The following is a 72,089-nucleotide window of genomic DNA, read 5'->3' as shown; positions in this document are numbered from 1 at the left end:
GACATTTGCTTCGGCTACGAAAGAGGACAATGGTCGGTTTCTACGGTGAATTCGGTCCCCTCAATGTAACAGGCTAGCTTTTGGATGCCACACACGATACACAGAAGGACATCTAGCCTATGGTTGCTCGCGTCGCACTGAACTATATTCACGGTTGAAATCCAGTGAAGCCAACACTGGTCTCGAATCCAAAGCTTCTTTCAGAGAATGAAACGCTGGTTCTTTGCCAACGTCCAATTAACAACCTCAGGTTCTAGCTTACACAAAATATCAGTTAATGGACTGGCCACGTCCGCGTAGTCCGGGATGTAGTTCTGATAATAGCCTGTCATTCCCAGAAAAGACCTCACATCCTTCTTTGTCAACGGCTAGGGAAATCCACGGATGGCAGCAACCTTCGTTTCCATAGGCTCACGCTTTCCCCTGAATATCGTGTGTCCCAGATAGGTGAAACTCGCCCTTTCGAACAGACATTTCTCTACCTTCACAGTTAGGCCCGCAGTACGGAATCGTTCGACTACCTGCCGTATGTGGCCCAAATGCGTAGACCAGTCATCCGAGAAAACTGCCACGTCATCGAGATAGAGCAGGGCAAATTCACTCAACCCTTCCAGGAGGCGATTCATAAGCCTTGAAAAACAAAAGGGCGCGTTTTTCAGGTCAAATCTCTTGGTGACGGGCTAAAACACTCCGAACGGCGGGATTAACGCGGCGTATCGGCTAGCTCGTTCTGTTCGAGGAACCTCCAAGTACCTGCTCGCCAAGTCAAAGGTGGAGATGAACCTTGTTCCACTAACGAGCTCTACAATCTCCTCAATATTCGGCAAGTGGAAAACTTGATCTTTGATTATGGCATTTAGGCTCCTGTTGACGCAAGGTCGGGGCTCTTTCCCAGGCACTTCAACCAACATCAAAGGAGAGCAATATTTGCTGTAATCACACCCATCTCCAACATCCTGTTGATCTCCGCTTTCATAATTCCTGAAAGCTTGGGATACACCCTATAGGCTTTTGACGTGAAAGGCGCTTCGGATGTGAGCTCAATGTCATGCCTGATCAAATGGGTTTTTCTTATCTGTGCCGCCAAATATTCGAGGAATTCCGGAATAACACCTTCTAAATCCCGCACCTGGTTATCGTCTAAGTAGCTTTTGTCAATGTCGCTGACCACAATTTCCTCTACTGACGGATTAACTTTGCCCCCACAACTGGGAACCTCTACTGAAACTTCCGGTAGTGTCTTCAAAGCGATGCTGACAATTTCTGTTCTTTGGAAGAATTGTTTCATCAAATTCACATTGTAAACTCTCTCTTCACGCCTCTGCCCTGGTAGCCTCACTGAGTAGTTCACGTCAGAGATGCGCTGGATAGCTTCCGCTGGCCCATCCCAGTGAACCTCAAGACGATTCCGCCTATTCGGGCGCAGGATCATCATTTTTTCTTCTTCTGCGAATGCCCTGCCCTTCGCATTTCTGTTACAATAGCCCTTTGAGACTTTCAGCGACGATTCCATGTTTTCTCTCACCAATATACGGGTCTGGCTCATTCTCTGCAGTAGTGCTATTAGATACTATACCACAGTCCGGTCAACCATTTGATCCTCCCAAAGCTCCCGATCTGTATTACGGGGCATTGAAGATTTTTCCCGTAAACCGATGTGGGAGGGGAAAACCCTGTTCCCTCTTGCGGCACTGTTCGCAAAGCAAAGAAGGTGCCACAGAGGCAACAGTCCAAGTCCGCTTTCCTTTCGCGACAAAACGCCCTCAACACTTTCCTGAGTACCGCATGCCATAGTTTCACGCTGTTGCTCTGCCGGTGATAATCTGAGCTGCCAAACTTCCGGATTCAACATTTTTTGAGGAAACTGCTAGTTAGCGCACTTGTAAAAGCCGTTCCCTGTTCTGATTGTATTTCCGCAGATAAATCCCAACCGCGAAAATATCCCAAGCAAATTATGGACCACTATGACGGAAGTCGCTTGCTTCAACGGTATGGCCTTTAGAACCTTGGTTGCCGGGCACAGTAGCGTCAAATAGGGACATGTACCCCGACTTAGTCTTTAGAAGTGGCCCCACCACATCGACCACTACCTGGTGGAATGGCTCGGAAATGATAGGAACACTCACCATTGGGCGGTTGCGCCTATCATTCGACTTTCCCACCCCTTGGCAGGTCTGGAAAGCTCGCAGGAACTGCTGCACATCTCGAAAACACCTTGGCCAATCCAATGCCTGTAGTAACCTCTGTTTGGTCTTGTTTATGCCCAAATGGCCTCCCAGGCGTGATCGTGACAAAGAGCGAGCAAACCCTGTCGATACCTTTCCGGCACTACTATTTGAGCGTATTTTCTTCCACGCTTGTCCGTCCTCGTACTTGCGATACAGAAGTCCCTGTCATTCTTGGAAGGTGATATTCTTAGATGCAACACCTTCCTCTGAGTTAACTGCCAGAACTTGCAGTGACGGATCACTTTTCTGGTCAACTATAAAAGCCTCCCGGTCAGTATTCACCAACTGTTCGTAAACGGGCGCAGCGGGTGCTAACACTGTTGTCTTAAGCTCCCCCTCGCCTGCCCTTTCTGACGGGCCCCCTTCTGGAGCCTGGCATGCCCCTGAGTCCCCGTCGTAGGTTTCTATTATCTCAGGAACAGAAGCATTAGATTGTGGTTACGCAACCATCTAGGCCGAACTCTCCGACTCGTCTACTTACACCTCACTTGGCTCACGGCCCCCCTCCCCCAATTCCAACCCGCTGTACAGCTCTGACCTCGCCATTCAGCAACAGCTGGTGGCTCGAGGAGAAGAATTACTGGACACATATGCGTCCCGCGAATAGGGAACCATCCCATCTGGTGCCCGCGCGCACCATTCTTAATTCGAAGCTCCGTTAAAGTTGTTTACTCACTCACTGGCTAACGGCTGTAACTTAGCTCATTCGCAAGTTTACATGCATTAAATCGTGTCAGTGCCATTACTTGCGCATCTGTGAAAGCGCACCCCCTTTCGTTCAACAACGCCTCTGAGCTGTCCGGTAACAGGTACGGATAGCTTTCTCCAGCAGCCCGTTTGAAACAGCGGCAAACGTCTCCAGAACTGCGAACGGTCCTCGAAGTTTCACCTTTGCTGTAGGCAAAGAAATCGAACCCTCGCTGCCCGCCTGTCTTATCCACACACACCCTGACACGTAGTCTTCCGCTCTTACGTGACTCCGGTAACTCGGGCGGACCACGTCCATGATAGCTGCCGAATCCCTAAGAACCCTGCATTTCTGCCCATTTACCATAACGTCCTTAGTGTACGGTTTGAGCAGGTCGTGGTTGTTTGGATGGCTGCTCACGCACGCAAAAGCCGGCCTGTCATATCGGCAATTTCGAGCAAAATGTCCCGGCTTTTTGCAGTTATAGTACATTACAATTCGCCTGACATCCGAATTTCTCAGCGGGCCTTCGAGCTCTTTGGCGTGCGTTTTCAGTATTGTGTTCGGTACATCATTGCTCCCCTGCGGTCCCTTAGCCTCCATGAAGCGGTTCTGTGGCACCGGAAGGAAATGTCTCTTTCTAAACTGGTCCTGGCGGGCTTCCTGACTGACTCTACCTTCTTTGATGTTTCGGGTACCCACGTATTCATCCGCCAGCTGGGCTGCCTTCTCCATGGATACGACAACCCGCCTGTATTTAACCCACAAGCGCGTGCTTTCCGGCAAGGTCTTTTAAACCGCTCTAAAAACATGAGGTCTTTCAATTTATAGAAACCGCCATCGGCGTCAGAGCATTTGACCCATTCCGTGAAGTTATCGCTCATTCCGTAAGGCAACTCAACGAAGCTTTTGTTTGGATTCTTTTTGTTGTTGCCGAAACCTCCTTCAAAACAGCTCTGTCGAAATCTTGTTATCCGTTAGGCATGGCAGAGCAGCTCGGCCCGGGCCTGCTAGCCGTTACTAAGCCAGGAGAGTTTCAACAGTCGGTGTACTAACCTCCCCTTTCTTCATTTCCTCCGTCCGGGAGAACAAGTAGCTCGTGGTAGCAGGTCCCCATGACTTTGTGTGACGAGGCTCGACTACTTCCTCAGCTAGAGAAGATCAGTCTATAGGCCAATTGCAGCAAGTTTACAGGGGGGCGCGACCCCTCCTCTTCGGTCCCATATGGAATGTACAACATGCAACCCCCATTGACATCAGGTTCTTGACCCCCATTGACGCCAGGCCATTGACGTCAATCTCTCCAATGCTATTCACAGCATGTTTACAAGAAGTATTCAGAACGTCGGATTGGGAACGAGTGGGAGTAAGGGTTAATGGAGAATACCTCAGTAACCTCAGATTTGCTGATGCTTTCCACACTGGGCGAACCGAAGAGAACCGTGGGCCTGAAAATTAATCTGCAGGAAACTAAAGTAATGATCAATAACCTCGGGACAGCACAGCGGTTTGAGATAGGTGGCGAGGCAGTGGAAGTGGTACGCGAATATATCTACTTAGGCCAAGTTGTCACCCCAGATCCCAACCATGAGGCAGAGATAATTAGATGGATGAGAATGGGGTGGGGGGCATATGGCAGACATTCTCAGATAATGAATTGCAGCCTACCATTGTCGCTGAAGAAGAAAGTGTATGACAGCTGCATCTTACCGGTACTCACCTACCGGGCAGAAACTTGGAGGCTCACTAAGAGGGTTCAACTTAAATTGAGAACAACTCTGCGGGCAATGGAGCGGAAAATGATAGGTGTAACATTAAGGGACAAGAAGAGAGCGGAGTGGGTCAGGGAGCAAACTGTTGTTAAAGACATATTAGTAGAAATTAAGAAGAAGAAATAGACGTGGGCAGGGCATGTAATGCGAAGGCAAGATAACCGCTGGTCATTAAGGGTAACAGAGTGGATCCCTAGAGAAGGCAAGCGTTGCAGGGGGCGGCAGAAAGTTAGATGGGCAGATGAGATCAAGAAGTTTGCGGGGATAAATTGGTCACAGTTGGCACAGGACCGAGGCAATTGGAGAATATTGGGAGAGCCCTTTGCCCTGCAGTGGTCGTAAATAGGCTGGTGATGATGACGATGATTACGTCAGGTTAGAGGTAAGGTCAAGTCACTGGTCCCGACACACTGTCGATTACGTCGCTGGCCCCTCCAGGCTTGCGGTTACAAGGGGTCGCGCCTCTACCGGCCTCGTAATGGTTTCCGGACTAATAAATTGGTATTGGCAATTACAAACGACTGTACGCCGGCATCACTCGCTACTTCGCTACATGAGTCGGTGGACTCCTCTCACGCTGTATTACAGGAGTATCTTACCTCTCCCGGCCAAAGATAGTAATTTTTGATCGATCTCGACACAATTTACAACTTCAACCGCATCGCCATATGCATTGTTGACAACCGACCGCCCGACCTTCGCGTAAGACCTGATTCCAATATACCAGGATCTTCCGCCTTGGCAGCCGTTTTTGCGCGCTCCCTGGGAGGGGAGGGAGGGGGCAGGGCTGGCCTGCCTGGTTCCTGAAGGAGGTCCTGTAAAACTCTCCGTATCTCCACGCTCTCGCCCCTATGACATTACATTACAAGGGTTTTTCACAACCTCCGTCCTGCTGACCATCTCGCAAGTCCAACCGAACGAGCCCCAAGCTATGGTTACACGGGTGTCCACGCCCCCGGCTCGGCAGTGGTTTATTCATTGCTTCAGCAAGAATGCGGGAACACTTCGTGCGAACTGTATCGCTTCAGCGAGCACACTAGTTACTTTGCAACACTGACCCGCGGGTTTTCTCTCACTCTGGATTACAGGGGCGCGTTACCTCCCAAGCTTTTCGCCTCTTCCCTTACTAGATTATAGGGGCTTGCTACTTCCCCTTGCCAAGAGAGTCATAGTTGATCCACAAATAATATCATCGCTTGAATCTCACGGGGTCCTCTGAGAAACTCCCAGTAACTCCCCACTCTCCCCCCCCCCAAAGACTCAAGATTACAGGGCTCATTAATTTCCCTCGGTCGGCAGACCAGCTCGCAATAAAGGCCACTTCTATGCTCCGGTCACAGCGCTTCGCTACACCCCCGGCCTCATTGTGTGTACCCATGCTTGAGCAACGCACGATAAAACCAACGGTATCACCTATACCTCTACGACTTGGGTTACAAGGGCTCGTCACCCCCCTCGGCGAGCAGATCGGTTCGTGTTTCTAGGCCACTTCCAAGCTGCAGTTACAGGGGTTCGCACCTCACCCAGCCTCATTGTAGCGCTCACATTGCTTAGGCAACCGTGCGCCACTATAACACGTAGTGTACCACATTATTGCAGTTACACTTCGCAACATTCACCCCCCGGCTTCCAGCCAGGGTGGATTACAGGAGCGCGATACTGCCCCCGGCCAAACGGAAGAATAGTTGATCCACACAAGTTTGCGACCGCAAATTTTGTACGAATTATCATTCCAAGCACCAACCTCGGTAGCCACCCTGGCTGTCCGGGCCTGCCTCCGCATTACGCATTGGTGTCCTTGGAAGTCATTTGCCCTCAAAGTACATCTAGAGCTGCTCAAGCTCCCATGGGCGTTAAATACCCAATAGAGTTGGCCTAGCTCACCACTGACTCCTGTCTTTGCGACAGACCAAAGCAGGACAGCCGAAACCGTCGAAAAACACAGTCCACCGGTGCGGGGTGCCGCGTGCATCGAGTTAGGACGGTCGACTAACCAAGCTGATCCACGTAAGTCCGACATCATTACACCAGCACAACCGGCATTTCAATGACAGCGGTCTGAAGTCTTGGTGTGCGTGCACGCCCCCTTTTTCTACCCCGAAACTGCGCACGGATAAACCGGTAACCAGTGATGGCGCATACCTAGGCATGAAAGACGCCGGCAAAACTTTCGCTCGGGAGGTCTTCCATGCTGTAAAAGAAATATAGGCTCCAGCCAGGGTTTAAACTGGGGACATGTCTCTTCTACGTGGAGGAATTCGCGACTACTTGGCGAAGAGAATATAAGTAGAAACGGCGACGGCTGGTTTCGGTTGTTTTAGGGGCCGCACTCTGGACACCATTACCTGCGCTTCGCGAGAGCGGTGTCTCTATGTCCGCGTAGTCGAGTGAGCGAACGAAGACTCGACAAAACAAAGAAAACGGAGACGAACGTCTAGCGTAGGTTGAAGTGGTGTACGAAACGTACGGCTACAGCGTCATCTCTCTCACTTCCTTTCCCTTCCACACCTTTCATGTGTGGGCACCCTCCCCCACAGGTTGCTCCACAAAGAAGCAACTTCCCCCTGACACTTCCCCAGACTATTTTTCCTTCTCCGCTAATCCAAATCACGTGATGTTTTCGCGGGACGTTCGAACACGATATACAACAGCATGCTCGCTGCTCTCTTGAGCAGGGCTGACCCTGACCACGCGACATTTGCGTGAATGGTTCAAACACGATTTGCAACATGCTGTCCGGCGGCGGCGCACAGCGTGGTAGCAGAAGAGTAGTGCACGCCAATCGCGCGAACACTTCTTGAGGCGCCCCAGAAATGCGCACTGAAGAGACTGCAGCTCGCGCTGTGCACAAATTTTATATTAGGGGGAGCAGTAACCGTAAGTGCATTTTTACGCCCACCCATTCTTCTGTTTACTTTTCGCAATGATCTTAAAACCACATACCGCCGTTAGCTGCCGACTGCGCAACTTGTCAAGGGTACATCGATTGAAGAGAGGAAACAATATTGGTAAAATAGGTTTCAGCGGTTGTGACGAAGAGCCCCGGAGTAGCGCAGTGTAAATCCATGACACCAGAATAAAAACGAGGGGGGGGGGGCTGGTTAAACATAAACGACTTTGCAGTAAAACTTCACCAACACAGCGGCGCTCCTGACTCGTTCTACGCGTTAATGTCGCAATCCTGTGGACTGACGGACATTAGCGACCCACCGCGTTAGCTCACTGGATAAGGAATTGCGCTGCTGAGCAAGAGGACGCGAGTTTGGTCTTCCGTCGCGGCGACCGCTTTTCTGTTGTTGGCAAAAAGAAAAACTCCTTTCTGTATGATATGTCGGCGCACGTTGAAGGTTACCAGGTGGACAAAATAAATCTGTAGCCCTACACTACGGCATGCCTCATCGCATGCAGAGCGTCGGAGCGTTAAATCTTATAAACAATCAAATAAGGAACAGACAGCGTTCGATGACCTGCCGCATGGCCGGCAAATTCCACCAGTTCAGGCCATATTGACGACACAGGCAGAGACCACGCTCCATGCGGTAGACAGAACTTTGCCCCAAGGGCTGGTTTCTTCCCTTGGGAATACAGGGCCGAGAGATTTATAGCGTGTGCCAGCAAAGCACACTCGCTTTATGAAGCCAACTACTCGGCAACCGAAAACGAATGTCTGCCTGTCGTGTGGATGGCGCTAAAATTTTGACCGTTCTCTATGGTCGTCCGTCCATGGTGGTGAAGGATCACTTGGCACTTTAATGGTTAATTAGCATGAAAGACCCGTCCGGACGCCTAGCACGCCCTTTCAAGCCCGGAAGCCCTTTCAAAAACACGCCGATGCCGACTGCATCTAGCGAGCACCAGCTATTCCAGCACCGTGAAAAGACTACGGCGATGACGGTGTATTTCTTGGCGTGCTAGATGCATCATCTTGGTCGTTGCATCAGTACGCAGATCTGGAGGTACGGCCCCTCGTTGGATTCTTTGAATGACAGAGCCCACCGTGCCGAAACCGTTTTTAGGAGGATTATTGTCTTTATTGGTAAACGATGGCGCCGTATACAGGACGAACTTTTCCCACGCGGCAAAAGCTACCGTCTTGTTGGTTGCGCTACACCCTAGAACGATGTTTCGCAATCTTTCCAGGACGAGACGGTAGCGGGTCACCTCGAATACACCTCTAATCTGGCTTTGACCCAGCAATTCTATTACTCGCCCAAAGCGGCAGCAACAGTGCGACACACGCACGCACGTGTCACGAGTGTCGACCTCTTAAAGCACTGCCGCTTTATCTAGAGGAAATACCAAACCCTATTCAAATACCACAGAAACTTTTACAGCTGGTCGGAATGAACATTTTCAAATTTCCTTCCGACGTCATCTGGTAACATGTGCATCATATTGGCCACCGACTACGTCACTAGGTATGCGCAAACGGAATCCCTCAAGCGCGGTGCGGATGTTGAGGACATCCAGATTCTTTTGTTACACATATTTTCTCTGCATCAGGCTGCTCCTGCTGTCATTATTAACAAGAGAGGAAAAGCATATACCGCTTCCCTCACCGATATACTCATGCTTCTTAGCGGTACCCCCTATAGGAATGTGACCGGGTATTACCGGCTGAGAAAACGCGGAATGAAAACTATGCTTGCTTGTTCACACAGGTTCTCCAGTTCTTCACTGCTGCTTGTGCCTATCACCAGCTGCTGGTAATGATTCACGGAAAGAGACCAGTTTTCAGCTCGTCCCGGATAGTGCTGCCACGATGACTACATCTGCCCGAGCTAGGCGGCCATTTCATTGACCATGACGTAATTGCAAGCCCAGGATAAAAACGGATGGCAAGAACTAGGCCTCTTTAGTGGGCATGGGAACAGCACAAGATTTCTGCATCGTGACTTTGCTCGCTTATTCCCCCAGGTTAGTAAAACTACTACCTGTTATGCAAAGTAGTTAGAAATGTATGCTTCATGCTGTTCGCACGCCTGGAATCTTGTTGTCATCGTTACTATTAGCAGCACGGTGGCAACCCCAAGTAACCACCATTTGTTGATTTTTTGCACTTGAAGCAAGCGACTCCCAGGAATCGACTTTCAAACAGCGCGTTTTTAAGCTTTAAGCTTTTGCCATTCTAAAAAAAAGATGGCGCTACCTTCTTCCTGTTTCGAAGTCACGTGTTTTCTTTGTTTTTTTTCGGCTGTCATGGTCCTCAAGGCGTGCTACACGATGGATCCTAGACATTTTTATAGAAAGAAAGCCAAGTGCTGTCGTTATTAGGTTGATAGCTGGGGATGACATATTATATGAGTACCTCATATTCAGCTGGGAAATGAAGTGCTGTGATCGATTCACACAAAGCGCGGTGTCCGTGAAGTTGGTGCTTACCTAGAGTGACCACCAGGCATGAAGGGTTTTAGATGGGCGGTAATATATTTTTTTTCTTAGTAATGCAGCGGGGGGAGGGGGGAGTTCGTCGATATACCTTCAGACTCGAACAGCTTCGCACGACGTCACAGCTCCAGTGTCCGCAATTTAGACTTTGAAGTAAATGATGCAGGTGTTGGAGTTCAACTGTTCAACTCGCAGAGGTTCAGCAGTTCACATTGAAAGGTTCTCGCAGATGTGTCGTGACATCACTCACTGCAGATGCCCAGCTTAGCAGGAAGAGAAGGACACCAAACACAGGCTTTGTGTTTTGTGCACAGCCACTGTGGTACGTGTACTTCAAAGCACGCACCAGCCAAACGTGCAAAATGCGGAGGTGTGGTCAGTGCAGCAGGAAGTCTAAACCATCAAGGACGTCGTGGATGTGGATTTGCGAGGCATGCAATGTCCCCATGTGCCCGCTAGGAAACAAAAACCGTTTTGCGATCTACCATGGAAAGTTACTGGTAGACCCTTATGGCATTACCACCTCATAACTTATGAAACAAAAGTTCAATTTTTTTGTGTCAGAAAAGAATTTCTTCATGACGAATTCACCAGGTTTTCGATAAAATTTGATTTTCTTCTCAAAATAGAGTTCTGTGCATGAACGAGTTAACCGATCCTGTACACATTTCACGTATGCTCCTTTTCTATCTGGCGACGTTGAAGAAAACCCAGGGCCCAATGACAAGTTTCCAGAGCCTCACGTATCCAATCGCGCTCGAGAGCCGGCATTTAGCCACATGTGTGCTTTGCTGCAGAGCGGGAACTCCCGAACAAAAAAAATAAACACCGCTAAGTAAAATTAACCTCGACCGAGAATGAAATAAAAAATAACCAGGAAGTAATCGAGGGCAAATTAACGACATCTACCATAGACTTCCCGCCGTCAAAGCAATAGCATATGCCAACACCGAGGTTGGTAAGAAACTGTCGGGCCTAAGGCATTAACCGACCATCTGAGCAGAGAAATTTCTAGGTTGCGCGGCAAACATTCACAGCTATAGTATAGAATCAGACGGAGCCTGTCCCCAGGAGAAATGAAACCAAACTGAAGAAAAATTAGATTATTACCGGATTGAATTCGCCAGTGCCGAGCGATGCAGTAGAGCGAACGACCAGGCTAGGTACGTACAGATCGAACCAAAGTCGACCCGTTATTGAAAAGTTCACATCCGTTAATCTAAAGCGTGAATGCTTATCGCTCACCGGAAAATTCGGAGATTTGCATCACTGTAAGTGGGGATTATTTCTTTCAAACACTGCCAGGCGTTAAGCAGCTTGTGGAATTTGCCAAAGAAAGCAATGTTTCCTTTGACCTGTGGTATATTCTGATGTTCATAGGAGATACTGTACGGTTAAAGTTTTTTGGACGACAGTGTATACGAACTATGCGGCGCCTACGAGCAAGTGGTTATTCAGCAGCCTTCAAGCGAACCTAGTGTTTCCGAAGCAGCGCTATGACTTGTAAGTACACCATAGCATAGAGTTTTTTACAATATACACTAGAGAGGAATCTGCCGCTAGCGTCTATGCGGCTCACATCAAGGCCGTCTGTGTCGTCATAGACCGCCATTACACATCGCGTCCGCCTTAGTTTCATCATTGGCTAGGAGTGAAATGTTTTAATGACCGCAAATATAAACAAAGTGTCAAAAAAAACGCGATGAATAGTGTGGAATTAGGTCAGTGGAAAATAAATAACAGGCTGTTTTAAAAGTGAGGATAAAAAGTAAAGCGTATTTTTGCCGGAACGCTAGGGCTTGCTATACCGAACGTCAAGGATATAGTTACAAACAAGGTTATAATTTTGAAGGGAAACTCATTAGAGACCTTGATTTTGTTATCGTACCATTATTGCAAATGATACGTTGCTCGCAGAGTTTGGAAACTTTTTTGGCGTGCATAATAAATCGTAGCATTCGTGGTGAACCGGTACACCGACCGCCAACTAGTTTAACAAGAAAAAGAAAACGTTGCGTTAAACAGACGTGCACGATGACAAGCTAGGACGCATACAAGCGCCCGTTTCTGTCGTATCTCCGCAGTTGTATGTTGTCTTCGTCGAAGTGCGTTTTGTTTGTTCTTTTCGTCGGCTACAAGTATCCCGGTGGCATATTACCCCCTCAGTCATGCGTCCTTTGACTGTGGCATGAGCAACGTCAGGTTAGATCACGCGATGCCTAGTGTTTCACCGAACCACAGAACAGGGATAATTTTGGCTTCATTGTAGCTCCTAAACGTGTTAATGCATAGTGAAGAAAGCAAATCCCGAAAACCGCTTAAGAATCCACTTGTCATGCCAAGACCAAGTCAAAAAAGAGTGTCTTTCCACAAACCCCCATGAAAATAAGGGTTACAAGGCGCAGTTTGCGCTGTAGTATACTTACTAAGAAACTCTATGCACCCCAGTAGCGACACGTGCTCGGGTCTTATGGAAACGCGATGAACTAACTGCGGTGGTCGCTACATGTGACCCTGATGTCGTGTTGTTAGCAGACACGTGGCTTAAATCAAAAATTTATACCAGTGAAACGTTTGACTGTGCTAAGCCATTCAACGTGTATTGTCGTGGCGGCGTTAATGTATTTGTTGTTGTTTCGATTATATTTTTTTGTATTTTATGCCGTCTGTAAGCAATTTAAGGAATATATTTGTTGAAGTTTGTGCATGTTATCAAATTCGAAATCTGCTATTGTTCGCTGTCCTGAGATTCGGGCTTTTTTTTAGCATTCACAATGCTGTTAATTCAGATATGAAACGTTTTCCTAATTTACCAGTACTTATAGCTTTAACTTTACCTAGACTAATATACTTCAGTCCATTGATTTGCCGCAGTAATGTCGGTTTTCTACCGACGGTTATATTGTTGTGCGCTTTCATTATCACTTTAACTTTTCTGACATAGGTACCCAACAAACCCACATTACATCTTCAACAAAGGGTGTTTTGGATACTGTGTTAGCCACAGTGCCTGAGCTGTTCACGTCTAAGCTTTGTTTGTCTCAAGTAGGTGATGATTCCTTGTTTTATTTCACTATGGATGCTTCCGTTCTTCATCATGACAGTTATGCTAAGCGCCATAAAGGTTACGCTTCGGCCAAGTTGACACCATCAATGCCGAAATTTGTTCATTGCTTGACAGGTGTCTTCATGAATTCCAGGACCGTTCAGGTCACTCGAAGTTGAATTTGTGTTTAAGAAAAAGAAACATACCTGACTGAAACGTTTGTTCCCCTGAGCCTAGTAACCAACAAAAATCATGCCCCTGGTACATCCAAACTTTGAAAATGTTGGGTAGTAGGAAAAAAGGCTGTCCCAGTACGTTAAAGTTTTTAACTCAAAGGCCAGATGACATTCCTACTACATTGCTAATGGCGCATACAGGAGAGCTACAGGTGTAGGAAAAGTAACATATTTTATTCGCAAACACCCCAATCAGTTAGGTAACAACCCGATATAGTTTTGGATGGTAGTAAATAAAACAGTCGGAAATTGACACTAAAAACTTCGGACAAGGTAACAAATAGTGATGACAGCGCTTTTATTCTCTGGGCCACGTTCACGGCGCCAGCCTATGGGTTCGTAAACAAAAAAACAAATCCAGCTGATCAAACTATTTTCTATATCCCGATATAAACAATTCGTTTCCACACAGCAGGCGTGCAAAATAATAATAAAAAACCTTATCCACAGAATTACTTTTTAGTTTCTAATCCACGCTAAACTCTCCAGCTCCATAATTCTAACAAACATATTTGAGCGATCTCTGGTATCAGGCTTTCCTGTGTATACTTGCAGTGTGGGAATAGATGTTCCATTGTTTATGTGAGTTGATACATCTTGTCCGGAAAATTAAATTGCTGTATCAATGAAATCGATGCCAAACAATGTTATAAAACGCGTATTTATTCGCAGCTTGTAAAAATTTTAGATGGTATTTCCTTCTTTACCGGTTCGCAGCATCGGTTTGGTAAAACATTTGCAGTGAAACAGAACTCTTAGGCTTTACTCACGATTTAAATTCATATTCTTAAACGGGCACCCCCCTGACTTTGCTATTTTAGATTTCTAAATTGCGTGCGATAAAGTACCTCCTCATTTAGTAATTTTGAAATGACACAACAGCGATATAAATGATAATGCCCTTTGCGTAGCTTGTTACTTTTTTCAGTAAGCGGTGGTAAATTGTAACGGTTATAACATTGAATCGACAAGGGTCACGGTGGCTCTAGTTTCCCACAGGGCTCCATGTTGGGACATTTGTTCTTTCTGGTCTGTATTAAAAATTTACCCCTAAATATTCCATTTTCAGTCAGGTTTTCTGCAAATGGCTGCGTGATTCATCGAGCAAATATTGGTCAAAAAGACGCATTTGTAATACGGACTGACATTGATCTGGCTCCGGAAGGGTTTGACACTTAGGGGATAATGCTAACATTACAACTGCAAGTACATGCATGTCACCATTTACAGCACTAGTACCAGCGCATACCAAATTAATAACATTCTTCTCGATGCTGCAAATTGTTGTAAGAGTCTGGGCATAACCAAAACATCTACATAATATTCAAAGAAATATTGAATTGTTAGAAGCCAATGCTAATTGCTTGGTATTGTCCCTTTGAAAAAATGTGAACCATGCATATTGCTTGACACACGGTTGAGGTAAAGGCTACAAACTCATAAAATTAGTGACAACCACATTAAATAAAACTCTCTTTTCAATAGGTATTGGTGGGGAGGAAATCAGAATATGCAGAATCTCTTTGGGACCCTGGTCAGGACTCGCTCATCTACCAATATAGAACGATTGCAAAATCTGGCAGCGCGTCAATCTTTCTATCTACCATCGCACCTCGAACGTCAGATCAAGAAAAACAACACTATCTTTACCCCTACGGTAACTTTACAGTAAAGTGTTTTGGCTGTGTCAATTTTATAAAATGACAACAAGAATACGTTACTGAGAAATAAATTCCCCCCCCCCCCCCAATATACCACTTTACTTGCATTGATGAACGTCACAAAGTAAAAATTCCGTCTACGCAAAACAAGTGTTTTCAAGACTTATTTGTAGCAAATACTTCTGCGCGTTAAAATCGCCTTCGTAATGACAGTTTGTATACAAGATCTCCTATTAATTGTGGTTGTCACTAATTTTATTAGTTTTTAGCCTTTACTTCAACCGTGTGTCAAGCTATATACATGATTGCAAATTTTTCTTGTAATATGATTTGATTGCAGTACATGTATGTACCCACTCTCCTCGGAAATGCCCTTTGACCTTCAGTGTAATTCATTATTAAATAAATAATTACCCCTACTGAAGTCCTTATCAAGAAAATAGCGGACGTGGTAGGCATGTAGACAGATGCTCAGCACAAGACAAGAGACGCTGTTGTGCCTTAAGTCCTCATCCTCGTAGTTGTAATCATCATCATCATCATTATCATCGCCATCATCAGAAGCCTGTAGAAAAGCCCATAGTACAAATAAACTGCTGTAAGTCACGGGCAGTTCGCCTTTATTCGCAATAAACACCCGACGTACACCGCACGGTCACATATACTGTTTTTATAACACAAAAACGTTCTGTGATCAACCAAGCAGCCGCAATGACTTCACTTCCAGTTCTGCCGAGATTCCTGTTAATACTAGCTATGTTTAACACTGTTTGGCTTACGAGATGTGTTTTTTGCTTTTGTTTTATTATCATGTCTTCACATACACCGTCTCCTTTGGTCAAAAGTGTCATTAGGTGATGCCAAGCAGGGTTTATAAATTAAATAAAGAATACCACATTTCTACACTCATTTCAGTGCTTAAACCTAAAACAAGTCCGTCTAAAGTTGCTGATAAATTCTTTTTACTGGGAAATAAACGTCAGTGATCAGAGCGAAAACCGGTTATCACCCTTGGATTGACAAATTTGCTGATGCATCAACTGTAAAAAGAAAACAAGCATGCTGACTAGGAACTTGTAACTTAAGAAACATTAAGCTTGCTCGTATTACTTTTTAAAATATTTACAGTGGAACGAATTGGTAAGTTCCTGTAAACTTTATGGCACGGCAGTCACTTCTAGGGGTCAAAATATTCGCAAGTATTTTCGCTTCCGGTTTCGGGGAGTACCTGCTAAAGCAAATCAAACGTACCAATTCCTCTAGGCGATTTAGCTTTGTCAAGGATTGTAATCATCTTCTCTCAGTAGTGGTAAACGCGGTAGGTGTATTTGTCCTGCAGCCTGTTGGACTGCAAGGTTGGTATAACTTTCCGAAAGAAGTGCAGCAATGCGCCAAACCGTTTCCGAGTTCGATGTCCACGTTGCATGTTGCGAAACTGCTGAACAGCATTCAGTTGTTCAAAACCGAATTCTAGTAATTGGACAATCATTAGCTGGTATTTAAACGATGGTTGCATAAAATGCCCATGAAAGTAGCAGGCATTGCATTGCGACAAAAATTTAGAGAAAACAAGGGTTGTGTATTAAACTAACAAACCGACTTTATTTGCCACAAGCCAGAAAAAACTAAACTCCAAGCACTCAATATTTTTATACAAACAAGAAAACTTACCTTTACAAAGAAAACACGCTTCATTCAAACACCCAAATAAAGATATGCTGCATAAAAAATTCAGGATCGAAAAAGAGTGAGACAAGCGTTTGCGGGAACCGGGGGGGGGGGGGGGGGGAGGTTGAGCCGTCTTTGGGTGTGGTGCTCTGGCCTAAGCGCCAATATTGTTGCTCCGTGGCTGTAACCTTGAAATATTTACCAAAGCCTGGTCAGTAGAACCGTCCCTCTTGAAATGAAGAGAATATTTTCCGAGCCGAAACGTCACAACCGTATTCTAGTATAGATGGAGGGGCGCAATATAGAAAAATTTTTCCCTAGGTTTTGATACAAGCTAGCCGAGCCTGAGGTGACGTCAGGTACTGGTGAGGGTTGAAAAGAGGCTGGGGTCTTTTGCGGAAGCAAAGCCTGCTCTTCTTGTTTGTGTTTACTTTTCGATTTAACTTGAGTGGTTGCATTCTATTTTTTTTTAAATTGGCCCTTACGGCTTCGCTGCTCTTTGCGTTAATGTTTGGTTGCTTTTATGACAATGCTACATCTTTGGGGCGGGGGTTGCTCCCGACTGATATGTCCACACGTAAAATTTAAATTCAAAATTGAAGGGTAAAATGTAACCCTAACCCTAACTGCGTTTAGCTGCTGTAGCGGGCTTCAAATATAGATTTATCATACGTGAGTGGTGGGCTAGAGTAGTTATGCCTGTGGCGAATTCAAGTGATTATTCATGCGTCCCTACATTCACCTGCTGTGTGCTTATGCTGAACATGTTGCTTAGTGCTTGAAAGTTAGCTCCAACACAATCACTGCACTCGGGGAGGGGATGGGGCGTGGAAGGATAATTCCTTTATTGAATCACAATTTTCACTGTTGAGTGCCGAAAGATCCAAAAATATGACAAGTACGGCGTGGCACATAGCACATGATCATGTTCATTGCATTAGGTTACAGCAATTCTAAATAAAGGTACCACCCTGTTAGTTTTTGTGCTGCTGATAGGATGTTTATGCTGCGATATTTTAAATTTACTCTTTATTTTGGCTCCTTTGAATTACTGTGCAGTCTTGCGCATAAAATGAACGTAATGTTAACAAGACCAAAGCATCAGTTTCAATGAATGGAAACTTCGAATTAACCGCATTTTATTGTAGATTTTACCACGTATCATACTTTCTTATTAGGATTTTCTAGTGTTTATATTTCACAGCATATGATCCATTACAGAGTGTGTCCCACAAATTCGTATACTTACCTTTTTAGGAGATGGGGGTTCCACTTGCGCTATAGCAGCAGCTAAACTGGAGAAAAACACTAGTCTCCGAAAATGCCAAATATATAGGGATTGACCCGCCGCCTCGGCAAGTGGCTAAGGAGTTGTGTTGCTGAGCACGAGAACGCGTGTTCAATTTCAGGACGCGGCGGCCGCTTCTTTGGTGATCACGAATACCAAAAACCCAGTGTGTACCAGATTTTCACACCTTAAAAAAACCCAACCCATCAAATTGAATCCGAAGCCCTCTAGTAAGGCGCGCCTCATCGCCTGCATTGCGTTGGCTCTTGGAATCCTATACAATCATTCAATCAATAAATGTGTAAGGACGGAGCATATATGTTTTTAACATACGAGCTGAAGTTCTGTATTATATTTGATGGACTTGCTGGCTTGTTACAAAACCGTAAGAAACAAGACTTGACTTGAGGTATGCTTTAGTGCAAGGACACAATCGCACATGCTGCTTCTCTGGCTTGTGTACTTAGAATGTCGCAATTAGTGTAAGTACGTTTGACCCATGTGTGCATTATTTTTAACTAAAAAAATTCTGAGAACGCTTGCCTTTGAGTTTGAAGGGCCACCTGATCGGTGCTCTAATGAGCACTTTCAAATCAATGTGGACTGCACAAGTACGCATTGCAAATAGGATGAGTTTGACTGTGCACGCTGTTTGTGAGCATGTAAGTGAGGGAGAGGGGAACCCTTGTAACTTTAAAGCCCAGAACAGTGCCTCAATACCCAAGCACCTTGCGGTATCTTGAAGTACAACTGCTAATGAAATGGGCTCAGCGATACTTTGGGCTGCATAATGTTGCTGCCTGATATCTCCTGAGGGTGGTAAAAAATATTTATTAAAAAATTATCTCTATGTGGAGTAGTTTTCTAATATCATCATCATCATCATCACCAGCCTGTCTACTCCCACTGCAAGTCAAAGGCCTCTCCCATTATTCCCCAATTACCAGGGTCCTGCGCTAACTGCGACCAATTTATCCCCGCAAACTTCTTGATCTCAGTTGCCAATCTAACCTCCTGTAGCCCCATGCCAGACTTACCGTATTCTAAGGTTTTAGATGCGGAGCATTTTATAGCGGTGGCCTGTCCCATGGTGTCGGCGTCGTCGGTGTCCGCCCTCACTCTCTTTTTTCCCTCTCTCCAACAGCTGCGCGTTACTCTCTCTGCTCTCTCTGTCTCTCTACCAACTGCGTGCGCTTGGCGTGCCTTCGCTTCTACTCCCACCGCGCATGTTCGGTGCTTGCGCATCTCTCCTCCTCTAGTCTCCTCTCCTTCAAGTGTGAATATAAGCAGCGGTAGCGTGCTGCGCGCGTCAGTGGAGCGCTTGCTTCGGCGGACGTCAGTTTACTCTGCTTGGCTCCGTTGACTTCAGATACAGTGCGATGGAAGCAATAGCCCCGTCTGCGATTGGGCTGACGCAACCTCATACTAGCATCAGCACAAACGCAGACAGCAACATTACTTCCAATGAAGACAAAGCTACGAAGCGAAGGCACGCGACGCTGAACGTAAACGTTTGAAGCGAGTGGCAGACCCTGGACTACGACAACGAGCAGCCGCTTCGAAACGACAACGTCGAGCACCATTACCTGAACTTTGAGCACGCGAAGCAGCGTTGGTTCGTGAACGTCGAGCAGTGTATGCTGAACTACGACAACGTCAATCCGCTTCGAAACAACAACGTCGAGCTGCAGTACCTGAGGGAGCAGCAGTACTCGCTCTGCATCACCCCATGGTTCCCCTCGGGAAGAAGGTGTAATTTTTTTCTTTTTAGTGAGCAGCTTTTAGTAACCATACTCTTCGATCTCCGTATGCTCCGACGAAAAGGTGGGACAATGGTTAACCCCCCATGCATGGATGCCTCACAATAACTGAATGACGGGTTTGTTATCAAACGTTGATGCTTTCTTTTGAGCTAACCCCATTCCAAATCATTGAGGACCTTCCCTATATACGGTGTAGACCAGTGATAATCTTATGCTGCTTAAGGGAGCGGCTCTAATTATTTTAAGTATCTTTTAAAAGTAAATACTCCTCCAAGACGATAAGTGTAGTGCTCATGTAAAAGCAATGTTTTCAGTTGTACTTCCTGTGGTCACTCTATCCGTCGGCTAAAGTTTATGAATAGTAATCAGCTAAACCAGCTTTCAGCAAAGGTCTGAAAATTTGATGGAGCATGTCACAAGAACAAGTAGAAGTCATTGTTATAGATAAGAGTGCACCCATGCACTTTAAAACCGTTAAAATTGAAAGTTGCGTTTTCAAGCTCTTGATTGTCCTAAAATTTCCTTTTCATCCTTCGAAGATTTCAAATCCTGGGGTTTCCACGTGGTATATTATGGGGAGTCACTGAGTCTCGTCCTGAAAAACCTAATTCCTTATCGCTTAGTGCAACACCGACAAGGCTAAGTCAAACTTCGTCAGCCACGTTTTTTCGTTTGATTTGGCTTGCCTATACTTCCAGGTTTGCGAGAATCCCTAAGTTTCTTAAGAAAAAATATCTTGAAGCCAGAAAAGGGGTATCGTATAAGGCCAAAAAACAAAGAATTTGTGAACTCCTTTTCGATGTTAATGGCAACCAGCAGTCCACAAAGATTCTAGCTCAGATTAAACTGCCTGATCTCGACATTAGCATCACACCCCATCGAGGCCTTGTTGCGAATTGTATCGGAAGAAGATGAGTCTCCTGGAACATACTGTACCAGTATCATCATCATTGTAACCAAGTCATCGCCATTAAAAGCGTCGTTCGATCAGGGGTCCCACAGCTTCGTTTTCTGGCAGCACACCCGCAACGAGGTGTCCGATCCGCAACATTTCGTGCCGAAACCCGGGAACGAAGCAGGGACCTTTAGATCCCAAGAGAAAACGAGCGGCTCCCACCGACGTGGGCAACGAACGACGGCGACAACGAGTTTCTTTTAGAAACAGTCGCCCAAGATTCATCCTTCTCGGAACCGCACCCAGGGATACAACGCGCGGACCGGGCTGCCTACCAAGCGAGTAAGCCGGACTTTTTCGCTGAACGATAAACCGGCTGAAGGCGAAACGCGCTGCAAGGCGAGCCCAAGCGACGAAAATTTCGACAGAGGTGATAGCACTCATCGAGAGCGGCTGCTCCGACCAGCTCGCGCTCCGGAAAGTGTTGGAGAAGCTGATGGCTAGACGCGAGGAGCTTAGGAAGATCGACGCCCAGGTCGAGGACGCTGTTCCTGTCGAGGAGCTGGAAAGGGAGTACGAGTCGGCGGCCCATTACAACGACCAGACGCTCGAGTCTCTGACTCGCGTTAAGTACCGGCTCGAGATACTCGGCGTCAGCGACACGGCGCAACCTGCCCCCTCGGCTGCGGTTAGCATGCCACAGGCCCCAATGACGGTTCCATCTCAGATCTCTGGACCCCGTCTGCCCATGCTCACCATCCAGCCCTTTCATGGAGACGTGTGTAGCTAGACGTCGTTTTGGGAGCAATTCAACGGCGCAGTCCACACCAAACGGGCTCTCACCGCTACCGATAATCTTCATTACCTCAGAAACTACTTGTCGGGTGAAGCAGCAGCTGCCATCGCAGGGCTGCCAACAACGGAGGCCTGTTATGAAAGTGCCGTCCAGCTGCTGAAGGGCAGGTTCGGCGACAAGAACCGTATCATACAGCGGCATTTTCGAAACCTCCGCGAGCTGCGGCCCGTGACGTATCACTCGGATGACAAGGAGCTGCGCAGGCTTTACGACTGTGTTACGCTGAATGTCCGCTGCCTAAACGTACTGGACGTTCCCACGAGCAGCTTCGCAGCAATGCTGTACGACGTTTTGGTGGAGGCGTTGCCCAAGGAAATCGTCTTGGCATTCCACCGCCACAGACGTCTTCAAGGTGATACGCAGGGAGCGGTGCCTTCTGCTTAAGTAGAGGCAACCAGTGCCACAACGTCTTAGCAGAAGCTAGAGCAGCTCTTGAGATACACGCAAATCGACCTCGAGGCAAGAGAGCAATGCGCTCCAGTGTCGACTCCTACCGAATCGAGTAACCCTCTACAACGTAACGGCCACTCAACTTCGGTTCTGCACGCCTCTCAAGCAGGGATGACCGAAAGGAACGAGTGCTTCTTTTGCAAATCGCCGAAGCACACTTCTGAAGCATGCTACGCTTTTCTGAGCATTTCAGAGAACACGAAACGAATATCTAGCGCTAGGCGGTGCTACCGATGCACTATGACGGGCCATCGATCAAAGGAGTGCCGACGAAAGATAAGGTGTACAACATGCAAGGGAAGGCACGCAACCGCCATGTGCGACCCAGACTATGCATGCAAAGCAAAGAGAGAAGAGGCGCACACTGACCCGACCTGCGAAGCCCTAGTGCAGACGCACGACGCCAAGTCAGCATCACCTGCCGTCACCAGCTGCCAGTTGGGGGAGGACATTTACCTCCAGACCTTCCGGTCGTGGATCATCGGTCCCAACGGAGCATGTTACATACGAGGCGTTTTGGACAGTGGCAGCCAGCGAACATTTCTCAAGGAAGACCTCGTGGAGAAGTTGGGACTGAAGGTTGTGGGGGAGACAAGCCTAACCGTAAACTGATTTGCGTCGGCTGTTCCTTCGGAAGAAAAACGGCGCAGAATAGTGGAGCTGAGACTACGCAGCCAGTTCAACGACGCCGAGCATGTGGTGTGTGCAATTGCTGTACCAACGATTTGTTCGAACGTCCCAAATACGGAAATGAACGGTGCTTTCGTGAAACATCTACGGACGTTTGGCTTGAGACTTGCTGACCAACGTACCGTCCCCCAAAAATGTAAGGACCAAGTCATCGACCTGCTCGTAGAATCTGACCAGCTGGGGACAATAATGACAGGTGACTTCATTCGCAGCGATCAAGTGCAAGCCTTAGTAGCTATGAAGACATCGCTCGGATGGACGCTTCAAGGTCCTGTACGGGAACCGAGTCCTTCGGATCAGACAACGGCAGGAGTGTCTTGCGTGCTTAGTACGCAAGTGCCCCAAAACGACAAATCAACAGGGGACCCTGCATGGAGTCTACACAGCAGCGTTGTTGTCCTATCTCCAGGTGCTGCATCCATTCCACAGCACACCACAGAAAGAAAGGAAGCCAGAGAACATAAGTGTTTTGAAGTGGACTTACAGGGTCAAAGACTATCCAGCAAGCATCGGAGTTACCCGGATCCAGATAAGAGATGTTGGATGCGTGAACGTGAACATCCGCTTTTTAAGGATTTGAGGCGGCTGCCGACATCACCCCAGGCTTTACAGTTCGCAGACATATGCACTGTGCCCAAGCCAACAGATCAGACGCATTGTATGCCAACGTTACGAGAAGCTTCGCGAAACGATACAGCAGCACAGGAATACTTGAATGGCTACATGCATCGTCAGCACAGCAGACACTGTGTCCAAGATAATCATCTGAACACGTCGGAAGCGACGCCGTTGAAATCCCTAATGCACCACAAGAAAGCAACTAACCGGAAGCAAAGGTGAAAGAAAAAGGCTGTTTAGGTTAGCCTTTTCACAAGGAACTGCGGTGCTATGTTTCGCCAGGAGCCGTTAGCAAGACGTTAATGTTTTTCCTACATCTGTTTTGTGGCCGGGAATATGTAGCGAATTGTATCGGAAGAAGATGAGGCTCCTGGAACATACCGCACCAGTATCATCATCATTGTAACCAAGTCATCGCCATTAAAAGGGTCGTTCGCTAAGGGGTTCCACGGCTTCGTTTTCTGGCGGCGCACCCGCAACGAGGTGTCCGATCCGCAACAGGCCTTATTAGCTCGCACAGAGTGATATCCGAAACAGATCTTCTGAACTAAACGGATGCGGATCTCCTTCCGGGCTTGAAGGATCAGGGCATCACTGCCGTGAGACGCAACACCATCCGCAGAGACAAGGAGATTTCCACTAAGCACAATATATTGAACATTGACCGTTCAGCACTCCAACAACATATAAATGCAGGTGTTCTCCAGTGCTCAATACGTCCCTACATCCCGAACCCACGCCGCTATTTTAAGTGCCAGCGGTTCAGTAATGGTACAAACTCTTGCAGTTGCCGAACAACTTGTCTAAAATGCGCGGCACAACATCACCCGAGGGACAGTTGTACCTCCAGCACCCTTACGTGTGCGAACTGTTGGGGCCGCTTGCAGCGTAATTATGTAAATGCAAAAAAATTCTATTTGAAAAAAGATCTTAAACATCAAAGTCACTGAAAACATCAGCTTCCCGCAGGCGAGAAAGAGATCCGCTTCTTTCCCCGTGCGGAGGTACGCCGACGCAGCTCGCCGGGGGGCGGAGCGACGTCTGGTTTGCACAGAGACCCAGTTCAGCGAGTCTCACCTGGTCCCTCCTCCGCCCATTTGGGCGCTTGCTGAGGAAGCAGTGGTTGCAGTACCAACAGCTTCTATCGGGACCTGTGCCACTACCACCCCTTCCTCCCAGTCCTCCAGCGCGTTAGAGGGTGCTGAGGGGATGGTGTAGAAAACCAAGGAGAAGAAGCGAAGAACAACAAGTGAAGAAGAAGTCACCACATGCACGTTCCAGTACTAGTCATCATCTTGCTTTTCAAGAATAAATATGTGTTCGTCACAACGTCGCCACGGCCTCTGCGGTTCCTTCGTCTCAATGGTGACGTGACGAGGATTTGGGGTAGAACTTGTCATCGACGCTGCCAGCCTCCTTCGCGTCAACGAACTGGCTGCGATTTAAGGTTGATCAGACAAGCAACGCTGGAAGGATCAAGGCCATTGAGCAGCATCGCAGAATCAGCACAACAGGCCAGTCCTCAGTGCGGTATTCCGTAGAAACATGAACAGAGACGTACTTGTGAAGAAGCGCAAAGCGCTGCGAGCGCAGGCTACCACCCTTGTTAATGAGGTTGATCAGAAGCTTGGGACACAGGTAGATCTTAGCGCGTTGGTAACGATACGTAACCAACTGACAAGAATCTTGGAGGCTCTAAGGCAAGTGAACAGCCAAATAGAGCAAGTTTTGACAGTAGAAAATGCAGAAGGCGAGTTTGAAGGGGTGCTCGAATATGAAATGAAGATAGTAGAGGCCCTATGCAAGATTGACTTGAAATTCGAGGAATACGAGCTGAGTTTTCGCATAGCCCATCGTGCTCTAGAAAGCAATGCCAATATACATGCGAGGTACTAACCGCACGGAACCAAGTGACATATTGAAGCTGCCATTGCTCGCAATGATCAAGTTTGACGGAACCAGAAAGCAATGGCCCCGGTTTTGGAATGAATTCGAAACGGCAATACACGGCAGAGAGAGTATGCCAAAGACAGAAAATTTTAATTACTTGCTGGCATCGGTAACAGGGGAAGCTGCGTCCCTAGTTGAAGGGTTGCAGTTCTCAGAAGAAAGCTCTGACCACGCCGTAGACCTGCTGCGGGAAGCTTTCGGCAAAGAGGAGAATCTGCGAGGGGTTTATCTGAAGGAGCTTACAAGTCTCGAAGCTGTCAAGAGCAAGAAAGACTTACCAAGAGCCAACCGGCTTTATAACAATGTACAGCTCAACAAACGAGAACTCGAATTATTGGGAGTAAAACTGGAAAGCTTCGCGCCAATGCTACTAACATTGATCAAGAAAGCTTTGCCCCCTGATATGAAGGTGGACGTCGAAATGAAGGAAGCCGCCAAAGAAACAAAGAAAATTACGGGGTCATCGCTATCTGCACCGGATGCCAGAGTTCAAACAACCCAAAGACTGTTAGAGTTTCGGCCAATTCACATCAGCAGCAGAGAAGGAGAATTTGACAACCGAGGCAACAACCAAGCGGAAGATCATCGCACACCCAGGACGAACGTCAGACCCACGTGCAGGGCGTCAAGTTCGCAGAGCATCGCAAGCAAAAAGTGCGTATTCTGTGAAAAACAAGGACATTATGCAGAAGACTGCTGACGGACCATTACACTGAACGAAAAGAAGGCTGTGCTTCAACGGGAAAACCGATGCTTCCGATGCACCAGGCCAAACCATATGGCGCAAATTTTCCGAGCCAACGTTCGCTGCAAGACCTGGAAAGGAAGACACGCCACTTCAATGTGCTGTCCCAGAAAACTTGACCACGATAGGAGCGATGCAGAAACAATGCTTAAGGGCCAGGAAGAGACAAGTCAAGCTGCATCCAGGGGGTAGTCCAATACGCACACTCAACCGGCAAGCATCTCTTCGTAAATCTTGCTACAAACTGCTCGCTCGTGGACGGAACGGCAGAAATCTGGCAGATATGCAAGAATAATGCTTGACACCGGGAGCCAACGATCCTTCATTCTTCAAAGCTTGTTGCAGAAACTAGATTCAAGGAGAAAATGATGGAGAGGGTAACTGTTGGGTCGTTCGGTGGCGGCGAGAAAAAAACGGAAATGAGTGTTGTGGAGGTGAAAATACGAGGCATTCCTCCGGAGAAGAGATTATAATTGATGCACTGTAAATAGACACGATCATTAAAGACACGTTACCATCATCAACTAAGAGAGTAGTGCAGGAAGTGAGAGCTCTAGGACTGACATTGGTAGATGACCTGATGCAGTATTACAATACAAGGGCCACATTAACACCGTCGTTGCTCGTCGGAGCGGATTATTATTGGGCGATCGTTACGGGAAGACCAAAACGGATTCAAGACAAAATATTGGCCACGGAAATGATTTTAGTGTGGACGTTACATGGGCCAACACAATTTCGAGCTGAACCAATGAATTCGTCAACAGTGATAGTACCGAATTTAACCACTACGAATGAAGACATAAACGAGGAAGCAAAAAGGTTTTTAGAGCTAGAATCAATAAGCATCAGCTGCAGCATAGCTCACACTAAGACAAAAGACAACGATGGAGTACACACGTACATCAAAGACACCATGGCTTTCCAGGATGGACGTTACGAAGTCGTGCTTCTTTGAAAGGAACACGTCATGTTGGACAAAAACTAGTCGGTCGCCCAAAAGAGACTTTTACATGAAACAAAAACTACTTAAGGACCCCAAAAATCATAAGCCGTATATACAATAAGGCAATACGCCAGTATATAGAATCAGGTATAGCTGAGAAAGTGAGCACGGAAGAAGACAAAAACAGAAAAAACTTCGTTTATTGTAGGCCACTTCAGGCTGTGATTAAAGATGAGGGAGCGACAACCATGATTCGAAACGTGTTTGATGCATGTGCGAGTCTCACGGAAGGCCGGTCGTTGAATGCCAACTTAGAGACTGCACAAAACCTCAACCCTGACATCACACCCCTTTTGATGAATTTCAGGCAATACAAAATAGTTATGACTGCAGACGTGGAGAAAGCTTTTCTTCAAACAGCGATCCACGAAGACGATCGAGACTCACTTTGTTTCTTGTCGTGGAAGAAAGTACGGAAAAATAACTCAGAGCTCCCGACAGTTGAGACCTGGAGGATGAAGAGGGTTACATTCGGCACGAAGCCCAGTAGATTTCTGTTAGCTGCAGCGATTCATCATAATCTAGATGGAGTAAGAGGAAAGCTCCCAAGCACAGTGGGTGGACTAAAGAAAGTATTTTACGTCGATGATGTGTTGCTAGGGGATGAAGATATGTCAACAGCAGCAATCATGTACAACGAGGCATGAAGTTTATTTGCTGCAGCCACAATGAATTTAAGGAAGTGGACATCTAGAGATCCAGCCCTACGAAGTGTCTTTGACAAGGAAGGGGAAGACCTAGACTGGCACCTGAGACGAGAAAAAAAAGTAAAGTGCTGGGGATGAAGTGGAATTTCATAGAGGACCAAAGTACCTTTCCTAGCACGGCCTGGCATTCGGAAATGAATGTCGCAGAGATAACAAAGCGGTAGCTTTTACAAGCCACTGCCAGATTGTACGATCCCCTAGGACTATTGGCACCCTGTTCCGTACCAGCAGAGCTGCAATTACAGAATATTTGGAAAGAGTCATTCACCTGGGATGATCCTTTACCCGATGGATATCGAATAGCTCGTATGAAGTCGATTTCAGAGCTGGAGGTGCTGGACGGGTTTTCGTTACAAAGATGCTCACACTCCTTTGGTAAATCGGAAGAGTTATCGACTCTACACGTCTTTTCTAATGCAAGCCCAAGAGCATACGAAGCAGCGGCATATCTTGTGACCACATACACTGATGAAAGCAAAAACACCCAGCTTCTAATGAGTAACGAAAGGGTTGCACCGCTTAAGGACGTAACACTCGCAAGAGTACAGCTTCTGGCAGCCACGGTCGCAGCACGGTTAGCCAAATACATCGTGGATAACTTTGTAGGAAAAACCAAAGACGTCACAGTCTGGGCCGACTCACAAATAGTGCTTTGCTGGGTGAAATCAAGCAAAATCAAGGACGTTTTTGTTACAAATCTAGAAAATAAAATCAAGAGGAAATCAAGTGCAAACCGATGGGGCTATGTAAAAGTGAGGAAAACCCTGTCAAAGTGATGACGAGAGTGATAAGAATGAAACAACTCCTTGCGTCAGAAGCCTGGTGGAAAGGTCCAGTTTGGGTAATTAGATGTTTTGAGAGGCCGGCATATGAAGAAAATATAAAAAATATGGAAGAAAAGGAGGTCGCGAACATAGAGCTTTGTATGCCTACGTCGTGCGCTAATCAAGGAAAAGTTATTTACGTGAGCAGGTTGGGATCTTATACTAATGCATTAAAGATCACCGCATCGGTGCTACATTATGCTGGGAAGCTACGAAAGAATATAATATCAGGTCCTATAACAGCAGCACAACTCAACAAAGCCGAATTATTTCTCATCAGGCAAGAGCAAAAAGAACTCATGCGTCCAGGCGAGGCGGTCAGGAACGGCGTGACGGAAAGGAAAGGCGCATCCCAATTGCATGACATCGAAATGTTCACGGACACTGCAGGTGTAATCAGAGTGAAAGGACGGCTGGAGCGAAGTGACTTGTGTTTCGACGAGAAACACCCAATCGTACTGTCGAAAAACAGTAAGCTTTCTGAGGTTTTGGTACGACATGTGCATCATCAGACAATGCACAGCGGCGTGTGTGTAACCTTGACCAGATTACGAACAAAGTTTTGGGTAGTTCAAGGCCGACAGTTAGTCCGAATGGTCATTAGGAGATGCATTACCTGCAGGAGATTCAACGCTCGACCGATGACTCAGAAAATGGCGCCATTGCCAGCTGAGAGAATTACACAATCAAATCATTTTGATGTCATAGAAGTCGATTTCTCTGGACCACTGCACTCTAGAGAGGAAAAATGGCACACTGACCAAAAGATGTACATTGTCATTTTCGCATGTGCGGTGACCCGAGTGGTACATATTGAGCTGATGAAGAGCACATCCTCTGAGTGCTTTGTACACGCTTTTAGGAGATTCGTGGCCAGAAGAGACATGTGAAGGCCATCTACAGCGAAAATGCCAGATCATTCAAAATGTCGGAAAAAGATATCAATAATATACTGAGGATGGAGGACGATAAAGTGCGCCTATACACAACGAATCTTTACATCAAGTGGAAGTACATAGCCGAGTTAGCATCCTTGTGGGGCAGGTTTTATGAAAGACTTATAAGACGTTTTAAGTCAGCCATCAGAAAGACAATTGGAAGACGGCTTATGACCGAAGAACAACTCCGGACAATCGTTTAGGAGGCTGAAGGGGTACTCAACGACAGATCACTCACCTATGTGTACGACGAGCCAAACGGTTAGCCTCTCCATCCTTTTCTCCTTGCATCTTAGTTTCTGCGACAAGCTTTGAAGAATGAAGGATTGAAGAATGAACGTCGCCACAGCCTCTGCGATTCTTTCGTCTCAGATGGATACCGGGGGCCCAGCATCGGCGCCCACCACCTCCATACTGCCATGCAAGCTCTGGCGTCCCCGGCGTCAGCGATGGTCGCGGCTCAAACGAAGGGCCCCGGAAGGGGAGCCAAATACAGCGGGCCTAATCCGTTGGGCACCCCTATGACATCTGACGAGGAGATGAACGTCAGGCCGTTCCTGCATGCACCGCAGCGCGAAGAATGGACCCCGACGTCCAAGCCAGCTGAGATGCGCAAAAGCCCCGTCCGAATGTACAAGCCCAAAAAAGCCCCGTCCGAATGTACAAGCCCCGAAAGACGAAAAATGAACACACACAAACACACACACACACACACACACACACACACACACACACACACACACACACACACACACACACACACACACACACACACCAGTCATACAAAATTGTAACTTATGTGAACATAATACATCATTACGTGAAACAAAACACGCCTACTAAAAACCTTGATGATGTAAATGAGATGCTCATGCCAATCAGCCAAGTACCATGTGTCTCAAAGAAACACAACTCAATTTCAAGGAAACAAATTTTTTGAATAGGTACATGGCATTCAGAAAAGACCAGGTTTGCTGCACACACTCTTCGGCCGGTGTGCCCATTGTCGCCTAGAAAGCATTAGCATGTGACCCTCTCTCTTAAAACAGTGTGCTTGAGGCTGCTGCAATCCGAACGATAATATTTTAAATAGTAATGCCAGTATGATCCATTTACATCTATCCCGATTTTGTACTGCTGAGCTCCGATTTCGGAGTAGTGGTTAAGCAGCTACCCGAGCCATACATCTTCGCAGGTGACCTTAATGCGCACAGCTCCCTTTGGGGCTCCTTCCGAACAGATGTTCGAGATCACCTGGTAGAGAATTTTCTAGCCTTCTCTGGAGCATGCGTATTCAACAAAAAAACATTCTCCATACAATACCTAATACACAATACACACTCGCATCTTAACTTGGCTATTGGTTTTGCAGTTCTTTTTCCATGTCTTCAGGGGGGTGTCGGTACGGAGACCTATGGTAGTGACCATTTGCCCACTTCACTACCGTATATAGGTGCAAGCCCATGCAGTCCACCTTCCCAAAATAGGTTTAATAAGTGAAAAGTAAACTGGAGCACATGCACAGATACAACTAAACTCACACCACACATCCATAATACCCTTACACGTGTACGAAGCCGCCAGTGATCACAGCGCAGGATATCGACGCTTGCCGAAAGTCCATGCCCCAGGCCTCCAGTGCGTCCTGCATCCAAGAAGGCTCTGGGTGAACGAGGACTGTAGGCGGCCGCGAGAGGCCTAGAACAAGGCGTGGGATGTCCTTCACCGGTACCCCAAACAGGATAACCTAATATCGCTTAAGGGGCAAAGGCCTTTGGAAAGCATATGCGTCGTGAGGCGAAGAGAGAGAGTTGTCGCGCTTTCGATACATCCAATAACTCATACACAGACACCTACAAGGTATAGGCAGCAATACGCAAAACTAAAGACTACATATACATAGCCTGCCCCTGGTGAGTACAGCAGGGAACACACTCGAAAGACCAGGCTAACACACCGGCAGAATACTCGTAACTCTTTTCTTCCTCTGCACACAAGGCAAACACTTTCCTGGAACATAAAAATGCCTGTCAAAAGAAGTGACAAGACATGACAATAACAAGTAAACGTCTTGTTACAAATATCAATTTACACTGTATTAGTTGAGGACTGTGCTGTGCACATGATAACCTTCAACTTTTGGCGTAGGTAAGGTCGTATACACCATGATAAAAAACCTACACCCAGAAACACTTGAAACACTCCTACAGCTATACATCAACATATACATTTTGGAAAACGTTCGAAAATCTTGGAGAGAGGTGTTCGTAAAGGAGGGGAGGACCCTTCCTCCGCCAGTTATCGATCCATCGCCCACACAGGCTGCCTGTGCACGATTCTCGACATGATTAACAGGAGACTCGTGTACTTCTTAGAGTACAGTGGTCTTCTATAGAGCTGTCAGGCTGGTTTCAGGGTGGGGCCATCAAGAAATGACCAACTCGTCACCTTGAGTCATATGTCAAGGATGCGGTTTGACTACAAACAGCTTTGTGCTACGGTTTTATTTTTTTTCATCTTGAGATAGCCTACGATACCGCTTGGCGATACTGGATACTAAGGGACTTAAAAGTATTCGGTGTTTCTGGCAATATGTTTAACACTTTTTAAAGCTTTCTTGCGAAAGAAATCTTTCGTGTAAGAGTTCCTACTGCCCTTTCAAATATTTTTGTGCAGGCAAATGAAGTGCCTCAACGAGGCGTTTTGAGCTGCACATTGTTCATAGTCAAGATGAACTCATTCCGAAAGGTGTTGCCACGAACCATTTCCTGTACAATGGAAGTAGATGTTGTGCAATAATCTTTTAAATCGTGCTATATGTCAATCTGCTAACGCCAAGTCCAGCTTCGTGTCAACCAACTAGCTGGGTAGGCTGATCAGTACAGTTTTAGGCTTAACATAGTCAAAAGCACTTTTGTTGTGTTTTCCAAAAGGCTTGGGATCAAGCCAGATCCAGACATCAAATTGAATGGTGTCTCGATTCTAGTCAAAAAAGAACGCAAGTCCCTAGGTGTCGTTTCGCATCATTCATATGGTGCTGAAAAACAACTTTTGCTGCCGGTGTTTACCAACCTGGTAGGCTCGCGGTTGGCCTATGGGAATGTTGTATATGGTCTAGGAAGAGAAAAAGCTTTAAAAATGTTCGACCGAGTGCAGCACCTGGTCTTTCGGCTTGCGTCTGGTGCTTTCCGTACAAGTTCCGTGCAAAGTCTGTACGTCGAGTGTGGCAAATGGTGCTTAGGGTACCAGCGCATTTATGTCAATTTATTGTTTGCTTTTAAAACTAAATCAATGTCATACCATCCCAATAAATGTATAGTGAATCATACTACCTACATCCGAACTGCTTTTCATTCCTCTATCTATTTCTGTGCCTTTCTCGCTGAGGGTGAGGCAGGAGGCATTTGAAATATCTGTCCCATTTTAAACACATTCACAACATATGTCATAGATTGTGTAGCCCCATGCACCTTTTCACTGTGTTATATGATTTGTATTTTATGCAATTTAAGAAAAACAGGGTGCCCACAAATGCCAATTTGCAGCTGTTTGTGTATCTCCAGGCGAAATATAGGGCGGAAGAATTTTTAAATATGCTTCGAAAACCTCCGTCACGGTGTGTTTTGCTGCACACGGACCAAACTTGAGTGCTTATTGAGTGCTTATAATGCCTAGAATGTAAATTTCAGCATAAGGTTTACTTCTTGTTTTAAATATTATTATCGAACATAAAATCACTAAGTCCATAATTTTACAAGTTTCCTTAGGGTCATGCGTTGATTATTATGCCAAAGGTCATGCAAAAATTATGTTGTCCCTGTGGTTTTTCAATCTTTGATGTCAGCGTATGCATCAGATCTGACTGTGACAATCTGGTGGGTTCCAGGCAGTGCTGGGATCGCTGGCAGTGAGTGTGCTGTAGAAATGGCCGCTGCTGCTACACTCGGAGACACTCTAAACGTAGAAACAGTACCCTACACTGACGTCGAGCCACTCATTAGGCAACACCTATAAAAATATGGCAAACACACTGGGGTAAACAGTCAGACAACAAACTATATGTAACAAAGCCACTCTTAGATTATACACAACAGACTCACAAAACATACACTCCCACGCACACCTCAGCAAATTTGGCGTGGCTCACTCAACCTCACTCACAAATTATTTTTTAGAATCACCACTCACTCACACTCAGACTCAATGCTGAGCAGGACATCTGCGCTCACTCAAGCTCAAAATCACATTGAGCGCAAAATTCAGAACTCACTCGGACTCAAAACATCAATATGTACTCAGAACTCAAAATGTACTCAAACTCAAAATGTACTCAGAACTCAAAATGTACTGAAACTCAAAGTGTACTCAAACTCAAAATGTACTCAAAACTCAAAATGTCCTCAGGACTCAAAATGGACTCAATCTCAAAATGGTACTCAGAACTCAAAAGGGACTCAAACTCAAAATGTACTTAGAACTCAAATTGTACTCAAATTAAAAATGTACTGAAAATTCAAAATGTAATCAAACTCAAAATACACTCAATCTCAAAATGAATCCGAAACTCAAAAAAGGTAATCAAAACTCAAAATGAACTCAGAACACAATAAGGCTGAGACCTCAAAATAAATTCAGAACTCAAATGGCCTCACTACTCATTCGTGCTAACAATTTACTCAGGCTCAGATGGACTGATTTCATTAGCATTCAGAGTTTTCAAATTCACGCATGGTAAAAATATACTGGTGCAAATTCGTGAGCTCAAAGTCTTGCATTCGGTACGGCATGACACCGTATCTGCTGTGAGGTCGGGAACAATTTTTGTTGCAGATTTAATATAGCTACACCTGCTGCCCAAATGACTTGTGCTGGTTTCAAGCGATTGTACGAATATATTGGATACCAAACTCTTGATGTAGGCACTACATTCGAGTTCATGACGAGGGCGGTCCAGACACGAATGTGTGCTGGGTCCCTGGGTCGAAATAAGCAATATTGTGCGAGAGGACCTGCGCTTACTGCTTCGTTCAGTTACGTCGAAGCTGTTTAGTGGTACGGTTGCATGTATTCTTGCTCTGCATCCTTAAAAAACGCTTGGTGTGAAAGGGAACTGTCCACGCGAATCTCTGAAGCGTGAGGCATTCATAGATATGCCTTGGCTGTTTAATTGCGTAGCATTGTTTGCCGAGTAAACCCTCCTTGTTTCCCCACCAGGATCGTGTACCGCCCTCCATTTACACGAAAATGAAGACATCACGGAAGTTCAACCTGTAATCAATATAAAGGCGTAAATGTAGAAAATTGACCAAACTAAATGTCAAAATGTTAAAATTAAAAAAAAAGAAATAATAAGACAAAAAACTGTAATTGGCGAGCCGTGTAACACGGGAGTCATGATTACTGCAAGATTGGGTTAAAATTCAGAGAGATATGGCGGTAAATAATGTGGGATATCAAATTGAGGGTCTCGAGGAGAAAATCGCGTGCGACAAACAAAAAACTGCATCGTTGTTTGCTGCGGCACTTCTATAGGTTCTGTTTGGCATTTGCTATGTGGGATGAGCTCGCGTAGCTCAGAAAAGCACCACGCTATCGTTGTAAGCAATTACAACCTCCGTACCCAGCTGTTAACTTCCAGCATGCACGCGTGTGCGTGTGCGCGTGACTGTGCGCGTGCGTTTGCGTCTGTGTGTGTGTGTTGCATCACTCATCTGTTCTTTTATTGTGTTTGACATGTAGTCCTTGGTGGACTGCAGAGCCCGAGTTAATTTGTTTCCATTACATTTTTATCATGTGCTAGTTTTGATATTTTGCGCTTATTTCGTATTGCAATGAAATCAGTTCCAGCGCACTCAAAAACTACGCTTGCTAAGTTTTCTTAAGTGTTTTCCTTCTGTCGCAATGACTGTTTATGTATTGGTGGCTCTGTGGCCTCTCTATCTCCAACACTCTAGCAAGAAGTTAATGTCTCACATGTAATTGGCAAATTCTTGATTAGAGTGCTTGTTGGTACATTGTGGGAAGGATATTACGGACACGAAACGCGGCCGCAAGGCTTATTCATAAACAAATGTGAAATTCGCCATTCTGATAAGATCTGATGCCCCCTGTTACCTATGGTCCTCCTCAATTTCCACCCACACTATATGTATCGAAAGATTTGCATGTTTGTTTGGACACGGGTAAATGGAGGAAGTAACGTTTGAATGGCAGTTATAAGCAGAGAGAATTTGTGTCTGGTGATTTATGTTCGAGAGTTTGGCATGGCTTCTGTTTTTACCCCATGCCGTGCTGCGTCGATTGTTCAGCAATTAGACGTCAATATTTGTATTACTATATAGCGCATTCATGGACATCTCTAGACAAACCTTCGCATGTATATAGCACAACTGCCTTACAGGTTGGCAAGGAATTGTCGTTAAACCTGACCCAGCAATTCAAGAAAGATACTTTCTGCTATATCCTCAAAACTATAACCAGAAAGCATTTTATATTCGTTCCACGTGATCCCCCTCGATGAGACCTCTAATTTGGTACCCCATACAACCTAGCAGGATTTAATGGAATTTATTCCAATGAAACTAACCATGACTCTCATGACTGTAACCAGGACGCAATATTTTAATGTCCGACGTGATTCTCCTAACTAAAACATTCAGTTTGACGCCCCACTTGCTTTATTGGCCTCACCTTTAATTTACCCATTCTATGACTCACAATGAATATCTCATCTATAAAACCACGAAGCCTTTTTATGTGTACTACGTGATTCCCCTCGAGAAGACCGTAAATTTGATACCCTACATGCCCTAGCGGGACAACTTCGACTTTTAACCCAATGTAAAACTCGTCATGACTATCTCATGGTCATAACCAAGAAGCATTTTTCTATTTCTCCGACTTGATTCCGCTCATCAAGACCAATATTGTGATACCCAAGGCATCCTAGCGGAATCAGTTTAAATGTTAATACAATCAATGACTAACCATGGCAATCTCATGATATAGTCATACCACATGTTTGTCCCACGTGATTTCCCCTCAACAGAAACTTCAATTTCATGCCCCGCACTTCCAATACCGTCATTGTGAATTGTCACCTAATATATTACCCACCTTGACTATGTCATGATAATAATCAGGAGGCACGTGATTACCTCATCGAGACCTTTATTTATTACCCCAGACAACCTAGCGTCATGAACTTAAATTTTAACCGAAAATTTAACTAACCATGACTACGTCATGATATAACCATAACGCAGTTTTGTCCTGAATGATGCCGACATAGAGACCTTGAACTTGATTCTCCACGTTGCGTCGCTCGATGATTTTGAATATTACCCTATTACCCCAATTTTTGACTCTTTATGACTGCCTGATGACTACAATCCGGAAGCATTTTTTATTTACCCCGCGTGATTTCGTTATTAGAGACCTTTCATTTCATACCTTACGCTCTTTAGCTTCATCAGTTTAACTTTTCACTCAATATAATGCGGTCATTATTTAGTCAAAGGGGGCGTTGCAGAGTCAATTCAGTAATTCATTTGAAACAGCAGGAGGGCAGCCCCCGCCCCCTTTTACCTCCGGCTCTCACCTCTTCATATCAAGCCGTTAAACGTAGCAGGCGAAAAACCAACAAACAAGCGCCGTCATGTGCTTTGCCATCACCTTTTACACCCTCTAAGTGGATCCATCAGGATGAAAAGTTAAGGTAATGCTTTGTTGAACTCACCAGTCAAGTATCACTAACGTGCGCTGCCGTGAAAACTTGGTATACAGCAAGTGCTTAGGGTCTTGAAAATTAAACAAGAAAGTAAAAAAAAAATCACACACCCCATTCCTCCCAACTGATCATGCGGATATCGAATGGTGCCGTACCAGCTGGTAACCTGAATTCCCAGCCAAAAACGAAGCATGAAACTTAACAGCCAACCATAGCTGCCTGCGAGGCTACTCATACCTACTCAAACTCAACATGTACTCAAAAGGATATGTACTCAGAACTCAAAATGTACTCAAAACTCAATATGTACTCAAACTCAAAATGTACTCAGAACTCAAAATGTCCTTAGGACTCAAAATGGACTCAATCTCAAAATGGTACTCAGAACTCAAAAGGGACTCAAACTCAAAATGTACTCAGAAATCAAACGGACTCAAACTGAAAATGTACTCAGAAGTCAAAATGGACTCAAACTGAAAATGTACACAGTACTCAAAATGTACTCAAACTGAACATGTACTCAGAACTCAAAATGTACTCAAACTCATTCGGACTCAAACTGCGTCTGGTTCGCTCGGCTCAAACTCACTCAAGCTCAAACTCACCATGCCACACTAGGGGACACTTCGCAATATAAGATTCGCCATGGCTACGTTGGGGTTATAACAAGGAAGCATTCTTGTATTTTACCGACTTGATTCCGCTCATCAGGATCATTAATGTGATACCAACGCATTCATGTGAAATCAATTTGAATGTTAATCCAATCAATTACAAACGATGAATATCTCATGATATATCCATACCGCTTTTTTTGGAACGTGATTTTCCTCATTGGAACCTTCAATTTCATGCCCCGCACGGCCACTGGCGTCATTGTTAATTTTAACCTAATTTATTACCCACCTTGACTATGTCATGATAATAATCAGGACGCACGTGATTACCCTCACAGAGACCTTTATTTTAATACGCCACACGACCTAGCGTCTTCAACTTCACTTTTAACCGAATCTTTAACAAACCATGACTACGTCATGATATAACCATAACGCATTTTTGTCCTGAATGATCCCGTCAAGAAGACCTTGAATTTGATTCCCAACGTGCCCTCGCAGTGTAATTTTGAATATTACCCCAACTTTTAACTCATTATGACTGCCTGATGACTACAATCAGGAAGCATTTTTTTATTTACCCCATGTGATTCGGTTAATTGGTACCTTTCATTTGACACCTTACGCTCTTTAGCTTCATCAGTTTAACTTTTCACCCAATCTCATTCGGTCATTATTTTGTCTGAAGGGCGCTGCCTAGTCAATTCAGCTAATTCATTTGAAAAAGCAGAAGGGACAGCCCCCACCCCCTTTTACCCCCGGCTCTCACCTCTTCAGTTGTGACCCTAGTATATCAAGCCAGTAACAGTAGCAGGCAAACAACCAGCAAGCAAGTGCCTCCGTGTGCTTTGCCACCACCATTTTCAACCCTCTTAGTGAATCCACCGGAAGAAAAGTTAAGACAACCTTTTTTATGATCTCAGCAGTCAATTATCGCTCACACGCAAGGCCGCGAATACTAGGTATACAGCAAGTGCTTAGGGTATGAAACTTCAACAAGAAACTAAAAAAATGAGACACCCCCTCTCTCTCACCCGATCATTCGGATCGCGAATGGTGTCTTACCCGCAGGTAACCTGAATTCCGAGCCCACAGCGGCGCATGAAACTTAACAGCCAACCATAGCTGCTGAGTGGCTACTCACATGTACTCAAACTCACAAGGACTCAAAACGCATACGTACTCAGAACTCAAAATGTACTCAAAACTCAAATATACTTAGAACTGAAAATGAACTCAAACTCAAAATGTACTCAGAACTCAAAATGGAATCAAACTCATTCAGACTCAAACTGAGTCGGGCTCACTCGGCTCAAACTCACTCAAGCTCAAACTCACCATGCCACACTAGCCTCCCGCTCACTCATACTTAAACTCACGAATGAGGTTGAGTCCAAATGAGTCTGAGTGAGTGGACTCATACGTGAGTTCGCCGACCTCTGCTCCCAAGTGACCTTTGCAAGGTTGCGGATAGGCCACACACACGTACCACACTCGGACCAGCTCACAGGATCGCCAAGACCATGTGAAGCGGGTTTAGAGAGACCCTATCTGTCATCCACATGCTCATCTAATGTGAGGCACTTGACACAGCACAACGCAACACTTTGCACAACTATACAGACAACACATCCCGCTTCACCCATCATACTTTTTAGAAAACGATCCCATGTTTTCCGTTAAGCGTGTTTTTAAGCTTCCTTCTGATGTCAAGTTTTCACACTTCATCTCTTACCATGCCTGATGACAACATTGCTCTTTAAACCAGTCATCTTCATTCCTTTGTGTTTTCTTCATGTATTTTTATCGAAATATTTTTTTTACATTCATGCCACCTAAATAAACTAGGCATTGTTTGACGCTATTTGCACTCTCGGCCTTGCGCAGAAATATTTACACATCATCATCATCACGCATTGGGTTTGTTTGTTTATGTTCTCTTTTTACTACCCGGACGCCCAGGGCGTCTTATTTGTGTCCAAAGCTAACCACTTTCTCCATTCTTTATTGTTATGCCGCCCTTGTTATCTCACTCTCATTACGTGAGCGTTTCACACTAACATTACGAGCCTAGAATAAACTTTGATCTGCAATGATCTAGATGTAAATCGACGGTTTAAAAGCCTGCAAAGCAGACGCGACGGTATTTGATTACCTGGAGCTCGCCTGCGCATGCCACGTTTTTGACCCCTGCTTCGCAGTCTGTAGTCTTTTTATGGTTAGGGGAGCACAAGTTCACTCCAATAAACTTGTTTTTCCTTCAAGGCAACTGCGCAATTTTTGGCTTCCTGACATCTGGTGATGGTGCGGGGTGCGTGCGCCCTCAAGTCGTCAGCGAAGAAAAACTCGTGCAAGCCGCCAACAGCAGTAACGGAAGCCAGCGTTTAGACTTCTGGTGGATAAACAGAAGACGGAAGACATCACGAATGGTGCCATGAACAACGCAACCACGATGACCAATTCAAGCACTCCTGTAGTTATGCAGCAACGCCGGGATCCATCACCATTTCACGGGTAACCTACAAAAGAGCTTGAGGAAGGGGTCGAGCATCTCGACAGGGCCCGAACTTTTAACTGAAGGGATGACGACGAAACACTCCGGCAAGTGCTTTTCGCTCTGGAAGACTCGTCATCACGGATTTAGTTCGAGAACCAAGAACGTAGGCTGGTGACCTGGGTGGGATTCAAGACCGAGCTTTCGAAAACATTCACGACTCTGTCATGCAAGCAACGGGCCGAGCGGCTGCTGTGACAAGCACGCAGCATCCCAAGGAAAGCGTGCTCGTGCCCTTTGAATAGTTGAAGCCACTTGTTCGCCATGCAGACCAGGAAATGAGGTATGAAAAAAAAGCTAAATATCTGATGCGAGGTGTTAATCAAGAGCCCTTCACATGCCTTGTCTGAAACCCCCCAAAAGACCGTGGCCGAATTCGCGTTTTAGGAGGCCGCGTTGGAGAAGATGCTTGAAATACGAACGAGGGAATACGACCGGCCAATGAATCTGCTTGTTTTGGAGACTATTGGTGACGGGATGTTAGCTCCAATACAGTAAAGCAGAGCCCCTTCTGCGTAAGGGAAGGCAGCAGCTGCGGAAATTTGTCCCGACGATGCCACAACCTCAAATCGCTTCCCTGGCTGACGTAATCAGGAAAGAAGTTCAACGCTCTTATGGGACTTCTATATCAACTAAAGCACCCCACGAGTCCCAGGATATGACCTACTCCGCGGCTGTTCGTCGACCTTACCCTACTCTCACCCGTCAAGAAGCTGCGCCGCACCGTCGTTCACCCTAGCAACCGCCGTCCAAAACCAGACACCGAGGAAGATACAAGGAGGTTGTATGAAAACTTCTGCAGTAGAGACGGCTCTCGAGAACTGACGGCGATGGCCGTCATCTTGACTTGGGCAAAATCTCGCTCTGTCGTAGCAGCCGCACCGCATCGGGCACGTTCTGCCGGCTCCCTGCTGCACGTCTTGCGGCATTGCACGCTCGCACTTCTGCATTTGTAACTGAGCTTGTCGTTAATATTCCTTAGAGGCTACAGAAGTGCAGAAATCACCGATTGTGTGTTGGTGCGTTGCATTCGGCCGCGCTAATACAGGGGAGAAGACACTTGGGGCCAACTTGTGCTGTGTTCGTTACATGTCTCACGAGTACTCCAACGTTATATGTTTACAGTTGCCAACTATTTGTGCAGTATGGTGCCAATGCACGTACTTCTTTCGCACTTGTTTACGAAGCTTTCCCAATTTTTTCACTCGTAGTTGCATTGCTTAGTAGTAGTTTGCTTGAATTCACACATTTGTTTAATACTGTTTAAGAAACATGTGACGAACTAATAAAGAAACATTACCATTTGCTTATACTATTTTAAACACAGGCAGTAGTGCCGAAGCAGAAATTGCGCCGCACACGATGTGTCCCTCCATTTCTGCTTCCGCAACAACGTATAGGCAGAGTGTTTAGTCAGGTGTATACAAGGTGATCCAAATTACGTCGACAGTTTTTTGTATAAATGACGCGCTTAATGTTTACGAGATAACCACATGTACAGTGAGGTTATGCCTAATTGGGGAGACAGAATCAGGTGGCAATATTGATGTCGTTGGCATAATTAACTAACATAATTATGGGCTCTTTAGTGGCTGCTGTAAACAGGTGGAATAAATTAGGTGGAAATAATGATGTCGGTGGTGTAATTAACTAACATATATTATTGCACTCTTTCGTGACAGTACTAGTAAGCAATGCTTGTATTGAAAAGTTGAGAGCAATTGCGTTTCTACGCAGTTTCATTCGACATAATCCTTCATGAGCATTCCAACTGCAAAGCTTAATTGCAGTTCGCATGATTATGCATGACGACAGTGAGGACCAACGCAAGGTTTCTTCTTTTTGCTTTGTTTCCATAGCGGTTCCAAGTACAGCAGATTACCGTAACGCCAGCCAAGGCTGAAAGAAGGCCAGTTATCTTTTGGACCTACTCCTCCACCCAGTTGTTAAACTAAAAACCTTTCACAGCAGGCACATGACAATAGTAGGGGGAAGTGTGGGGGGGTATTTTTGGCGGTCCTCACTTTCTTGAATGCCTAATCTTGATAATGGCAATTAAACTTCGCAGTTTGATATCTCGGAGTGCGGGTGACCTAAATATTTCTGCAAAATGACACTGCGCGGAAACACGATTGCGCTTACCTTTTCAATACAACCATGACTGCGTACTGTAGCCACCAGAAAAAAATTTTAGATCACCGACAGCAACAGTTATTACCTCTCTCTGTTACCAACTGGGCTCCTACCATCACTGTAGAGGTTTTCCCGTACATTGAAGCGCGTAATTATAATAAAAATTGTCAACTTTTGTTTGATCACCCTTATAATTAGCGCCATAAAACAAGGCAGTGCCCTCTAATATTTGATTTGCGCTCAGCCTGGCCTTACGCCAGTACTCGTAGGGTTTTGATTGGAGGTTAATGGTAATGGCGAGGTTATCCAAACCATTGCGCCGAGCTTTGTACAATTTGTTGTTGGAATGCTCGCCCGCGTTCTTCGTCTACGCGATTTTTTCATCAACAACTGGCGCTACTCGCGTGCAAACCAAGGTGGTTAGCGAGCCTGTGAACGCCAGTAGTAGCGTCCTGCTTGCTGTTTTCGTAACAATAGCAGGTTGCTACTGTGCGCATGTGCGTAGTTAACAAATTTAAGAATGTATTGTGTAACCTCCTGAAAAAGAGAAAAAGAAGAAACAGCGCGAGGGAGACCCGGACATGAGATAGATATTTCAAATGCCGCAATTACGTCACTCTTTTGTATCTATACGTATAATATGCGGATTTGCCCTTCTCGCAGGTTTCCTAAACATCAAGCGCTTATTTTTGCGTGCGAGCGTGTGTAATGGAGACAACTGGAAGCCGAGGTACGGTGATTGACTGCTTTTATTTCATTTTCAAGTATATATTTCTGAAGTTTGTTTCTTGCTTTCTGTGAAGTGCATTAATGATATAGACAGTCTACTCTGAATAGACAAACAGCTTTAAACAGCTCAAACGTACTCCTTATATATTTTGTAAAATACAAAGAAAAGTTGAAAATGCAGAGTTGAACGGAACCAGAAAATTGTAAAGTGTGGACCGCCAAGTAACTACTGTTCGGAACCAGGGTAGCGTGGTCGATGTGGTCCGAGGTTTGTATAGAGCCGGGGCAGTCATGCTGGCCAAGTTGACGAACAAGAAAAGTGTTGCACGTGTTTAAGGTGCTGCAGATGTGTAGCACGTGCACTACGTGTGAACTTCCAAACACTACGTTTTGCACTTGTGTTTTTTTTTGCGTTGAATTCTAATCTAGTATCGTAACCATGGTTTTGCTTAAAATATACGGCACATCTCTTCTTGATATCCATACTTGTTTGTTCAAACCTTTACCCAATTTTCATTACAGATCCTGTATCATTTGTAAACTCCATTTTAATTTGTTTTGATGCGATATGCTGAATTATGTATTTGTGTTTGCTACACTGTTTTCTTTTTTGTACTTTTTATGCGCTACTTTTGTATCTTCGAGACAAACGTGCACTTTTCTTTTGCAACCCCCTTGCTCAATGCCCTACTCAATATGCCTCTAAGGTACCCGTAAACAAATAACTAAACAATCCAACTTAGCTATTGGTATCTGCCATGTAAACGCAAAGAAAAACAGAATCCCTTCAGCGTTCCTGATAGCTCAGCTCCCTTTCTGGCATGGTAATTAGGCTTACGACCCCCGACGAACCCCGACGCCGAGACGCCTAGTACCACCCAGGAGATCCTCTGTGATTTAGACTAAAATCCCACGATTCGGACTCAGTCAGAAGCTTTTGCGACTGTATTTCGCACCCTACCAGATTCATCGCGTGTTGGCAAACTCACATACGAGGTCATCCCCGTTGCTCATTCCGGCACATCACGTCGACCTACACGACTCCGAGTCGTCCCTATGGTTCCCCTAAATTATTACTGGTCCAGATGACGGACTTTATTTGTAGGAAGGTTGCAAGCTGGGCTAGTTGGTATTTAGACATTCTTGGATAAAACCAGCGCAAATTCAGACGAATACCAGCGGCTGTCCTTGAGGTTACTTCCTTCGTATTCGTCTGAATCCGCGATGGTTTTATCCAAGAATTGTATTAGTGTATTTGTTGGGCTGTCGTTTTATTTGAATGGGAAGTAATGCCACGAACCTCGCATTGGGTTTGTTTGTTGCTGTTTTGTTTTACTGCCCGGGCGCACCCGCCCGTGCTATCTGTGTATCATGTGAAACGCGTGTTTAATTGTTTATTTTTTATGCCTCACGGGTTATCTCAGTTTGATAAGAAAATCGTTACGCCCTAATGTCAAACTACTAGAATAATCTTTGACCTAAAATCCTTCCCGGTTTCCCTGGCTTCACATCCCCGCATGGCCGGGTAGGGAAGGCTGCGTCTCCAGAAGATTTATAGAGTCTGCTTCGGAACACCAACGTTTTACGAACTGCCGACAATCGTGCGCTGTGATACCACTGCGGAGAGGCCCATAACATCAATCGTCACCGCCCGTACCAGAGGCTCGAACTGCGTGGTTTTTCCTTCAACGCACCTCACCCGTTCCCTAGCCAACGGCCACCTGAGATCGACGACTACCTGTCTCAAACCAGCAATCGCCCAGGCCGTTTCGACCGTTCGCCGTTGCGCTATCTATTGCAATCGCTTAGCCGCGGTAGCAATGCTGACTTCGCACGTGGAAGGTCTTCCAGGCCACGCAGGGCTGAGAGACTTCTCGAGGTGAAATTGCTTTACGGCGAAAAACCGGAAATGCTCCAACGATGCAAGGACGCGCTGAAGACCGTGATTCACGACATGCCCTCGACCCATAGACCCTATCTAACCCTGACGATACTTCCAACCACGACGACAGCCACACATAGCGACGGGTATTAGGAAAGACCGAGACTGCCGCTGAAAAGACATTGACAACGACGACGCACACTGACCGACCGTCTACACGCACAAGCAGAGATGGGACGCCCCCACGCAGCCGGGACTTGAGGAGGGCGGCCTCCGACGTCTAGGTGTACAGCGACGGCTTTGATTTAGTCGCCCTCATAGAGACTGACGGTGACTACTCAGTAATAAGCGGATCATTTGCTTCTAAGCTGAAAAACGTTGTTACCAGATGGGACGGTACGCACATTCGCACAGCAGGAAGCCATCTCGTAACACCAAGTGGAACGTGCACATCGCGTGTCACCAGAAATACAACCATGTACCCTCCTGCGTTCTTCATTTTTCATAACTTCTCCTGCTTCGTAATTTTTGAAAAGGACCTATTGAAGGACAACTGTGCAATAATTGATCTGCAAAGTCGATAAACTTTCCTTCCGATCACTCCACAATGCCGTAACCTAACCCCGAACTCCGTGCTGTTGTAAGGATCGCTGATGACCACGTCACTCGACCACCCCGCGCAAGCATGATGATCACCGTTTACTGTAAAGATGCTGTGCCTGACGTCGATGGTATAGTAAAGCGTGCCGAAGTTTTCTTTTCCACCCTGGTGTCTCCGTCACAAGGGGCATTGCGCGCTTTACCCAAAGAAAATCACAAGTTTTGGTCACTAATTTCACTGAGGAGTACAGCAGATAAACTAGCACGCTGCAATAGCGTTCCTCGCAGAAACGCTTGAAGGAAGTGGCGTGATCGTGGATGCAGACTTTGAACGCGCTCCCGAAAAGCTTCCGCATTCCTTTGATGTGAGGCCGGCGCTACCATAAGAAAAAAATTACATAATTTTCCCGTGGGGAACCCTGATGAGAATGCGAAGCTTCGTGGCGGTTCCGTGAGGTTCCACTGTGTTGCCGTTATGTTGAGTAATCTGGTTTTTACTAGCGCCAGAGGAAATTCCGCGTCCAGGTCCACACCGGTGGCAATGGCACGCAAGTGCTGTTGTGTTACGGTGAGTAGGCAGTGGTTCTGGAGGCGCGGAAACTCGTTCATCATGTTCCTGTCGATGTTGTCTCTGTGGTAGAATCGGTAGTCTCCGTCAGCTTTGTTGAGGTAAAGGTTGTTGACATTGGTGCACCGGCTGAGAGCAATGTACACGACCTCCTCTTAGCATTTTTGTCTTCTTCTTCTTCTTCTTCTTCGGCGGTTCCCCTTCGGGAAGATGACGACGGTGGTTGAACGCGAAACTGTCTCGTGATTGATAATTTGGTTTGCCAATCCCTAGGGGCATCCTGCCACAATCAGCATCAGAGGCACTGCGGACGGAGCTGGTTGAGCTGCAAGGGGCGTGGCGCTTCCCGCCACAGCTTTCCCACGGGAAATTCAGCATCCCCATCTAAAGTTTTCAGTTCATCGTTTCCGTTGACGTTCCGCTTCGCGTGCGTTCGTTGTATCAGCAGCTTCTTGACATAGTTTGAATGCGTCAAGGACATAAGGCGCGTTCGTAGCACTTTCTCCTGTCCCGCATTTGTAGCGTAGTGGGAAGAGCACCGCGTACCTCCCGTTGCGGCCAGAGAGTCGTGGGAACGAAACCAGGCACCACTATTTTTTTTATAGTGTAGTATCGCGGAGCTGTGGGTGTACGGAGGACAGTTGAGCATGCGCGGTTAGCGTGTGGACGGCGCCGCTATAAACGACAGAGGACCAGGCGAGCATAAGAAAAGCTCCGCATTTAAAACAAAAACAATATTGGCGATCCTTCGTCGCTACAGCTACTGGTTTTCTTCGACCTCAAAATTACGTGAGACACCGCTAGCGGAACACCAAATTTTAGCTGACGATGCAGCCCTAACCACCCGACAGTCACCGTACCGCGTGTCTTCCCATGAGCGGGAAGCTATCCGGGCACAAGTCGAAGTCCTGCTCAGCGACAACCTTATACAGCATTCAAAAACGCCTTGGGCAGCGATGGCTCGTAATCGTGAAGGAAAAAGATGGAACATTAAGGTTGCGCGTTGACTACAGGCCAATAAACAAAACCACCAAAAAGGACGCTTACCCCATGCCACGAGTTGACGACGCCCTCAAAAACCTCTGCCACGCAAAGCACTTCTCTTCGATATGTTTGAAGACAGGCTACTGATCAATTGAAGTGGACGAGAGCGACCGTGAGAAGACTGCGTTTATATTCTCGTTCGGCCTATACAAGTTTAAGGTTTAAGGACAAAATGTATTTGGGGAAATGCTTCTTAATAATTAAAGGAACCCGTATTTAAAGAGAAGCAATGCGCGGCTGAAACTCCTGAAGAGTAATATAAACCACGTCAGACAGCTTGCATACAATTATAGGGCATGTTGCGGTTTCACAGTTAGATCTGGCAAAAGCGTTTAATAGCAGCGGATATGAGATATTTTACACAGGGTTTGAGTAAGGAAACGTAGGCTCAGGTTTTCTAAAATGTGATGAAATGAGTTTCAAAAATAGTTTGTAGCTGGAACAGCAGGACACAGACATTTAGGATTGTCAGCTGGAGCACCTTATCCATATAAATCTTAGTGTGCAATTGAATGGTAGAAAACAGTTCTGAATTCTAGTCTTGAGAAACTGAAAAGACGTTTATGAAAACGCCAAAGGGGGGAGCTTCATAATGTGTTCATTTTTTTGCGCGCTAATGTCTTTAATGTACTTTTTAAGTCTAAATTTCGGTATTCGCTCCAGATCTTTACCAGTTCAGCGGTCAAGGTTAAAGCAGTTCGCTGGGTATTTGTTGAGTGATATTGGTGCTTAGTGTGGAAGCACTGTGGGGATCGTGTGAGTGGGGAGACATACAATTGCCATTTTTTCCGTTAAAAATGGGCCAGCCGCCCGATGTATCTTTTTGTGCGATCGCTTGTTTCCAAGGTTTTCTTTGTCAAAGACGAGACAGGGTTTTTTTACAAACGACCCCGCAGATAACGTTGTTAGAATATTTATCAGACTTTCTTGAGTCTCGGACACCTCTCCCGGATTGCGATGCACTCACCGACGGAATGTAAAACGGATACTATGCGGGTCTGGCAGTGGAACTGTAGGGGGTATCGTAACAAGCGATGCGCCTAACAGACCTTCTTACAGGCCCAAGAAACTCCCCCCATTGTAATCACTCTTCAGTAAGCAGCTACAAAAGTCTCGCCTGCCGGCTACAAGGCCTATCAAGGAACGCGCGATCTAACCACTGCCGTTTTGGTGCATCGCAACGTGTCGGCAGAACGTATACAATTTGACAGCATCGCGATTCCTCATGATTTTGTGGTGGTATACCCTCCGCAACGTGGTGACATCAAACTGTACGTACTAAACCTTTATAGCTCTCCCAGATCAGTCAACCACTCATTCGAGCAATTACTCTCCTTAGCAAAACGCGAGGCCGGTCCCCACGCACTCCTTGTCACGGGAGATTTCAATGGGCCACATACCGCATGGGGGTATCATCACAGCACCCGCAAAGAACAGCGCCTCTGGAATCACATACAGACACTCCGCTTTGTGATTGAATCGTATCCGCAGACCCCAACGCGTGTGGGTAACAGCGTTCAGAGGGACTCCTCCCCGGACCTCACGCTCACGTTACACGCTCCTCAGACAGCCTGGGCCAACCTCACTCACACACTAGGCAGCGATCGTTTCATCATTCAAACCACGCTGTCCTTAAGCAGATATTCTCATACTCGTCTCCGCAGGATCCACTCACCGAACTGGAACAAATTCCGAGAGGTGCGCCATGGTCATGACGACCCAGAAATATCACGGCTAGGTCTCGAGCGCTGCGTCCAGCAAATGGTAGCTGATGTTCGACAAACCAGTACTCAAATTGATCCATGCGTACTTGCGCAAACGGTCGATCCACACCTACAGCATCTTTGGGCAGCGTACTGCGGCATACAGCGCCGATGGCCGAAGCAAAAACATAATAGGAAACGTCGGCTTAGGGTAATTCGTCTCGAAGCGAAATTCTCAGATACTCGGCTGACGTTACCCGTAACCGATGGTTTGAGATCTGTGATGGCAATAAAGGCACCTTAGGAATGAAACGCACGTGGTCCCTCTTAAGGCACCTTCTAGATGCGATGGGCTCTAAGACGGACCAACACAACCGAATCAGAGTTATAGTACAGAAATTCTCGGGGGACAACGAACAGCTCCTGCGCACATTGAGCACGCATTACATCCGCACCGGTCCCTCGATTCCACTCGCGTCATACCGCGGCTCGCCTAACGAAACACCGGACGCACCCATCACGGAAGCAGAAGTGAGAAGCGCCCTCCTACTGATTCGGCCAGGATCCGCACCAGGTGCAGATGGCGTAACCAAAAAACGTCTTCGCAACCTAGACGACCCTTCTATTACGGCTCTAACTGCTTACTTTAATTATTGCTAGACTCAAGGCACCCTTCCCCCAGCATGGAAACATGCTTCCATAACATTAATTCCTAAGCCAGGAAAACCTCTTACTATCGAACAGCTTCGACCTATATCTCTCACTTCTTGTATGGGCAAGGTGCTAGAACATGTAATCCTTAACAGACTAACCGCTCACATCACGAGCACGGAGGCCTTTCCCCCCACAGTGCTAGTGTTTAGACCTAAACTGTCCACCCAGGATGTCCTCCTGCAGCTACACCAAGAGATAATCTCCCAATTAAATAAACGCGACGCAGCGGCGATCCTTGCGCTTGATTTGACAAAAGCATTCGACAGAGTCTTCCATAGTGCAATCCTCAGAGGCCTAGAGTCTATGCACCCAGGAGAGCGCACTTGCAACTACGTACGCGATTTTCTCACCGCACGCACCTCCGCACTCAACGTAGGCGCACTCCATTCTGATCGCATCCGACTTCCTTCCATACGTACACCCCAGGGTTCAGTATTGTCCCCTTTTTTGTTCAATTTGACAATCTTGAACATCCCCAAAAAGTTAGATTCGGTACCTGGCCTCCGATACAGTTTATATGCCGACGACATTACGATGTGGGTACCTGGCGGTAGCGACGCTCAGATAGAAACCATCCTTCAACATGGTGCCCACATCGTGGAGTCAGAGGCGCCACTCGCTGGGTTACCCTGTTCTCCAGAAAAATCTGCCCTGCCCATTCTCCCTGCCCGGTCTTGTCGTGATTCGCCGAACATACAAGTTTCCCTGGGCAACCGAATAATCCCAGAGGTGCAAACCCTTAAGGTACTAGGCCTAATTGTACAACGCAATCGAGGTAACACTAAATTCCTATCCCTACTTAACTCTCAAGTAAATCAAACAATTGGCCTTATTCGACGAATCGATAGTCGTCACCACGGGCTGAAGGAGAGAGAACGAATCCGTCTAGTTCAGGCTTTCATCATTAGTCGGATCACGTACTCTCTCCCCTACCTTAAGCTTACCATCTCCGACATAGACAAAATTGACTGCCTCATCCGAAAGGCATACAAAGCAGCATTACAAATCCCCCTCTACTCGTCCACTGCCAGACTCGCCTCGTTGAGAGTATACAATACTGCCCACGAGCTACTAGAGGCCCATCGTATTAATCAGTTACGCCACCTCTGTACCACATACGCAGGGCGGAAAATTCTTCACCGCTTACGAATTGGCATCGCGGCAGCGGTAGAGAACGAAGCTTCGTTGCCTCGAGACATCCGAGACTGCCTCTGCATACGTCCACTCCCGCAAAACACGCACCCATTGCATCAAGCGGAGCGCAGGTCGCGCAGCCCTTTCAGATAAATACCCCCTCTCCCCACCACCATGTATGTAGACGCCGCGGAGTACCGACACGCGGAAGGATTTGCTCTCGCAGTGGTCACTCACCCCAATTATCCCCCAGTCACTTCCCTTACCGTACGGACAACTTACCGCGCAATGGCGGAAGAGGCCGCAATAGCCCTGGCCCTTATCACTAGGCCGCAACCACACATTATAATCACTGATTCGAAGACGGCCGTTCAAAACTTCATTCGCCGTAGCATTTCGGCTACGGCACTCAAAAGTATCCTCCAAAATCCCCCTCATCAACCAGTCGACATCGTTTGGACTCCGGACCACACTGGGGTGGGAGGCAACGAGGCGGCCCACAAAGCAGCACGAGAACTCGCCAGCCGTGCTGGGCTCGCTCCTGCTCCCTACCATTGTGCTCGGTCGGCCCGCGATCAACTGCTCTCGTACCAAGAGGTCACGGAGCATTACCGCCTCTCCCGCCACCGCTATCCCCCTGCCTACACATCCCTCACCAACGATCAGGAACGCCTATGGCGACTCCTTAAGACAAACTTCCTCGCAAGTCGGTCCCTCCTCCACAAGATCTATCCCTCTGAGTTCCCTTCACCCAACTGTCCCCTCTGTGTTTCCCTGGACACTCTAACCCACGTCATGTGCCCTGCCCTCTTAACCCACTCCCCCCATCTCTAGCGTCGAGCACTGGGAGGACGCGCTGGGCAGCTCTCAACCGGGGGTGCAGCTACTTCTGGTTGACCGAGCTGCCGCCATCGCCACCAGCCTTCGGGCGGCAGCCACCACGCGTTCCTAGCCAACTTGCTTGGAAAATAAAGTGATTTCTCTTTCTTGGGTCGTCCGGAGCAGTGAACCAAAGATCTCCGCGTACATAATTGAAGATCCTGGTTTGGGCGTTCGAGTTCCTGAAGGCCAGGATTTTGTAAAAAAATTCTTTATCAAGTACCCCAAAATAATCTGTAAACACACGTGATTCACGTGGAATTATCGGTAACGCGAAAATTATCGGTACCTGTCTATTCATCTTTATAACGTGCATGTTTACGGAGAAGTAAGTTTGACAAATATTGATTTCAACATTCCGCATAACGAGTTTAGGGCTTTAGGCTGCGTGGTTCCTGTATACATCGTATGGCCGACAGACACACAGGCCCAGACTTAAGAGCAGCAAGGCATATTTTTTAAAGCATTGTTTCTGTCACAAATGTAAGAAAAATGCAGAATATCGACCTGATTAGCATGGCATGACCGAAGAACTAGTTACTTGATATACTTTTAGTACGCAGAGGCAATAGTCCCTGCTCGAGTTTTATTCATTATTCTGTTGTTAAAGCATGCGGTAAACTTTGTTGTATTTCACTGTAAAAAGACGGTATCAAAGAAACGTGCGCTATTTACCATTTGAGAGTCTTCGGCTCCCAATGTGAAGATCCGCAAGTGGGATTCCCATCCCGAGAATGTTTTTTTTTTATGCGTTCGATGTGTCTTTTTGGAACTGCTTATTGGATGAAACGTTAGATTGAACGGGTGAAGCATACAAAGATTCATGGTTATAAAGGTACTAAAATTGCATTGTTTTGTCCACAGTACGATTACACTAATTCCATCTGGCACTTTTTAACCCTTTCGGCCCTGGCGTCGTCATTTGACGACACAACACATAATATCCTCTAGCGCCTTAACAACAAAACCAAAACTGCTAGTTTTTAGGCTGAGAGTTGTTCAAGGATGCCTCTTGCGATAGACACCAGCATTGTTGAGATTTTACGAGGCTGGACGATATGACAAAGACGAAGCTTCAGTGGACATGGGATATGACGACCGCGCGGGTAAGGAAACGGAAATTCCGGTTCGTCAAAATGTCTATAAATCAGTAAATACTTGGATTACCAGCTTTATATTTTTTCTGTAAGATCAGGGTATCATAGGCTTTCCGAAAAAAAGAAAAAAAAACTTTTTTACAAAAAAGAAAATTTTTAATTGCCTAATGACCTAATTAATTAACGTGCCTGTAAATTAATAAATACTTGCACTATTAGCGTAATTTTTCATTTCTGTGCTTCTGATGTCCAAAGCTGCACGAAAAAATGCATAAAAACAATAAGCGCTTGAAATAAAAAATCCAGGGCTGAAAGGGTTAATGAAACGAACTAAAAGGATAAAAACGATTGACTCCCACTTGGTTTTTGAGGAGTGTAAATCTTGCAATTATTTTTTGATAAGGCTCACCGATTTGTGTTTGTTATAATGAACTTACTCTGCCAGTACTGCTAATTTTCGAGACGAAATAAGAAATGGTACAAAAAAGTGTACCTAAGAAATGTTTTACAAAGAACCAAACGTTTTCAATAACATGGAGGCTAATTTATATATTATTCTAGATATTTGCTTTTTATACCTAAATACATTTTATTGTAGTTACACCATACTCGTTTATTTACAACAACAGCGCCTTGCAGTTACACCATTCGCCGTTATTTTATTTACTTTATATAGGAGATATTGTGCCTAAAAATAGACGTAGGTTGTCTTTTTCGATAACACTGAAGCATAAGTCACCGTTTTTGTTTCAGGTTCCTGAATTGGTAATATTTCTTTATTTTATACTGATAATTTTATGGTAAACTTGCAATATTCACAAAGTGTGTTTCTATAATTTTACAGCTAAAATTAACACCTTCAGCAATTGCACAGCTCATTTTCATTTAAATCTATGAAGTTTAAAAATAAAAATTCTTCACAAAGGCACACATCCCAATTTTTCTTCAGTCCAGACTAAAATACCAGAAAAAACTTTGTTTCGAAACTTCTTTTTCTTTTAGTTGAGGATGCCTGGAAAGCTGGTGAGAGCTGGAAAGCTGGTGAGTTTTGACTCACTCGGAATTACAAATTCAAAACAAATATGTATTGCATGGAAAAAATGCTGATGCACCGCCTTTGCTGAGCACTTCGCAAGACATGCACTGCTAATAACTTGTTGCGTAATTTCCAATCTAAAAAAGCGCAAGAAAAAATTATATTCTAAGGTTCTGATGTTTCGGAAGAATAATTTTTGCTAATAGTTTTTACAAGCAGCAATGGTACCATCTATTGGTAATATGTAGTTATTGACGTCTCCAAAAACATTTCCATGGCGATTGTACCTTTCTCAAAAATAAACAACTCAGTTTATTTTGAAAAATCTCTGTACTACATTATATTTCACTTTAAAAACGATGCGAAACCTAATACAATTAAAACTATAAAAAACCATACGGCTATATTCAAGGTCAAGATATTTTTGTTTGTAGTGTAACGTTTTAATCCTGAACTCGCTGTAACGATGCCCTAAAGCGAATAATTTGTTCCGTTCTTCTTGTGGTAGCGCCGGATTCACGTCGAAAAGAAGCAGAAGGTTGAAAGTATCTTCGGGTGCACGCTCAAAGTTGGCGTTCGCAATCCCGTCACTTGCTGCTTGCGCTTCATCGAGGAAAGCAACAACAGAGCCCTTGTTAAAATGATGGTACTCCTCGGTTACAATAGTGAACAAACGTGGGATTGGCGCTGCGTAGAGCGCGCAATATTCATTGCGACAGAGATACCGTCGTGAGAAAAAACCTTTTGTCACTCTCTTCGATAACGTCGACGTAACGAACACCAGCTGCAGAGTAGACGGTGATCATCAAGCTTGCGCGAGGTGCCAGGGTGACATAATCATCGCAATCCTCCCAGCAGCATGGAGTTCGGGTTTCGGTTCCGGCATCATGGAGTGATCACAGGAAAAAGTTTCCGGCTAGTTCAATTAGAATAATTATTGATATACATCAATTATTGCATCGTTGGGCATCAAAATGTTTATTCAAGGAATTACGTCGCGGGAGCAGAAAGGCAAAATGACGAACGCGGCAGGGTACGTGGTACCGTCTGTGGTGACGCTTGATGCACATGTTCCACTTGTCATTACGAGAGAACCTCCTGCTGTACGTATGTGCGGTCTGTATCCTCTGGCCGTACCTTTCTTCATTTTAGACGAAAATATTACGGTCAGTGCTGACTATTTGGCTCCCGGGTGTATAAGGGCGGCTGCATCACTCCCGTTGATGTGCAAATGTCAGACGCCGCCTTCCTCGAGCTTTGGTAGCGTCGGGCAGCCGTATCTAGGTTTGTACGTATTGACGGTCAGGAACAGATTAAGCGCCAGGCACAACTGGGGAAAGTAAAACAGACACGAAAGGGGCACCTCCAAGCTTCGTCGCGAAGCAGACGGGTTAACCGCATACCATGTGCCTGTGAAAGAGGGAACGGTCCGACGGAGAGTGCTACGTCCGGTGGAACTTTTGCTTGCTTCATGGAAAACGCTAGGAAGCGTCCCCTGCTCATGGCTGCTGCTAGCTGACTGGTGCAAAAACGAGGATCCTGGAGAGCAGGACTAAGAAAAGGGCTCGCTGAACATGCAATGAACATAATTAATGTGTTGGCGCCTCTTTCCTGTCTGTTTTATTTCCCCCAGTGTTGCCTGGCGCCTAATCTGTTCCCATAATGAAGTGGCAACTAGCTCGCATTGACACATTAATTCAATTAATTGACGGTCAGGAACTACGCGTCGTCGCTGGCAGTTATCGCTAGTAAAGATACATAAGCACACGCACCAGCAAGCAGTTCATATCCAGGGGTCTTGAAAATGGGGCCACTTGAAGATGTAGTAACCAGAAAATTTCGGCCCGTCAGTAGTGCCAGTGCCGGGCGAAGTTGGTCTGCATGTGCATTATCCGCTATCTCTTGCGGACTGTGACGCCACACCAGCCCGGCATATATAAGTTCCTCAGCACCGAATAAAGGCGGATTCTTCGTCATGGCTACCGGCGTCTCGGTTATTTTGTGTTGCAACGAGGGGGGTCCACGGCCCGCGTAACCTGAGAAGAAAGTGTCGCAGTGGCCACCGGAAAGGCCCTTCCTGGCACCAAGAACTGACCGGTCGATGGATGAAAAGCTGTTCTCTTCTAGGACTACGCTAGAAACCCGCCGAGAGGCTCTTCAAGCCACCGCCCGCACTGCATTTATACAACTTCATCAGCCAGACCTGTGAAAAAGAGATTTGTTAAATGGTTTGCTTCAGAAAAATGGCCTATTTGGGCAGAGATGGCAAAAATACTTCCAAAAAGAAATCATTTACCCTATTTATTACTTTTTCAGAGTTTTCTATCATAATCATCATCACCACCACCACCACCAGGCCCACTGCAGGGCAAAGGCATCTCCTATTGTTCTCCAATAACCTCGGTCCTGTGCCAACTGTGACCAATTATCCCCGCAAACTTCTTGATCTCATCTGCCCATCTAACTTTCTGCCGCCCCCTGCAACGCCTGCCTTCCCTAGGGATCCACTCTGTTACCCTTAATGACCAGCGGTTATCTTGCCTTCGCATTACATGCCCTGCCCACGTCCATTTCTTCTTCCTAATTTCTACTAATATGTCTTTAACACAAGTTTGCCCCTTGACCCACTCCGCTCTATTCTTGTCCCTAATGTTACCGCTATCATTTTCCGGTCCATTGCCCACTGAGTCGTTCTCAATTTAACTTGAACGCTTTTAGGGAGCCTCCAAATTTCTTCCCCGAAGGTGAGTACCGGTAAGATGCAGCTGTCATACACTTTCTTCTTCAGCGACAATGGTAGGCTGCTATTCCTTATCTGAGAATGTCTGCCAAATGTACCCCACCCCTCTCTGATCCTTCTAATTATCTCTGCCTCATGGTTGGGATCTGGGGTCACAACTTGGCCTAAGTATACATATTCGCTTTCCACTTCCACTGCCTCGCCACCTATCTCAAACGTCTGTGCTGTCCCGAGGTTATTGATCATTACTTTACTTTTCTGCATATTAGTTTTCAGGCCCATGGTTCTACTCGGTTCGCCCAGTGCGGAAAGCATGCGTTGCAATTCGTCCCCCGAGTTACTTAGCAAGGCAACGTCATCAGCAAATCTGAGGTTACTGAGGTATCCTCCATTAACCCTTACTCCCACCTGTTCCCAATTCAACGTTCTGAATACTTCTTTTAAGCATGCTGTGAATAACATTGGAGAGATGGTGTCTCCTTGTCTGACACCCTTCCTTATAGGTATTTTACTGCTCTCCCTATGGAGATTGATGGTAGCTGTAGACCCATTGTAGATATCCTCTATTATTCTTGTATAATGCTCATCTACTCCCTGGTTATTTAATGCCAGAATGACTGCTAGGGTTTCGACCGAGTCAAATGCTTTCTCATAATCTATGAAGGCTATATATAGGGGTTCAGTATACTCAGCGCACTTCTCCACCTGATTAATCGTGTGAATATGGTCCATTGTTGAATAACCTTTAGGGAACCGTGCTTGTTCTTTAGGTTGACTGAAATCTAAGGTTGCAGAGATTCGGTTGGCGATTACCTTGGTAAATACTTTGAAGACGACTGACAGTAAGCTGATCGGCCTCTAATTTTTCAAGTCCTTCATGTCGCCTTTCTTATGGATTAGGATGATGTTCTAGAGTTTTCTAAAATGTAGTTAAATTGCATTAGGAAAAAAAACAGGTGGCCGAAAGTAATGACATTACTTTACTACTAGTTTTCAAAAGTAATATATTACTTTGACATTTTTTTATCAAACGCTTCTCATTCATATACTACCTAGTCATACGCTGTATATTTACCTCACAAACATATACACTGCAATGTGCACGTTTTTGTTTAACCCGACTAACCGTCGCCGCGGCGTTCCCGGAATGCATGAAAAGGGAAAGCAGGGAAACAAAGCAGTCAGAGCTCTCATCGAAGCGCTGTTTTCTTCGCGTTCGTATTGTTTTACCCGTGTTTCTGACTGCAATCGTTGCAAAAAGATATGAACCGCCCTTTGAATAAGTGCTGTTTCAAGGAGTTTAAGTCCCGCTGGTGCGACAAGACTGGGAATTTGCAGAAAATGCATCGAAATGAGACTAAACGGAGCAAACAAACTAACGCAGTAGAATGCTCGGAATGCTCCCCGTGAAGCACATGCCTGCTGACGAAAAATGTTGCAAGGTGAAACAGTTGCTCAATGAGATAAACAGCCATTCGGGTTCAGTGATAGCTGAACCGCGCACATTGAAAAGGAATGCTCAACACTAATAAGAGTGGGTCAAATATTTTATTGTTTACCTTAAGCACCTAGCTACAAGATGCGATTCCGGTGAGTTTAAATTTTTGCCTTAAGCGACAAGCTCGCGGCAAGGGTTAAGAAATCTGTACATGCAACGTGCGCAATTCGCTGAGGAAAAATGACGTTTGAGAATGCATGCAAAACTGCTTTGATCCAAGAGTTAGCAGCATGAGACTGTGCAATAATAAAGGCTGCAGAAAGCAACCTAAATGCTCCGAATAGTTAAGAAAGAGAGAAAGGGGAAAGATACCGTGGTTCTAATTCATCGTGACTGCACATTAAATGCGAGCGAAGTGGCAAGAACCACTCTATGAATAAGTGCTGCTTCAAGGAGTTTAAGTCCCGCAGGTGCGACAAGGCTGGGAATTTGCAGAAAATGTATCGAAATGAGACTAAACGAAGCAAACCAACTAACGCGGTAGAATGCTCGGATTAAGATTCTGGGCGGGAACAACATACATCTGTGAATATGGCCACGTCATACAACAAAGCCAGCATAGAGGTAGAAGGCAGGCCACTGCAGATGCAGATTGACAGATGTGGGGCTGTGACGATACTGCCGGGGGTTTGTTGGTTATATATCATCTTGAACAGCGCTGTCTTAACTCCAACAGATAGGGGAATTGCTTACACCTGAGCAGAGGGGCTGAGACGAAAGGTTTTTATTGATGGGTTGGCATTTTCGTGTTACCAATTTTTAAGCTTGATTTGAACCAGCAGCTTTTTTTTAATGCAAAAAAGTATATTTTTCCCGGGTGTTTTCATTCCGGCGTTATCGATTTCCGCAGCACCGCTCCAGGGTTCCTCCTCACCACGCTGACAACTCTTTTTCAACTATTTTCCCTCTCGCCTCCACCAATGCCCCCTTGGAAAGTTGCGCAGTCGCAGCTGAGGGGCGTAGTGCGGTTATCAGATGATTACGAAAAATAAACAGAAGCAAGGATGGACGTAAAAATTGCACTGACGATTGCTACACTCACTAATATAAAATTTGTGCGCATAGCCAGCCGCAGTCTTCTAGGGCACGGCGCATTTCTGCTGCGTCTCAGAAAGTTTTCGCGTAATCAGCGAACGCACATTGGCGTGCGCTCCTGTCGTTCAACCTCGCAGTGCGCCGCCGCCGCCGTCCAGCATATTGCAAATCGTGTTTGAACCTCTCGCGCAAATATCACGTGTTTCGGATGAGCCCCGAAAAGGGAGCCGCTCGCATGTTGTAGCAAATCGTGTTTGAAGCTCCCGCGCAAATGTCACGTGGTTCGGATTTGGGGAGAATAAAACAACGTATGGGGGAACGTGCAGGGGGAGCGTGCTCCTTGATGGCAATACATGGGATATGTGCGAGGGAAAGGCAGCGAGAGAGATGACGCTGTAGCCGCACGTGTCGTACTCCCCCTCGCCCTTCGCTAGACACTACTCTCCGTTTGCTTTCTGTCATCGCTGCTGCCTTCAAAAAAAACGTTCAAAAAAATTATGTAATAAATCTTGTGTTTATGACCATTCTGTTGGAATGCACCTCAAATCTCGAGATAACACGGGCTGGGTTGCTGGCTACTGTAGGATAGCCGGGAACGAAACCGGAGATCAAATGGCTGCTGCTGCAACACTCTTGAATACTGTAGAGATTACAACATTACCGTACACGGAAACAAAGCCACACATCAAACCACAGGCTCGCAAAACAATGCAAACGCACAAAATAAGTAACACGTAATAAAGCCATTCATCTGACCATACACCTTAGACTCACAAAAAATATTCAAAAAAGTTGCACTTGCTAAGCTACGGATGCGGGAACACACATGTCACACACTCATATCTGCTCACAGGGTTTTCACGGCCTGTGTGTAGCTGGTCCCGCGAGACGCTATCCGTAGTTCACATATAGATTCAATGCGAGGCACTTGACACAACACGACACAAACACTTCAAAGAACTATAGACACAGCACATTCCCCTACAGCCATAGTTGTTTCTGGGTGCCGCTGCTATGGTTTCTCTGCAACGCGTGTGTATGTATTTTTCAGACATTAGGTTTTTAAACCTCATTTTCTATCATGCATAATCAAATCTGGCCGTATACACCAGCAAATAACCATTATCTTTCAGTGATTTTACTATGTCTGGCTTAAAAGTTTTTATCCTAACTTTTTCTGGAAATACTTCTTTGGTGCTCTTTGCCATCGTTGGCCTTGCGCCATTAAACACCAACCATTATCATCATCATCAAACCCGCTTTCTCGCACGTACCTTGTTAGTGGCTATAACCGGTTTAGGGCTTCGTTATCCGCAACCACATCAATACGAGGTAGGCAAGCTTAGAACGTTACGTGCATTTACTCATACGAAGCACCAATTTGCGTGCACAAAATACATAAATATACAGCGACAGCAGAATTTCCTTACAGCATGCCTTTATGCCATCTCGGTTGTTGCTTTGCTTTTGTTATCATTCTTTTCACTTTTACGTGTTCCATGTTCTTTTATTTTTTCTTGGTTTTTATTTCGTTCTTTGATTCTTCTCTCCTCCCCCGTCTCTAGAGCAACACTGAGGCAGGTGTACATGGCTGCCTGCCTCGACGTAACTCTCACTCCATCCACTTATGAAGCAAAACTAGATAGGTACAACCTCTCTAGGACTCATCTTTGTAAAAAGAGAGCACTTCATTCCCACAGAAGTATCTGGGCACGTTTATTGTCCAAGATTTCCGACGATGGCCCAACCTTGTACTCGGATTTCAGTCACCAGCAGCTGTAGGTAAACAGCAAAGGGTAAATATTTTGTCTAGGGCCGCATGGGCCACCCCGAAAACATCAACCTGGAAACAATCAATGTGCGAACACTGCCTACTAAGGGTAGCTGAGCTGTAATACTAGAGGACGTCTCGGACATCAAGTGGGATAATACGGGGTTGTGTGAATTCGAAAGAACAGGAGAAGGCCTTATGAAGCTCACTAGAGGCCCATTTTGTGATACCGAGTACCTCAGAAGGACTTTCCTATTCCAGAGAAAAAAAGAGAAGAGTATTGGCAAATCCTTTACAAAAAACAAAAGAGGAGCAATCGTCGTTATCGAGCTAAACAAGCGACCATCCCAACGGTGGCAGAAGCATACGAGGCAAAAGCTGACTACGCTGATCATCGGCCAAATTTAGCGGAAATCTCCCTAAGTGGCGTAAATTTCTATGAAGGAATACATGACGTCCATCTCCATACAGCCATGCAGCTACAAAAATGCAGATAATAACGTCATAAAAAGAGTTTAGTGTGGGTAAATAAGATAATACTTAACAATAGCTAATTTCGATGTCGTCAATTAGGATAAGGTAAGGTAATCATCTTAGGCAGAAAGTTAGTTCGGACCTCAACCACGGGAAAAAATTTGTTGCAGAATACGTATGGGATGGGAAGCGCTTGCCATGCATTTCTAAATTATGCAAAGTAAGCTATCTTTATTACTCAAAAGAAACATTTCAAACCATTGAAAACTTCCAGGGCAAGCCTACGGAGCTGAAAGTTGGCGACTTACTAAACAACTACAAATGAAACTAAGGTCAGCTGAACGAGACAGGGAACGAACATTGATCGGAGTGACAGTCAGACACACAAAACAAGAATGAGGTTCCTACATGAAGGAGGAAACTGGAGCAAAAGGTACGATATTTCAAATACACAAAAAGAAGGGAAACACAAATATTTCGGTGGAGAGAGAAAATAAAAATTGGGAGATGGGGGAGTAGAGGGAAAAGCACCTACGTGAGCAGCAAAGGAAACGAGGACTTGGATGACAATAGCAGAGTTGCTTGTCATGCAGTTTACTTAAATTAGGCTGGTTATTGTGAAGATGGAGATGATGATGATGACAGTGCAAAGCGATAGCAAGAAAGACGTAAAATACACTGAAATTTCTTATGTTTTTTTTATTGTGCATGCAAAAATAAAGCAACTATTGCAGTCTCCAAGCTGACTTTGAACAGTTTTTTCGTTTAGAGACTATAGCGTTTCTAGAGGACAACCTTCAAGGACAACGTTTCAACGACAACCTTATCATATTAGTTGCCGATTTTTCTTTTTACCATCTTTTAAATATATATCCAAAGATGTCGACATATATCTCCATTTTTAAAGAGAATATATACCGAAGTACCGCCTATATATATTCCCGTGTTTCTTTCTATTTTTCGACTGTCATATATAAAAGGGCGAAGCGTTAACTATCTCTGCTTTTTACATGATTGCAGATGCAATGGCTGGTATGTATAATTGAGTATGCTAACATTGCGAAACTCGCTAGGTATTTGGTGTAGCCACACGAATTCTACCTCTCCGTAGAAAAAAAATGCGCAAAACGAACGCCGACTTTAGGATCATAATTTTTTCACCGAGTGCGTGATGATAATGTAGGATGTATATATTTTTCAAAAGATTTTCGCGAATAGTGCTGGACATCTACAATATACAATATATTAAGCGATGATAGTTTTAGAAATAAATATATTACCGTAGTACCACTACAAGAATTACACAAACACTCCGATTACGGTATGAACCAGGGGGAGTGCCATTGTTATTATGAAAAACCTGCTACAAATTCCGAGGTCACGAGCTACCAAATGCTCCGACAGAGTACGGTTGATGATTTCAACAGATTTTATTTATGGTTTGAAGCAAAGTTTATTCCTTCAAGAAAGCCGTCAGAACTTGTTAGCGCACGTTTCCGAAAGTTAGCTTTTCACATTCATAACTGGGCAGTATAGAGTACAATTCAAGGAATTGTCGAAGCTATAGGCTGAAGCAAGATACCTCAAGAAAATTGGTGCCAGCAGATGCATATTCTCCACCTTGTTGCAGCTGTTTGACACGCAGCAGAAAGTTCACGTTGTAGACAGTAATGCCTTTATCAAAGGATTTTGAAGAAAATCCTACTTCCATTTTGCTGCGAAACATGCTTTGGGCTTGTTTATGTATGTTTTGTTTTTGCCAATCGCCTGCACCAAGCTTTGTCGTTGGTGTTATCGATGGGCCAAGTGGAGCACTTGCTCCATTACGTATTTTTTATGCCGCACGTATTATCTGCTTTGATAGGGAAAGTGTCTCAATCTAACGTCACCAGCCTCGAGTATTGTTCTTTTATCTAGTGTTCTCGATTTGATTCGACGGTTCGAGAAACACTCGCGACAAGAGATAACTTCCAGCATAGCAGGTGCCACAATATTCGATTAACTAACACTCGCCTGCCCACAGCACTTGGTTGACTGAAGCTTCGCCACCTCGGTAATCTTTGAGTTGCTACGGGAGAACAAGTTCGCTCCAATAAACTTGTTTTACCTTCAGGAAAATTGCGTTACGTTTGGCTTCGTGACATTTCGAGTACCTGCTGGGTAGATGCACCTTAAACCTTCTGCAAGTCACCACGCAAGCCACACGCGTACCAGCCGCTCACAGCAGAACATCCCACCCGAGCTCCCTCTTCTATCGATAAATTGAATAAAGAAGACGTAACGACCAGCACCATGGCCAACCAAGTCAATAATTCCGCAGTTCTGCAGCAACCTCGGGAACCCCTGTCATTTTGTGGATCCCCTGGATAAGACCCGGCTGAGTGGCTTGAGAGGTTTGAGCGCATCCTAAGTTTCAACCGATGGGATAAGAAATAAACCCTGCGACAAGTGTTTTTCTACCTCTAACACTCGGCTCAAGCCTGGTTCGAGAACCGCGAGAGCTCGCTAACTTCATGGTGAATGTTTAAAACAAAATTTGTGAACACGTTCACCGCTATCATGCGTACAGAAGGACCAGAGATATTGCTGCAGACGCGAACCCAACATCAGAACGAAGGTATTGCGGTATTCGTTTAGAAGCAGATTCTGTTCTGACGCGTTGACTCTGAAATTGCAAAGAAGAGAAGAAGGTGCGCTTTCTGATGGGGGAGTTAAACAAGAGCTATTCGCTGGACTCCTTCGCAAACCTCAAAAACAGTCACAGAGTTCGTGACCGAGGCTTCCATGGTCGCGAGGACCCTGGACGAGTATTCGAGACTACAATCTACCATTCGAGGCGTGTTGGCAAATTGCGTCAACACCCCTCAATCGGCGACGGAAGACTTACGGAAAACCATCCACGCCCGTCTTTCACCAAGACCTGAGAAAACGTTTCTCACCAACGCCACACGCCCAAGGAGCGTCACTTCCTAACGTAGTCCGGGAGAGAGAGAGAGAGAGAGAGAGAAAAGCAAACGGAAAGGCCTGGAAGTTATCCACGCTTAGTGCCCGGATAGCTACTCGGCACTGGGGAAGGGGTGTGCAGGGGATGAAAGAGAACGCAAGCAAAAAGACAAGTTAAGAACACAATAGGTTCTTCTTTGCTGTCAAAAACATCTACGCCGAAACTTTTCTTCGACCCCCCAGAATCAACTTGTCGTCAAAAGGCCACGCCTTTACGCCACCCAGTGTTACCCACGAGAACACATTTAGTCCAATACCAGATGCTGAGGAAGACGTACGTATGGTAAACCCTCAATAATCATTTTCTGTGTTGCCGCTGCAAGAGGCCGACCACATCGATCGTGGCTGCCTCTACAACAGTCTCGGACTGCGCGGTTTCTCTTTTACGCACCTCGCCATCTGGCTGAAAATACTACGTGAGATCGACGAGTATCGGTCTCAAACCAACCGTGAATCAGCCTGTTTTAACCTTGTGCCGTCGCCCGACCCGCACCAGTCGCCAAACCGCCATAGCAATGCTGACTCCGCACGCGGCAGGTCCCCGATCCAAGGCAGGGAAAATATAAGAAACTTCTGGAGGTGAAGTTGCACAGTGGCTGAAAACGAAAACCCTCCAAAGAGGAAATGACGCGCCGAACACTGTTACTTACGACGTGCCCTGAGCGCGACGACCCGACCTAACCAAGACGTGACTCGCGAACCCGACGAAAGCCACATGGTGTGACGCGTACGAGACATGACCGGACCTGCTAGAGAGACGATGACGCCAACGACGACGCATAGTTCCCCATTGTTATAAAGGGATATATATAATTTCATTCAAAATTTTCTTTCTGCTTCAGGTCGTTTGAATTGCTAAACGGTGCTGATTATGGGTAATTCGGGTTACATTCACAACTAGGTATCCTTTTACAGCCTCTTTCCTATAATAATGTAGTATTTTGAAGTCCCCACGTATTTCAACAGCCGACTTAGCCATGGCCAATCGCCCCCTGAGGGTACGTCATCATGAGGACCTCCTCATCATCAACACGGACAACCCGGGATAAAACGTTTAGACGCACCCTCCACTCAAAGAAGGGGGCGTCCGACGTCTAGTTTTCCATCAACAGCTTTGAAGTAGTAGCAATATTATACACGGGAGCCAAATAGTCAGTAATAAACGTACCCTTTTCTTCTAAGCTGAAGATAGTTACGACCAGTTTAGCGGGGCGCAAATACGCACGGCAGAGGGCAATCTTGTAACGCCAAGTGGAACGTGTACATCACGTGTCACCATAGACGGCACAGGTACCTTGCCGTGGTCATAATTTTGCTATCTGCTTCCGCGACGTAATTCTTAGAATGAACTTCTTCACAGACAACGGATAATTACCTGATCAACATGCAAAGTCGATAACTTTTTCCTGGGATAACTCTATGACATCGGAACTGAACCCCGAACACATGTGGCTGTAAGGATCGCCGATGATCACGTCACCCAGCCACCCCGCGCGAGCTTGATGCTGCTCCTGACGTCGATGTCATTCATAGAGAGTGAACAAATGCTGCTTCCCGACCTAGGTGTATGTCGCAAGGGGCATTGCGCGCTTTAGGTAACGCCAGTCTCACGTTTTTGACACTAATTTACCCGAGGAGTACCAGCATTTTTGCAAGCGCGCTGCACTTAATATTCTCGAAGAAACGCAAGGAGCAAGTCAAGTGGTCAAGGTCGCCAACTATGAATCCGCACCCGAAGATACCTCAAGCTTCCGCATCCCTCTGACCTACATCGGGAGCTAGCGCAAGAACAACAAAACAAATTTTTGACTTTGTGCGTCGCTACAGCGAGTGTTTTTGTCGAACTCAAAACTATACCTGACACCTATAGCGCAGCACCGCCGTACAACTAAATATTTAGCCCGACCTGCCCGACAGTCACCGTACCGCGTGTCCTCACACGGGGGAGAAGCCATACGGACACAAGTGGAACGCATGCTCAGCGACAACAATATACAGCCAGCGAAAAGCCCCTGAGCTGCCCTGGTAGTACCCTTGAAGAAAAAAGACTACACACTAAGGTTTCCCTTTGACTACCGGCGACTGAACAGAATCGCCAAAAAGGACCTGTAACCCCCTGCCACGAATCCACGATGCCCTCGACTACTCCAGCCAGGCAATGTGCTTCTAATCAATGTACTTGAAGACGGGCGTCTGTCAAATAGAAGTGGACGAGAGCGAGCGTGATAAGACTTCAATCATAACCCAAATGGTCTTTACGAGTTCAAGGTGATGTTTATCGTGATATGCACGCCACCAGTAACATGTGAAAGAGTCATGGACACCGTTCCAACTGGCCTGAAGTGGCTCACATGTCTTGTATACTTAGACGACGTTGTGGTATTGGAATCAGAAATTAGAATCAGAAAAGGATAATATTAGGCAATCGATAGATTACAAAATTTTTGTTTACAGAAGGAGGTCCCATATTAAGGGACTGAAACGGGACCTCCTATATTAGTGAAAATAAGAAATATATTTGAAGCTCCAAACAGTAGTAGCGAAAAAAAAAATAAATACATCGCAGGCAACACAAGATATTCCGCAACAGAACACCAAAAAAAAGCAAGAAATATGCTGAAAAAAACAAGGCTAATTCAATATTTCAAATTGTGAGATCGATACACACAATAAACAGCAAAAAGAGAAAAAGAAAGAAAGCAAGAATTATTCAGCAGAAAGAGTAATTCAACATTCCAATTTTGAGAGCGACACAAGTTGGAAAATAGCAAAAATGATAGCGCAAAAAGAAACTACAAATATTCTCAGCGATATATAACAACCACCAATGAGGTGAATCACCGGCAGAAGTTTGGGGAAAGGTTGCCATGAAAAAGAGAGGGACAGAAAGTAGAAAGGTAAAGAACACGAAGAAAAGTAAAAACTATTTAAAATTATGCTGATTGTGGCATAGATGTGAGGAACGTTTAAAGATCTTTTTTTAAATTTTCTAATTGATTGGGGAATTGGTATTTCCAGTGGTATGGTGTTCCATAGCCGGATACTAGTGAAAAGAGCTGTTTGTTTGCCGTAGCTGGAATGAACTAGAGGTAAAAAGAAATTTTGATTACGTACAAACCTTGGGAAGTTTGTATTTAATAGGTTGCATTCGGGGATTATGAACACAGGAAGCTGATTGTTGATTTATTTAAAATATAAGACACCTAGCTTTTATTTGAATCTGTTTTCAATATTTAGAATATTGTTCTCAAGAAGGAGTGTTTTGACGTCACTGCGCTAAGGACTGCGGGTAAATATTCTAATACATTGGTTTTGCTTATTTTAAAGGGAGAAAACGTGGGTGCTGTAGTTATTGGCCCAAGATGAAATACAGTAATAAATATGGGAATGAGAAAAAAGCCTAGTAAAACGAAAGTAATGTAGGCCGAGAGAATACATCTCGGGCCTTAATAAAAACACGTATGCCATACGCTATCTTCCTTCTCAGATAACAAACGTGAGAGTGAAATTTCAAGTGACCGTCCAACTGAACCCGTAAAAAAACACGCCTCTTCTTCTGCTTCAATTGCAAATTGATTCAGAAATACCTGTGGGACATAATTTATTACAGGTTCGTGACAGAAAAACAACGAACCGGCTTTTAGTAGGATTAATCTGTTGTTTATTAGTAGTGTACCAAGCTGCCAAGCTCTCCAAGTCATTGTTTAATTTTTCTGTAAGGGATTGCAGTCATTTATCAGTGTTAACAATTGTTGTGTCATCTGCATAAATTAAGCAATCTGAAGTATTAAGACAGTTCGATAGATCATTTATGTAAATTGTGAAAAGAAGAGGGCCGAGAATAGAACCTTGAGGTGCGCCTATTCTTGTTATTTTGGGCCGAGAGTTAATTACTGACACACTAACAACATGACTTCTGTTGAGTAAGTAATTTTTTTTAATAATAGTTACTCCTATTGCTTCAAGCTTCATAAAATGAATTTGGTGGCTGATAGTTTCAAACGCTTTGGTTAAGTCTACAAATACAGAGCCTGCGTAGTACCCTCCATCTTTTGCTTTCTTCAGCTTATCGGTTAAAAATAACAATGGGAGGTCAGTGGAATATGCCGCGCGAAAACCAAATTGAGAAGGTGTTGGAATCTTAAATTTATTGATGTAATGCTCGATGCGAATTTTAAGTAATTTTTCTAACAATTTACTAAGAACTGGTAGTATGCATATCTTGGGCGATAGTTAGATAATATTGCACAGCCCCCTTTTTAAAGACGGGAAGGATTTTACTCCTTTTCAGTTCAACAGGAAAGATGCTAGTCTTAAAAGTTAGGTTGATAATGATTGCCAAAATATGTGAAATAGCGTGCGCAATCATTTTTATGTGGGTGGGGCGAATACCATCGAGACCAGGACTTGTTGTTTTCAGGCTACAGGTGACATCATGAACTTTGTTAGATGTGGTCGGAAATAAAAAGAACGATTGGGGCAGCAGAGGTAGGAATAAATTGTAATCCGCACTGTGATGTTATCCGTATGAAAAAATATTTGCTGAACGCCTCAGAAATTTCTAGTGGGCTGTCATACGCGTCGCTATTACACTGAACAGTAGTTATTCCAGAGTGCCTTACGGTCCTGTTCAAAAAAGAGTTGACTATCTCCCCTTTCTTCTTTACAATAAATACAGCATCTTCATATTTAAATTCATAATACAGCCTTTTTGCTTTTTTCAGCCGTATTCTACGAGCATTACAGAATCTTCTGTATCAGTCAAGTAACTTCAAATTAAAAGGCTTATGTTTTTTTTAAAGGTTCTCTTTGGCTCTTAGTTCTTCCAATAATTTTTTAGTTATCCGAGGGTTCTGAGGACTGGCGTAAATTTTTTTTACTATTACGGTTCTATGTATGGCATTGAATATGATATACCAAAACGTAAGAAAACTGCAAAAATGCAATTTGTGGATCGTCTAAGGGTATCACTGAGGGCCAATGAGTGCGCTCTACAGCATAAATGAACGATTCCTTGTCAAAAACATGTCGGATGAAGTATTTGCTGGTTGGAATGGTGTTGCTCGTGAAGCGCAGGAAAATCGGATAATGATCAGTAGGTCGACATTAAGAATGCCTGCGTCGGGTGCAGGTGACAGATTAGAAAGAGCATGATTAATTAGTGTGCTTACACCACTAATGCAGCGAGTGGAAAGGGAAAAAACATTCATATCCAAAGCTCTGAAGTGCACTGGAGTAATTTTAAGAGCTAGGAGAAGAAAGACCAATTACTTTTATATTGAAATCGCCCATATTCTCTACATTTGTATCTTCAAGAGAAGATGTATGGAAAACTTCATGAAGGGCTTCACGGAAATTATTGACTGACGAGGATGGAGATCGATAGACACATCCAAAGATGAAATTCTTATTCTCAAGGTTGAGAAAATTATGGTTTAGTGGCACCCCGACACTTCCGGAGTCCGCTACATTTACTCTAAGTCATGTCGACGTTTATACTTAGTGGCAGAGTTGATGTTAACGGCAACACCTCCATGATTGCTATGTGCAGGATTCGAGTACTCAGATTTGTCAGAAGGGAAACAGAACAAATTTTTGTTGTTGTCCGAAAGGCAGGTTTCGGAGATACTTACAAGAGAAAAAGGATTTTCAAAAGAGGAAAGAAGATGCGGTATGTCGTCAAAATGTTTACGGATGCTTCTTGCATTTATTTTAATGGCAGAGGTGGAGACAAGCGAGAGCAAGCAATTGAGTTGGCCAGTTGAGAAATAAGTAGCCATATGTTGATGTATGTATGTGCAAAAGAGGAAGAATTTCGGATTCGATGAGGTTCTCTAGCAGATTTTAGATAGGTCAGCTTCACAAGTGATGCGGAGTACCTTGCTTTCTGTGGTTTTCCTGGCTTTAATTTGACAGTTGTCGGTTAATAGAAACTTCCAGCTATTTGTCTTTTTTAGAGAAAGCGCCTGAGGAAAGAGTGCCTTGTTTTCGGGGGTAAGGTGGTCGTTTATGTAGAAAGGGCTATCCGCGGTTTCAGGAAATCCGATATCATTCAGGCACAGTTTAGGCTTTCGCACCTTGCTCACTAATTCGGCCTTTTTCGTCCGGGAGCAGACGCGAGCATGCGGGTTCTTTGGATCAGCTTTCACGGTCGCGACCCGGTGAACAACGTCGAGGTCAGAGGGTGCCAGTTCACAATCAATAGTAGCACCTATGGTCTGCATGATTGCTGTGCAGTCGTTCCCTTTCGCTACCGAAATTCCGTTGATCTGGACGTTGTTTATCTGTGAGTATTGCTCTATATGCGCTACTTTCTGAGATAGCGCCGCTTTTAATGCCTTGTTCTCAGCAATAACAGAGGTGTTATTAGTGCGCAACTCTTCCACGAGGCTATTCATGTGTTCAGCACTCGATTCCTGCTCGTTCAACCTTTTGTTGATTTCAGGAAAGTTCAGACCAGACATCTGCTCTTTTACGATGAACCTATTAAAGATAGCTTCAACGAGTTCATCAGGACAGTCATCCAGTCTAGCTACAAGCTAAAGAACTTTTTTGTTCAGCTGAGTAACAGCAGGCCTTGCGCATAATTCGGCTATGCCGTATAGATACGCGCAAAAATATCAGCGGGAGCAACCAACAACCAAACATAATGGCAGCAACGACAGTGCAACGGGACAAAGGTAAAGGGGTATAGAATAAAGACAGTAAACACCAAGACAACCCTCAAGTCGTACTAACCTGCGCAGTAAAGAAGCATGCGTAAGGACGGGAACGTTGCGTCGTTGCACGGCCGTTGCTGCCAAATGTGCCAAGTCGTCGATTCCGCGTCATTTTATGGTGGTGCCAGCCGAAGTGAAGCCGTCTAGTAGAGCACCAGTGCAGCTATCCTCGCAGTGCGAAGAGAGAAGGTTGACCGCCGCTCCACACGTGTCGTCGATGACAGTGCAGCAGGCTCGGTTCCACGATAAATCAGCTGGCCACCACGGGTCTCAGTAGATGCGTGGAAGAAGCTGCACAGTAAAGAAGCGAGCGTAAGCCCGGGAACGATGCGTCGTTGCACTGCCGTCGCTGCCAAATTTATGAACTTTCTACGAACACCTTGCAACTTCGGAGTATGCACTCAAGGTTACTCACTCGTCGCTGGTAACACTCTAGCCTTAAAAGGGGCGCTTCGCAAAGGAGGTAGTCACGTTTTTGGTTAGATTTGGTTTGGGCTTTTGTCCTGTAGTGACCGTAAACTTATTTATGATGATGATGACAACGACTGGACAATGCGCCTATCATGGTACCTTGATAGGCTGTTTGCGAGATGTTACCTTAATGGTACCTTCTGGTATGTATGCATGCATGCGTGAATGATAAGTATGCACGACATATATGTCTACGTCACATAGTTTTGATGGCTTTGGTGCAAAAAATTGGTTTAACATCTATGTCTCGTGCGTGTTAGTACGACACTGTTGAGATGAAGCCCTTGGCAATAAATTTACGTTCTTTATACTTAACTCGGGAACTTGGAAATACACCTGGGTGAGGTTTGGTTCGGGTCATGGGAACGCCTAATTATTATATATATATCTTGCTAGTTACACAGCACTATTTGCTCTAACTTGACGCTTTGGTGTGTAGAGTAATGTGCTTCAGTTTATTTATTCTGCACTCTTCATGAAGCATCGTAAGGGAATAGCCAATGTGTACACAAACTCTCCACATGCACGCAACAAACACCTCC

Source organism: Haemaphysalis longicornis, unplaced genomic scaffold (genome assembly GCF_048455015.1).
Source record: "Haemaphysalis longicornis isolate Haplotype H1 unplaced genomic scaffold, Haemaphysalis longicornis Haplotype H1 scaffold_11, whole genome shotgun sequence".
NCBI lineage: Eukaryota > Metazoa > Arthropoda > Arachnida > Ixodida > Ixodidae > Haemaphysalis > Haemaphysalis longicornis.
Note: the sequence above shows the minus strand (reverse complement) of the source record.